This window comes from Chiloscyllium plagiosum, unplaced genomic scaffold, assembly GCF_037043375.1.
Source record: "Chiloscyllium plagiosum isolate Xiang-an unplaced genomic scaffold, Cpla_swu_hap1 HiC_scaffold_14, whole genome shotgun sequence".
NCBI lineage: Eukaryota > Metazoa > Chordata > Chondrichthyes > Orectolobiformes > Hemiscylliidae > Chiloscyllium > Chiloscyllium plagiosum.
In genome coordinates, this window is record NW_028270152.1 from 121,537,385 (window position 1) to 121,609,473 (window position 72,089).

The following is a 72,089-nucleotide window of genomic DNA, read 5'->3' on the forward strand; positions in this document are numbered from 1 at the left end:
CATTTTATATTGTGAGAGGAAACCAGAGAACCCGGAAGAAACCCGCAAATAGTCAAGGAGCATGTTCAAACTCCACAGAGACAGTCGCCCAGTGCTGGAATCGAACCCGATCAATGGCGCTTTGAGAGTGCAGAGATAACCATTGAACTCCTCCACGAGTAGAACGTTTGCAGGATTTTTCTTTATAACTGAGACATTTACCTTTGGAAGCATATCTCCTCAGTCCACAAATATGTGTCCTGCTAAAAACTATTTCACTTCAGATTAAGATAGCTGAGCATCCTTTCCCTCAGCCAGATGTCCTAATGCTTCCTGATTCATGTCAACAGAAATTGCTTCAGGTGTGTTTGAATTTCCAAACATGATGTCCAAATGTTCCCTGCTCCATGCCAATAAGAGCGGCACTTGGTGAGGTTGGAGCTTACAGCCTGACGTCCCAGTGCTTCCTTCTCAATATCAATAAAAAATGCAGCAAGTGAGGTTGGAGCTCCCGGCCTGATATTCAAATAATTCCTGCTGCTCCATGTCAAAACGTTGGTCCAGGTGCGGTTCAATCCCCCAGCCTAACGTCACAATTCTCCCTGCTCGACAGCAATTCAAGGTTCTCCGCGTGAGGTTGGAGATTCCAGTCTCAGCATTTCACGCACCTCTGTACCGTCAAAGAAAGACCTGGCCCTCATCGATCACATCACTGGTGGTCTTTTCCATCCCCATTTCAAGCTGGATCTTCAGGGTGCACCGCCCAAGATAGCCTCACACACCCACTCGCCTATTTATCTGGATGTGGGTTTGCTCACTGAGCTGGAATGTTCATTTCCTGACGTTTCTTCAACCTACGTGGTAACATCTTCTTTGGGCCTTCCAGCGAAAGGCTGTTGCCGATTCTTGCTTTGTATTTATATTTTTCTTTGTTCGGGTGAAAAAAACGTGATTTTTTTTTCGTTCTTTTCTCTCTCTCTCTCTCTCTCTCTCTCTCTCTCTCTCTCTCTCTCTCTCTCTCTCTCTCTCGCTCTCTCTCTCTCTCCTGAGCCGTTTAACTCCTCTTGTTGATGACTGAATCAAAGAAGTGTTTCACCGGAGCTGCATGTGCCTCCGTTTCCTATTCCTCCATGTTTAGACGTTGCTGACACGAAGGAAATAAAATTGATGCGAAGTCATTTGTAAAGAAGTCTAGTATTTCCTCATTTTCTGTTCCAACATGGCTTAGATTTCAGAGCGAAGATATAAGAGTGTGAGTCAAGCAGTTCATCTGAGGAAGTAGATCTTTTCATTCCTGTTGATGACCGAATAAAACGGCAAATGTGCCCTGTGATGAAAAACTCGAAAAAGTGAAATTGTGCAAATCATGATTAAGGTTTTCTGGTTTTGGTTCACAAAGGTTGAGAAACGGCAGACAACGTCCAAGTCAGGCATTTCTTACTCTAGATTTGAATTTAGTTGACAGAGACCATACATCGGTGTCCAGTGTTTGCTGTGACATCAGCAATTGAGAGTTCCCCTTCACACTGAACTAGGCCACCTTTGCATGTAAAGGAAATGCAGTATGACTGGTACAGAAAGGATCAATTTCCGTTAATTGGCCTTACACAGCACAGCCATCGGAGGTGTATAATTCGACTTATATTTAGGAACAAGGAGGGCAGAAACGTAGAAGAGAAAGTGGTGCTGAAAAAGCACAGCAAGTCGGAGCAGCAGGGGAATTGACGAATCTTGCTTCAGCCCTTCATCATCGCCAATACTCTTTCCACGGGGAGAAGGTCAAATAACAAAGTTTCACACAGTCATTAATCCGGAATAATTACATTCCTTTTCACCAAGCCAACAGATATGGACGAGCAAATTCAAACACAGTTTTGCTAATGTGAACATCAAACACTGATGCTCTGTTCACGTCAATCCAAAAGGCTACCGCCTGTAACAATGGAACAAGAATGATGCTGCCTCGTTTTGAACCGGGGATGTCCCGTGTCTTATGTGAATTTCGGATGGGAAAATTTCCTCTGGAGCACCGAGTCGACAGAAAGCATGTAACTTCCCACATAAACAGGATAGCCACAAGTACTGCAGACACCAGCGCAGAGTCAGGACCGCTGCAGAGACAAATTTGAAAAAAGAGGTTCATGCAGCAATTAGTTGGAATTGTATTCCTTTTCGCCATTAAAGTAGTGTTGGGCGACTAAATTCAAAACGAGGTTTGCTGAATAGACTGCAATCAATCCCCATCCATCACAATCTGGAAGCCTGTCGCCCATAAGGAAGGAACAACAATGTTTCTGCTCGTCTTTGAACAAGGCCACTTTCGCAGAAGCTGATACTTCTTCTCGACAGAAAGCATCAGGGCTCGCCGACTGCTCCCTTATATATACTTACCGTCCGTGGTGGAAAATTCCGTGCGAATTCAGAACAAGGAAGAATAGGTATCGAATAAAACCATAGACAACAATTAATTGGACTTGTATTCGCTTTCACCACAGCGGAGGAATGGGCTGGGCCATTCAATGAAAAGTTTACTTGCAAGATCAGCAAGCAATAAGATTCACCCATGTTCAGAAACAAGCCTACCATTTTTTTGTACTCGACAACTGGAAACAGGGATACTTCAGTTTGGAGGAGAACGTGATAACCGTTCCCCCACAGAAACACAGCGGGGACAGTGACCCGATTTAACTGCCCCCGCCCCCACCACCACAACCCAAGCGGTAATTGCTTTTCTCACGAGTGATCGTGTTTGCTGCGCTGGCATCATACCAAACTCGGTCACACACAGAGACATTGCAACAAGCTGCCAATACATATGGAGGGGGCCGGGTTCAGACCCACGTTGCAAACCACACTGGATCCTAAAAGCAGGTAGAGTAAGCATTGGAGAGAGAATGCTGTAGATTGGCGTTGAGACTCACATCTGCCATCATCACATGGTGGAACAGACGACTTGGACTGAAAGGCCTATGTGGCCTCCTCTACCTTCTGGTCTCTGGCTATCAGTTACGGAAGGAGACAGAAACAGAGTTATTTATTCAGTTCGAGTACCTCACGTCAGAGCTACTAAACATGTTGAGATGGGATATGTCTGGAACAAATCTTGAGACTGTCAAAATGGCCAGAGAGTAAATAATAAAAGAGAAGCTAAGGATAAAGTTGGCAGTCAGGAGATATTCAATAGAAAGGGAGGGGGCAGAAAGGCAGACGGAGATGGACATGAAAAAAATGCAGACAGACCTGTTGATATTTTAGGGCAAATTCTATGTTTGTCACAGAAACAGAAAATGGGAGAGTTATCCTCGACCAATCAGCTCTCCCTGCTCTTGGAATGTTTGACTGACTCACTCCCACAGATCACTTTCGTCCAGTAAAGAATACTCACAACACTGCTCAACCCCAATCCCATACTATTTACCAAGAATAAGCTGTTTGTTGCATCAACCCGCATAGGCAGACAAGAAGATCATTTTCCATGTGAGTTGTGAAACATTCAGTGAAAGTTCCCTATGTTGTCCATCAGAATCTTCTGAATCAGTTAATTTCATTTCAGCACCATTTGAAATGGAGCCATCACTGACATTCCCCACAGCAAGTGGCCATTTTAATGCACGGTGGAGTGGAACCTACACCTTTGAAAGGGATATCATGCATCGTACATTTACCTACACTGATCGACTTGTCTTGGCAAATCGCAGTGAATTGAAGAGACTTTTCCCTCAGAAACGGACGTGTCAACGAAAGAATGAGAGTGCGCACAGTGAAAGTTGATTGTAGAGCTCGGATCCAGTACGAACATGAAAGCACCCATTTTGCAACGACCCAGAGATCAGCAGTCGCAAACGCTCAAGTTAAAACCGCCAGAACACGCGTAGCCCTTTCATATACAAGTGCGGACAGTAGTGGAGTTGTGATATCGACAGCAGTGAGGTTTATACCCACAGCTCGATAGAGACTGATGCTTAGATCCGGCGCCACAGACCGCTGGGCCCCCCAACCCACGAAAGAAGCCCACCAAATCTGTCATGACTAGTATTTCAGCATCCTGATCCCTCACACCCCCTCCCCCCCAGTAATGCATGTTCTTTGAAAGTGGGTTAGATCAATTGTGTGGACGGATGATTTATGAATCACAGTAACACGAATACCACGCATTCAGCCCCCGCACCAGCTAAGGTCGCCCTGAAAGTCTCAGCTTTTTATGCTTGCCCCTTGCTTGAAGCTCGGTGACTCTTAGGGTAAAGCACCATCAGTCGTCTCTGTTTCACAAGTGAGACAGTTGTCCCATTGTCTCTGGCGCTCCGGCAACTTTAATTAGATAACTTTGTTTGTACATTGAAAAGGGAATAATTGGCAATTTAGCTGTCAAAGAGCTCTGGTGGGAGATTGAAGAATGCAATGATAGAACTCTTCATTAAGATAGAGATTGACAGAGTTGATTCTGAGTCGAGGGGATAAAATCTGAATAGAGTAAATCACGATGGCAGAAGGAGGAAAAGGTTACAATAAATTGGGGAACATAACTTAACTGCAGGACAAAGATCTATCGAGCCTTCTCATGTCTTTTTAAATCTCCCTCCTCTCACATTAAAAGTTTACTCACTAATTTTGAAATCCGTTATCCAAGGTAAAATGAATCTGCCATTTACGGTGTCCATACGTTTTAACACTTTATAAACTACGCTCAGTCTCGTACATCCCACTGAAAACGAGTCCCAGTCTTTCCAGCTGCTCCATCAAATACAAAATCTCCATTCCCAACAAAATCCTGACATATCTTTACTGCACCTTCTCCAGCTTAATAATATTCTTCCTCAAGATTACGACTCCTGGCAATGCCTCACCAACGCCCTGTGCAACCACATGATGACGTACCAACTCCTATTCTCAACGGACTGAGCATCATAAACATTTCCTTTACCACCCGATCTACATGACATGCAAACTTCAAATAATTATGCGCCTGAACCCCTTGGTATTCTATTGGACAACATCACCCAAATGCACACTATTAAGTGTCTAAGTATTGATCATCGCATTTATCCTAATTAAACACAGCCTGCTGATCCTTCGTCGAGTCACATATTGATCTTTGTCATCTCAGACAACTTTTTTCACAGTCGACTCTGCCACCAATTTTGCTTGCATCTACAAAATTATTTCCCATGCTTGGCATATTTTCATTTAAATAACTTATATAAAACGGACAAGCAGAAGTGGACCCAGCACTGATCCCTGTCTTTGACTGTTGCGAACAATCCTCCATTCTGAAAAAGAATCAACCGTCACATTCCGTGTCTGTCTCATGCTATCAGATCAATTTTATATCCAACTCGAAAGCTCACCCTGATTCACATGTGACATAACTGGAAGCATAAATCTACCATATCGAACCTTGTTAAAGGAATTACCAATGTCCAAGTAAAAAATGTCTTATGGCTCTGCCCTCATAAATCTTCTCAGTTATTTTCTCATAAATACAATCATGTTTGTGAGACTCAATTTCCCTCACCCAAAACCATGCTGAATATATACTTTTTTTAAACTCAGAATGCGAAAAAGTCGTGTCTTTTAGAATCACTTCCGATAACTTACCCACCACCAAAGCTAGACTCACAGTCCTGCAGTTCACGGGTTTCTCTGTGCAACCTTTCTTAAAATAAATGCACAACATTGGGTAATCCTCGGGTATTTGGCACTTCACCTGTGGTTATAGATGATAAATTATTTTTGAAAGGGGTCCCATATTTTGCTCACAGCCTCCCACGACGTCTTGGGATACACTAAGTCTGATTCCAGACAAATATCCAAACGTTTATTTTCAAATAAATCCAACTTTTCCTCTTTAAAATTGTGAACTAAAATATCAATTTGAGTTCTCAAACATCGAAAGTAAAAACTGCCAGACTGTCATTTTGTATCGCTTTCATCTACTGCGATTCGAGACAAATATAAGTAGTTACACCACCAAAAGGCGCTAATTATTCTTTTGCTTGTAATGCCCTTGTAGAATCTCTTTTGATTATTGTGATTGGGCAAAATTATCTCACATCAACTCTCAAATAACCTATATGTCAACATTAAGAGAATACTGAACTAAATCTCACAAATGTTTCAGCATTTCCGATTTTGGAAGCCTTTTCCCTTTCAGAAAGTATGCTATGTCTCTACTCTTTTGCCCAATACGTCTGACCACGCACTGTTTCATAGAGTATTCCACATGCCAAATCTTTATACACTCTCCGCGGTTGTCCAGGTCATTCTGCAGCCTTCCCCCTTCTAAAAACGAATTATCTGTCCCCGTATCATTGTCTCATCTGAAAACGTAATAATAACGCCCTCTATTCCTTTAACCAGATCATTCATGCATAAATTGAACAGTTATGGTTTCAACACAAACACCTGATGAACTCCACGAGTCACCGCCTGCCATCCTGAAAGAGCCCGGTTTCCCAACTCCATGTTTTCTGCCAGTCAGCCACTCCTCAGTCCATGCCAGTACCTTGCCACGAACACAATGTATTCTTATTTAACACCTTCCCAAAATGCACATTGTGAAATGCCTTTTGGAAATGCAAACAACTTACATCCAGTGGCTCTGCTTTGTTTCACTTGCTCTTCGACTCCTCAAAGAATTCTACAAGATTTTATGAAGCACTGCCCTCTCTTCATTTACTCTGTGAACACATCCTTAGAACGACATGCCACGTTGAGTTTAGCATGTGAATATGTTAATGGGATATTAGTTCCAGAGAACTTGAATAGCACTTCGCACAGACGAGACACTTGCAAAGTTTATCATCAATGTGAACACGTTGATGACAAAACAGTCCCCAGGAAATTGTACCGTGATTCCCATAGTAAGAGCCTTGAGAAAATCTCTCCTCAATGTGAACACGTTGATGGGACTTCTGTTGCACAGACTTTCTAAAGGACTTCCCACTGTCTTAGCATTTGAAAGGTCTCTTCTCAGCGTGCACCATGCGTATTCGAATGGTCTGTGTCAGTGTGAACGAGCTGCTGATGCAGCATGTGAGATGACTGAGTGGATCACTTCCCACACACTGGACAGTTGTGACTCCATCAATGAAGTTCCAGCTCATTTGCGAAAATGAATCTTTCCCCACAATCCCTTCAGTTGCACAGTCTCCTCCCGAGAGTAACTGCATTTGCGGTTTGTGGCTTTGATGATTGGCTAAAGCTTTGCCCAAACACACAACACGCATACGGTTTCTCTCCCACTGTAAATTGGACGTTTCCTTCCATGTTCAATATCTGATCACGTATCATTTTTGATGAAATTGACAACCCCATCATATTATGTTTTGTAAGTCTTTCCCTTCTAATATCCCGTGAAATTAATGTCAAAGAAAAGAACAAGAGACTGAGAGATAATGTCTCTCAAGACTCTGTCTTCTTTGTGAGTGTAGCGACTGAAAGAGATGGAATACAAACACCCAAAATTTGACCAGAGCGTCGTCAGAAGCTTCCAAACACTCCATCCCCACCAACGTGAAACAGCAGCGCAGCAGATTGATGTGAACACCATCACTTTTCGTTTGATTCGATCAGGTGAGATTCCCTGAAGTGTGGAAGCACGCACTTCAGCACAACAATTTCAGACCCACCCTCCAAAGAATAACCCACGAAGGCACATTTGCATCCTACTTATCAGATTAAATCAGATTGCACATTTTTGCACTGTGGGAGCAAACCGGAGCACCTGGAGAAAAGCCACACAGACAGGGAGAAAATCTGCAAACTGCCCACAGACAGACACTGGAGGCTGAAATCGCATCTGGGCTTCGACTGCTGTGAGGCATCAGCATTAACCACTGAGCAACCGTGCCGCTTAGTGATCTGCAGATTTCTCTCCAGTTTGCACACCATCCTGACTTGTCAGACGTCCACACCTGGTCGATTAAAAAACTCCTCAACAAAGCTACCTTGGAGTGCAGGTTCTGAGCGCCTTAAAAGTGGAGTCGCAGGTAGATAAGATAGTGAAGAAGGCCTTTGGTACGCTTTCCTTTATTGTACATAGTATTGAGTACAGGAGTTGGGACGTTATGTTGCGGCTGCACATGACATTGCTTAGGCCACTGTTGAAATATTGCGTGCAATTAGTGTCTTCTTGCTATCGGAAAGATGTTGTGAAATTTGACAGGGTTCAGAAAAGACATATAAGGATGTTGCCAGGGTTGGAGGATTGAGGTATGGGGAGAGGCTGAACAGGCTGGGGCAGTTTTTCCTGGAGCATCGGAGGCTGAGGGGTGACCATACAAAGGTTTACAAAATTATGAGGGGCATGGATAGAATAAATCGTGGGTGGTACTTGAATGGAGTGACGTGCCAGAGGATGTGGTTGAGGCTGGTACAATTGCAACATTGACGAGACATTTGCACGGTTAATTGAAAAGGAAAGGTTTGGAGGGCTATGGGCCGGGTGATGGCAGGTAGGACTGGATTGGGGCGGGATACCTGGTCGGCGTGGACAGATGGACCGAAGTGTCTGTTTCCATGCTGTACATTTCTATGAAACTATGACTCTCTGGCAAAATTATGGCCTTTCTTCAGACTCCAACACAAACGCTAATGCCTCGACATTGTATCCATCCCTCTCCCTGGCAAATATCTGAGTGTAAAAAACACGCGTCATAACCATGGTGAAATGCTTCACCCCGAAATGAATTTTCAACCACATATCACCATTGCCAGCAAGACTGCCCACCTAAGTTACACAACCCGAATTCACCTATGTTCTGTTCATCTGCTGCTGAAACTCTGATGAATTATTTTGTTCTCCGTGGACCTAACCTCTAATACACTGACAGCCGTCCTCGCACATTCCCTCTCGGCACTTGTGTGATTTTCGCTGCCTCTATTAATGAGTTTACATGAGTTCTGTTTAATGTTTCATTGTTCCTTCCATTTTCTGCATCTGAATGAGGTTTCAACCAATGTCGATTCTCATTTTTACCAGCTTTATCTGTTCACTAGAAGTCCAACAATGGTGTAAGGGAAGGTTATTCACTCACCGGTTATTCACTCATCCAAAACTTACACATCATCCAAAACTCTGCTCCTCTGTCAGGATTCGCATCACTTCCGTTTACCCCCCAACCTGTATTCGGACAGATGCATTTTAACTTCACTTCCTTCTATTCAAATCGCTTCGTCATTTGCTCTTGACCCAGACCTGTAATATCCTCGGGCTTCCAAGCCTCTCAAGTGCAATGAGGCCAGGTCAATAATTGCTAACGCAACCAGCGATTCGCACATTCCGATATTGATTTCTTTTTACAAACGCCCTTTCATTTATCTGCGTTACATGTAATTCTAACTTCCTGAGAATTGACGATTTTAATTGTTACACATTTGGTGCCTTAACCCTTCGGCTATGAAGGCCATGAATTGTGACACATGTTCATTAACTACTTACATTATGGCTACTACGTTCAGCTGTAAAAAAAAAAATCTAGAGAGTCAATGGATTGAATAATAAAATATCTAAGACAGTTGAACGCATGCTCGGAGATAATGGAAGAAAGATCTTCACAGAGAGTTGATCAAGGACAGCAGAGATGAAACGGAGCAATAGATGGATATTGATTCAGATTCACATTAGATGCATCACATCAGACAAAGCGCCATGTAATGCTTTCACATACAGCAGAGCACAGCACTAGAAGATGAATTCCGTCGATTGCTCAGCAGGTCTGGTTGAATCTGTGAAGAAAACTCTGAGTTAACATTTTGCTTCCATATGTCAGCGAAACGGAAACATTGACGCTGATCTATCTTTATAAATACTTATAGACCTGCTGTGTCTTTACCACATCTTGTGGTTTTATTTCCAATTTGCCGCATTGGCTCTTTATTTGATTTTTATTTGGTGCTAATCATTGAATCGCTGTGCAGGGTTATGAGCCACCATTGTAGAAACTCAATTTATTGTTATTATAAATACAACGAATTATTCTATTTATCGACGACGAGCATAATTGACCTATATAATGCATTTAATAGGGAATAAAATGTCCTTTGTGTTCTCCAGGGCTATAATTTCACAAATTCTGACAGTGAGCCTCACATTTAACGATAAAGTCACCATTTTATTTCTGGACTTTGATGAGAGACTGACAACTGCTGGTTGTTTACTTTGAGGGACAGCATACGACAGATGAGCAGAGGGAATGCAACGGCAAGTCATTCGTAGTAGCCTGGCGAATTTAATCCAAAACGGATGGCATCATTAGGAAAAGTGGAAAAATGCTCCGAGAAAGAGTTTGATTTTCAGAAACATCTTCAAGGAGGAAAATTTAGCGTTCATGTTCCAACAAACAGCAACATTTCCTGTCAGTGATTAAGTGAATTCTGTTCGTCCCATGGAATCTCTCAAGTCATGGAATACCTATTTAGAAGAGCAATACAACGTTAGAACACACAAGGCCAAGTGCTGAAATCTTTGTTCAGAAGTGTGATTTTAGATGACTGGCACTGATATAATGCGCCAAAGACATTGTCCGATTGCTCATAAAACTCAGTGATTCGTCATCAATTTGCATTTGAACAAGAAGATAATAACAGTGTCAAGAAGTTGCAAGCATTGCACGAACCTTCACTGGTCCTCCAGTTGTTAGGAATCAGCACTCTCACTGCTATTTTCTGGTTTAATTCCGAGTTAACGAATGAGAATCAATTGTTCCTGTACAAAATCTGAAAAATAAACATGAATTCCTGTAATTAAAGACAGTAAAGGGAAAGCTCTGCCGGAGTCAGTGAGAGTTTCACAACAGAGATGAACGCCAATGGTGGAAAGGCTGGTATCCGTTGCCTTGCCCTGCACATACACAGTACTACAACAAACAAAACAAACTTTTTATTGAAACTTCCAAGTTTGTTGAAGATTTAACTTCTTGAATGCAGAAAAGTTGGTTCACTTGCAAGGCAGCCTACTACTAGAGTGATTAAATCAGAATGGTGGTTGCACATTTCAGACAGAGATGAGAAACAATTCAGGAGAAAATTCCTGCAGATGCTGCAGTCCGTATTGAAAACAATAAATGCTGAAAATCACAACGGGTTAGCCAGCACACACGGAGAGAAAGCAAGTTCATTTGTTTAGTCTAGATGACGCTTCATCACATGTGTAGTATGATGTGAAGTGTGATGTGAAGTGTGGAGGATGCAGCGTTTATGCAATCGTGAGGTCTGTTACGAGCGAAATGATGTAAATTATACAGATTAAGTGACTGGAATGTGAGAAGCGCCGAATAATAGTGTGACTCTGAACGCACTTCCACGCCTTCCCTTGCTTATCTTAACCTGTTGCATTGTCTGTCTCATGTCCTCTCGTTCCTCCACCTACTGGAGTGGGACTCCCTGTTGTTTCTAATCTGGCAGATTACTGCACCATCCTCACTTTCCGTGGAATTCTGCACAGCATGGGCTGTAGGGTCTGGCTCATAACGTATATTCAAGGCTGAGAGCGACACATTTTTACTCAGTAAAGTTATGAAGGGTTATGAAGAAATGCATGAATGTGCATCTCAGTATTATCAGTTCCGATATGAGTTCGCTAAATCGCGGAACAGACTTGGGCTGAATGTTCTCTTTCTTCCTCTAAAATTAATTGTGTAAAAATATGAATCTGCAAAACTGACTTCGTTAAAATTTGCCAAGTTAAACCGAGGTGAGATGTACAAAGGACGTGAAACAAAGTACAGCCATTTTGGGTGATTGATCCGTGTGATCAGTGTAACAGGGTAAGATGGATAACCAGTCTTCAGCATCCACACTGAGCTTGGCTCCACGAGGTCCACGTTCACCTGTCACAAACAACCACTGACCATCCCTTATTCTGCCATCCCATCTGTTCATGTTTTAAGCCGAGTGCAAGTGCAATAGCAGCCAACATTACTGTTGTCGGACTGTCACATGCAGGAAGGTGATCCTGATGGGTCCACAGCATAATTCGTCTTCGAAAGATCAGCAGGTATTTGCTATTGATTATTATAAATGCTAACTATTAATAGAACGTAGCAGTGAAAGCACTGAATACTAAAGAACGGACTATTCTTGTAATATCATCTTGTATACTATCTAAATTAGCATTGCATTCTCCCATTTTTCATTCGATTCCTTCGACACTGTCTTGGTTTCGTTACATTTGCTTGGTCTATGACACATAGGCTATCAATCCATGTATTACCTTGCAGTTTATCAAGCATGAGATCATCTCTCTCACATGGTAATGCACTGGTTCTGTAGCTCAGTGGTTAGAACACTGGCCTTGTAAACTCAAAATTCTCTTGAAGTACCCCGTTCCTGCTTGTTTTCACAAGACATTGTGGAAGATCGTTCAGAAGGACAGGAAGCAGCTGACGTAACAAATGTACCTATTTCACATGTTGAGAGAGTCCTGTCAGTATAAACGACAGAGTGACAGGAATCTCCAGTGAATAACAAAAGCCAAAAACTGTGTCAGTAAGAAACGATGCAAGGATCCCAGCAGTCATCCCGGGTGGCACAGCAGCCTGAGTTCCTTTTCCGATCCGAAAACACAGGGCTTCTTTGTTCCTGACATGCAATAGACAGACAAAAACATTACTAAACAGAGGGCGGTTGAATTGGAAAATCACTGGAATGGATTGCAGAGGCAGAAACACACATAACCTTCAGAAGTATTCAGATGTGAATTTGTGATGCTCAGGCATACAGGCCAGGTGATGGAAAATGCGATAAGGATTGTTGTAAGGAGCTTGAAGGCTGACGACCAACCCGGGCATCGCAATCCGACATTCATCACTGGTGGTCTAAGACTTAAGATTCCATGTCTTCAGCTCGGCGCCCCAGTTTCGATTTCCCCATCGGGCAATGACGGCTTTTCGTTCCTGACACAGACAAAAACGAATGTAGAGCATCTGTGATAGGAGTCCATTCAATGTCCCGAATCAACTAATGTCGCCAAGAACATCATAGTCAATTTCCTAGGTTCTTCAAGGAGGTGAAGGTACCTCGATAGTCCTCCCTCAACCGGACATTTCACCCTTCATTATCCTCTGTTTCCGCTTCAAATGAGTTTCTGAAGATTTTGAAAGCTAAGACGTGTATTTTGTTTTTTGTTTCTTTCATATTTCCGTAAGCCGCAGCAATTGGGTATTTGGGTTTGGTAAAGGTAAGGTGCCCACGAGTTGCTTGTCGGACCATTTCATCTTCCTCTTCTCTTTAGGCACGGGTAAACACTCCTGCTTAATTTAAAGCCAGCTACAATGAATAGATTTATCCCTTGCAATCATCCGTAAAATATCCGAGTAGTCAAGAACTACTTAATATTAAAATTAACAACTTTATTTCTCAAAGTGTAGCAGAATAATTGCTTAAACAGATTTACAAATTCTTCCTGAAGCCTATCTTTTATCTCAACTTCTATATTGCTCGTCTGATGAAAGTCCCAATTAACATTTACAAAACCAACCTTCTTATCACGAAAGCAGGCAGCTTTCCTGCTTCTATTTGGATAATCCTGCGTCTTCTTATCTTCTTCTTAGGAATTTCTGCGTCCTAGGTTACTGGTCGAAAAGGTACCTTTTAAAAGAGGCATTTTTCAAGCGATGTATTTCTATGCTGTTCTTGGTAGTTCTCCTCCTAACTGCTCAATTTTGCCCCAGGCTTTTATGCCAAAAGCGACAGATTGTGTCATTGGCTTTTAAGATTTTCTATATAACTCAATACAATTAGGATTTGAGGTTGATATGTTTCGAGGTATACTTTCAGTGAATTGCAGAATTCGATTTTGTGTTTTTATCTCATACCAACTCAGTGAGTTTTGTTTATTCTAAAACAAATGTTACTTTGTAAATTCTCCAGCAATCAGTGTACTTGCAAATCCATCAATGTCTAAATATGCACCCACATCAACATGGCATTTCGATGATGGGGGGACGAAAATGACTGCGTTGTTTTCGGGGTCATCTACTGAAGACATTCCCACTCATGCATATCAGGAATTCAAACGTCCTCCTAGCTTCAGAACAACTTTTCGTAAGTGTGTGTGTGAAGCTTGCCAGTCTTGCTGTTGCCCCATTTAAGAATCATACCTACAATTCCCTAATCCGGAATCAGACACAATATCCATTGCATCATTGTCCTCGTGGGTGCTTTGTCGTTGCATGCCGCAGAGTTGTGATGTTCACATGGACATGTGCAATAGCAGCCATGTCCACAAGTTGTACGACCTGTCAAAATAATCAATTTTGCTGCTTCACTACAATAGCACCCAGGATGTGAATTGGCAAGATTTGCAAAGATAACTTGTCGCTACACACGAAGCTTCCATTCATCCATTGTCTGCTCAGCCATTGAGTGGGAACATTGCTAATCTGAAAATCACTCATTTCCATTTCCTGCATTTTCCCCAACATCGCGAAGAAAACCCGAGCTGAATCACAACATTGGATAATTCCGTTATTTTTTTGTTGTGTTCATTACTTTACCCAACTGAACGAAATCGTAGGAAACTGAAAAATATGAAAGAAGCTAAAAATCCCTCCAGAAATTTAACAACAAGAGAAAACATTGTCTCCGTTCCACTTTACACCGAATAGATTCTTCACAGTTTGGAAACAGGACATTTGGCTCAACACGTGCACATCGAACTTCCAAAGGGTAAACCACCAGACACATTTCCCTCTGACTAATGCGCCTAAACCTCTGGGCAATTCAGCAATGCCAAACCATCTGATAATTTATGGATTGGAGAAGGAAACCAGAAAACCAGGAGGAAACCCATGCAAGCAGAATGACAACGTGCAATCTCCACACGGACGGTCAGCCGAGGCTAGAATCGATCCCAGATCCTCGCACTCTGAGACTGCAGTGAGAACCACTGAGCTCCTGAAAGATTTGAACCTTTGCAGGATTATTCTTTATAACCGAGACATTTCCCTCAGGCAGATATTCCCTCAATCCACAAAAATGTGTCCTGCCAGAAATTATTTCACCTCACATTAAAATCTTTCCCTCCGTATCAATAGGAGCTGCTTTGGGTGAGGTTGGAGCTCCCAGCCTGATGTTCAATCCACCCTTCTGCATGTCAATGTAACTAGTACAGTTGAGTTTGGAGCTTCCACCCTAATATCCAATACTCCCCGTTGCTTCATGTCAACAGAAGCTACTCCAGGTGAGGTAGGAGCCAGCCGCGACATTTTGCGCCCACCTGTACCGTCTTGGATGGATTTTGCGCACATCTATTGTATAACTGGAGCCACATGCCCTACGATTCCCCAACCTCATGTCCAATTGAGCCTTCTGGGCTGAACTACCCAGCTTCTCGGATTCTGGGCTTGTGAACTGGAATTATATGATATATAGCAGCAGTGGTTCGTTGCTTTTGTGAGCAAATTGGTGAAATAACCAATGTGAAGCTACATTTTTATTTGGAATACGTTTCAACAATACTCTGCAGTACCCGTAACCCTTTGATGCTTTGTTGAAATCTATCGATATCAGCCTGCAGCAAACTTTAATTTAATGATTCAGCCCTCTCTGAGCAACCACACCTCAGTAACTGTTTGGCAACTGTGTAGTGCCTGTGGGTTTGTACCCGAAACATTCGACCATCATTGCTTTTCGCGTCTTCCTTTCTGTTGTGGCTGCCGCAAGTACTGTTCCAATCTGAGCATCCGAGGACAGGCAAAATCGACGTTTCGGGCAAAAGCCCTTCATCAGGAATAAAGGCAGAGAGCCTGAAGCGTGGAGAGATAAGCTAGAGGAGGGTGGGGGTAGGGAGAGAGTAGCATAGAGTACAATAGGCCAGTGGGGGAGGAGATGAAGGTGATAGGTCAGGGAGGAGAGGGTGGAGTGGATAGGTGGAAAAGGAGCTGGGCAGGTCGGACAAGTCCGGAGAAACTAGGATGAGGTGGGGGAAGGGGAAATGAGGAAACTGTTGAAATCCACATTGATGCCCTGGGGTTGAAGTGTTCCGAGGCGGAAGATGAGGCGTTCTTCTTCCATGCGTCTGGTGGTGAGGGAGCGGCGGTGGAGGAGGCCTAGCACCACCATATCCTCGGCAGAGTGGGAGGGGGAGTTGAAATGTTGAGCCACGGGGCGGTGTGGTTGATTGGTGCAGGTGTCCCGGAGATGTTCCCTAAAGCGATCTGCTAGGAGGCGCCCAGTCTCCCCAATGTAGAGGAGACCAGATCGGGAGCGACGGATACAATAAATGATATTAGTGGATGTGCAGGTAAAACTTTGATGGATGTGGAAGGCTCCTTTAGGGCCTTGGATGGAGGTGAGGGAGGAGGTGTGGGCACAGGTTTTACAGTTCCTGCGGTGGCAGGGGAAAGTGCCAGGATGGGAGGGTGGGTCGTGGGGGGCTTGGATCTGACCAGGTAGTCACGGAGGGAACGGTCTTTGCGGAAGGCGGAGAGGGGTGGGGAGGGAAATATATCCCTGGTGGTGGGGTCTGTTTGGAGGTGGCGGAAATGTCGGCGGATGATTTGGTTTATGCGAAGGTTGGTAGGGTGGAAGGTGAGCACCGGGGCGTTCTGTCCTTGTTGCGGTTGGAGCGGTTGGGTCTGAGGGCGGAGGTGCGGGATGTGGACGAGATGCGTTGGAGGGCATCTTTAACCACGTGGGCTGCGAATCCTCTTGCAAGGATGCCTGCCTTGAAGAAGTTTTCCTCCTCTCTCTACAAGAATCTCAGAGAGTCTCTCTCCCACTGCAACTCCCAGGTCATTTCCTCAGCCCTGAAGCTCTTCAACCATGTCCTGAAACAAACTCGCTATCACAGCCACATCTGCTTCCTCAGTGCCTGTCTCCGTAACCAACTCATCCCACACGGACTCCGGACCACCTTTAAACCAGCAGAGTTCGGACCCGAACAGGACAAACAGTACAGACTACAGATTCAAAAACACCAACAACAGTTCTCCTTAAAGATCCTCCGCTCCACGCTTGCAGCAATGCGCCGGCACCTAACCTCTCTACAGTCTGCTCTGCCTCAGCTGAGGGCCACACTCTCTCAGAATTGCAAAGGACCCACTCTGTACTAAATCCTCAGGAGAATCCATGCTCTCAACAAACAGTATTTCAATTCCATCTCAAACATCAAAAACTGTAAGTGCAACAAACTTTTATCTACCCACCTCCATAACCAGCGCTCCTCGAACATTCCAGAAGATTCCCCTGGCCTCGGAAACACCATTAGCCGTGCGGCTGATGCAGCTACCACCCCCACGCTGATTGATGATGTCACTTCTGCCCCCATCATGGCCACTCCCACAGCCACTTCCGGCCCTCACATCATCGCCGATGCCACTCGCTCAGTGACTTCCGCCACCCCTACTGTTGTGTCTGCCACCACTTCCGCCCCTACCAGCGCCACTCACCTGCATTCTGCTGACACCCCTGCACAGACCCCACTGTCACTATCCCCACCCCCCAGAACCCCGAGGGGAACACTACCCCTGCTCATGACTCTACCCCCATTCCCCCCACCATCACACCCACTCCAGGTACTGGCTCCGACCCCATTCCCAGCTCCACACCCACACCAGATCCCAGCTCCCAGCCCTGCCGAGTTTTCACCATTCCTCCAGACCTCCCCCTCACTGACGACGAACGATCAGTCCTCAGCAAAGGACTCACCTTCGTTCCACTCCGCCCACGCATCAATGAATTTAATACACGCCGTGACATCGAACACTTCTTCCGTCGCCTCCGCCTCCGAGCTTACTTTCACAATCAGGATTCCCGCCCACCTTCCGAGGACCCCTTCGCCCACCTCCAACACACTGCATCCACCTGGACACCCCGCGCTGGCCTATTACCCACCCTCGACCTCTTCATTTCCAACTGCCGCCGGGACATTAACCGCCTCAACCTGTCGACCCCCCTCCCCCACTCCAACCTCTCACACTCACAACGCGCAGCCCTCCAATCCCTCTGCTCCAATCCTGATCTCACCATCAAGCCAGCAGACAAAGGGGGTGCAGTGGTAGTCTGGCGCACTGACCTCTACATCGCTGAAGATAAACGCCAACTCGAGGACACATCTTCCTACCGCCCCCTTGACCATGACCCCACCCCCCATCACCAAACCATCATCTCCCAGACCATACAGAACCTCATCACCTCAGGAGATCTCCCAACCACAGCCTCCAACCTCATAGTCCGGGAACCCCGCACTGCCCAGTTCTACCTCCTTCCCAAGATCCACAAACCTGACCACCCTGGCCGACCCATTGTCTCAGCATGCTCCTGCCCCACTGAACCCATCTCTACCTACCTCGACACTGTCCTATCCCGCCAAGTCCAGGAACTCCCCACATACGTTCGAGACTCCACCCACGCCCTCCACCTCCTCCAAGACTTCCGTTTCCCCGGCCCCCAACGCCTCATCTTCACCATGGATATCGAATCCCTCTACACCCCCATCCGCCATGACCAGGGACTCCAATCCCTCCGTTTCTTCCTCTCCAGACGTTCCCAACAGTACCCCTCCACCGACACTTTCATTCGTTTGGCCGAACTGGTCCTCACCCTTAACAATTTCTCCTTTGAATCCTCCCACTTCCTCCAGACCAAAGGGGTAGCCATGGGCACACGTATGGGCCCCAGCTATGCCTGTCTCTTTGTTGGTTACGTAGAGCAGTTGATCTTCCGTAATTACACCGGCACCACTCCCCACCTCTTCCTCCGCTACATTGATGACTGCATTGGCGCCACCTCGTGCTCCCGCGAGGAGGTTGAGCAATTCATCAACTTCACCAACACATTCCACCCTGACCTTAAATTTACCTGGACCATCTCTGATACATCTCTCCCCTTCCTGGACCTCTCCATCTCCATCAGTGACGACCGACTTGACACTGACATTTTCTACAAACCCACCGACTCCCACAGCTACCTGGATTACACCACTTCCCACCCTACCTCTTGCAAAAATGCCATCCCGTATTCCCAATTCCTCCGCCTCCGCCGTATCTGTTCCCAGGAGGAGCAGTTCCACCATAGAACACACCAGATGGCCTCCTTCTTTAGAGACAGCAATTTCCCTTCCCACGTGGTTAAAGATGCCCTCCAACGCATCTCGTCCACATCCCGCACCTCCGCCCTCAGACCCAACCCCTCCAACCGCAACAAGGACAGAACGCCCCTGGTGCTCACCTTCCACCCTACCAACCTTCGCATAAACCAAATCATCCGCCGACATTTCCGCCACCTCCAAACAGACTCCACCACCAGGGATATATTTCCCTCCCCACCCCTCTCCGCCTTCCGCAAAGACCGTTCCCTCCGTGACTACCTGGTCAGGTCCACGCCCCCCTACGACCCACCCTCCCATCCTGGCACTTTCCCCTGCCACCGCAGGAACTGTAAAACCTGTGCCCACACCTCCTCCCTCACCTCCATCCAAGGCCCTAAAGGAGCCTTCCACATCCATCCAAGTTTTACCTGCACATCCACTAATATCATTTATTGTATCCGTTGCTCCCGATGCGGTCTCCTCTACATTGGGGAGATTGGGCGCCTCCTAGCAGAGCGCTTTAGGGAACATCTCCGGGACACCCGCACCAATCAACCACACCGCCCCGTGGCTCAACATTTCAACTCCCCCTCCCACTCTGCCGAGGATATGGAGGTGATGGGCCTCCTCCACCGCCGCTCCCTCACCACCAGACGCATGGAAGAAGAACGCCTCATCTTCCGCCTCGGAACACTTCAACCCCAGGGCATCAATGTGGATTTCAACAGTTTCTTCATTTCCCCTTCCCCCACCTCATCCTAGTTTCTCCGGACTTGTCCGACCTGCCCAGTTCCTTTTCCACCTATCCACTCCACCCTCTCCTCCCTGACCTATCACCTTCATCTCCTCCCCCACTGACCTATTGTACTCTATGCTACTCTATCCCTACCCCCACCCTCCTCTAGCTTATCTCTCCACGCTTCAGGCTCTCTGCCTTTATTCCTGATGAAGGGAGTTTGCCCGAAACGTCGATTTTGCCTGTCCACGGATGCTGCCTGAATTGCTGTGCTCTTCCAGCACCACTGATCCAGAATCTGGTTTCCAGCATCTGCAGTCATTGTTTTTACCTCTGTTACAATCTGAGTCATAGCAATGGGCAAATTTCCATTTTATGCGAAGTAGTATGTGCGTAGCAAACGCGGGTATGAATCAGTCATATTTAACATGTAAATACTCTTCGAGGTGATGATTTTTTGCCTTTCAGTACGCGTTTTCACACATCACAGCGTTTCATGGAATAGGATTCAAATGAAACATTTCTCGAAGATTTCTCTCCCTTCCACGATCAGTAAACAACCTTTGCATCATTCCTCCAATTTCACTGAGACATTGTACTATCTAAAACTCACATTAACCGCATTCAGTCTGCGCTGTTGCATTCACTGTTGCTGGGTGAATGCGCCCAAATCCCACCGTCGGGAAATTCCAAACAGCCCATCGATTAGGATGCTTGGCTGTGAGATTAATCCTCATGTAGCAGGTTTACTGACATAGACCAGACATTATTGGAGTATCATGCTCAGGAAAAGAACAGAGCGCAGTATTTAGCAAATGGGAATTTATTGGAAAAGGACAGTTTGTGTGGCTTTCTGCGTCATTTATTTCATTTGTTCATTCTGGTCGAGCCAGAGTATTGTGTGCAGTTCTGCAAATCAATTTACAGCAGGGATATCATAGCACTGGAAACTGTGCCAAAGAGATTTAACAGGATATTGGCTTGTTGAAAAGTTTCATTTGTGGAGAAATATTGGACAGACTGGTTTTATGTTTCTTACAGTAGAGGAGATTTTGAAAAGACGTGATTAAAATACAAAATAATGAAGGCTATGGATCGGGTAGACTAAAAGATCTTGATCGATCACCGCGGAGCACAGATTTAAGTTTAAAGGCAGATAGAGTTGAAGATTTACGCAATAAAACTTAATCAGCGACCTGGTATTTGAAGCTGGAGCTCACTGCCTGTCAGAGTTGGTGTAGCAGAAGCCCACATAACCTTCAGAGGCATTCAGGAGTGATTTTGTGATGACAAGGCCAAAGAATGAAAAATGGTATAAGGAAAAATACCATTTGTGGGCGGCATAGTGGCACAGTGGTTAGCTCTGCTGCCTCACAGTGCCAGAGACCTGGGTTCAATTCCCGCATCAGGCGACTGACTATGTGGAATTTGCACATTCTCCCCGTGTCTGCGTCGGTTTCCTCAGGGTGCTCCGGTTTTCTCCCACAGTCCAAAGATGTGCGGGTCAGGTGAATTGGCCATGCTAAAATTGCCCTTAGTGTTAGGTAAGGGGTAAATGTAGGGGGATGGGTGGGTTGCGTTTCGGCAGGTCGGTGTGGACTTGTTGGGCCGAAGGGCCTGTTTCCACACTGTAAGTCATCTAATCTAATCTAAACTCAACTCTTAGAAGGTGTTTTAAGAGCTATCAGGCAACCTGCACAACAGCTTGCTGTCGGCTTCCCTAGTGGTTAGGCTACAGCGCTTTCACCGCTGTGGCCCGGGTTCAATTCCCAGTCAGGAAATAAGCGATGTTATTTTTCTTAAAAAAGTAGTAACCCACGGTTGAAAATAGAGCATTTGTGACTGGTGTACTTTCAATGCCTCGAATCGATTTCTGCCCAAGAAGAAAAAAAAGACAATATTGTATTCTGTCAAAGAAGCGGATGGTGCCTCGATCATCCCTGCTCAGTCGAACAGTCCAACCTTCCTTCTTCTTTGATTCCACTTCAGAAAGAGTTTCGAAAGATTCTCGAAGCTGCGACGTGTCTGTCCATGTTGTTTCCTTGCATTCCCACGAATCGCAGTGACTGGGTGAGTGAGTAATGGAGATGAAAAGGTGCCCATAAAGCGCGTGTGGGTCAATTTGAGATCCCCTCCTGTGATCATGTCAGGACATTATTTCTGATGTTATCATGGACATTGTTTGAAGGTTCCTGCAGGTCAGGAAATTCAACGTCAGTTCGACTTCAGAAGAAATAGGACGATTGGTTTGTAAGTGCAAAGAAGCCGACATTGATTCCGAGCAAGTTAGGAGTCGAAGCTTCACTATCCCGACGCGTAATCAGGAGCATTATTCATGACTGGCTCCGACATGAATGGCACGATCATTGGCACGATGTTGGAAGACAGCATTGCCACGCAGATACATTTTCTCAGTGTTTGGTCATGTAGCACCGTTTGGGAACCAACTCAGAGAGCTATAAGTGACAGAGAGTCGTCGTTGACTGGATGGCCTTATGGCTTCAGTCTGCGTGGGAATGACACCACGTGATTATGCCATCCCTCTCCCTGTCTCGGGGCAGAGGGAGAAGCAATAACTCATCTTTAACATTCACTGAAGCGTTGGACTCTGCAGATGACTGTCACTCAGGGAGCGTTTCTCTTCAGTTCGCTACATCTGGGAAAATTTGGGCTCAGATGTTAACTGCTTGCCCGATCGCAGGAAAGCAACAGACGCCCGTGTTGCATGAGACTTTCTGCAGGATTTATATATAAAGCCGAACTCTGAACACCAAACAAGCTGGAAGCAAGATAATTCATTCATTTACCTCGAGGAAGAACCTGAAGTGTCCATTTTTTCCTTTCCCGAAAGTTCTACATCTTTCTATTTCTCAGATAAAAAGAGATTCGGAAAAATCCACCCACCGTGATTGACACTGACCAGAAAAGCGAACGGGCTGTGCCCTCTCCCAGCACAGCTTGCAAGTAGAAACAAAATGGTTTTATTGTCCGCCAGTGGAGACAGTCTGGTTCCTTAATGAGGGACAAACAGCAACGTCAGTGAACAGTTAGACAGAATGGGAAGCAGATACTATGGAAACACTTTGCTGCTCTAAATTTCAGGAGCGATGAGGAATGAATTTCAACAAGGGACGTAGTCAGCCGCTGGCACAGTGTGTAACACGGCCAGTCTGTATCGCACTGCTCCTTGAATATCATTTTGTTGTCCTTTTGGGCTTTCAGTGATTTAGATATGTGGTTCAAATTCAGAACGCACCCATCTGTCCTTTCTCCACTTACGCAAAAATGATCAATGGATTTTCTCAAAAACTAGTTCCTGTAAATTATGTTGGACGGCCTGAAGTCAGGATGAGAAGAGCTAATGTTGCAGCAAACACGACAAAGCGAAGCACGTTTTAAAAGTGAAAGCGTATTTCGGCCGGATCACTTCGTCAATCCGACTCCGAATGAAATCACCAGCGGCATTATTGCTTAATTCTGCTCGTGAAACTTCAGGGAGTGGGGACAATAAGTGATTTTAAACAGCGCTGAACAGGGTAATGTAAATGGAGCAGAGTATTTACACTGTCAGCTGTGAAGGTAGATTGGGAAGTTGGGCCAGTTCTCCTTGGAGAATAGAAGGCTGAAAGCTGGTCTTCCCTTCCCAGCGCAAGAGGTGAAAATCTTTCACCGTAACAAAAACCGCCTGACCTCTCTCTACCGTCCCAAAGGATCATAGAACATTACAGCGGAGTACAGGTCCTTCGGCCCTCGATGTTGCGCCGCCCTGCCAAACTAATCTGAAACCCATCCTACCTACACTATTCCATGTACGTCCATATGTCTGTCCAATGACGACTTAAATGCAATTGACATTGGCGTATCTACTACCGTTGCAGGCAAAGCATTCCTTGTCCATACTACTCGCTGAGTAAAGAAACTATCTCTGATATCTGTCTTATACCTATCTCCCCTCACTTTAATGTTTTGTCCCCTCGTGTTGGCCATTCCCATCCTTGGAAAAAGGTTCTCCCTATCCATCCTATCTAACCCTCTGATTATCGTGTATGTCTCTATTAAGTCACCTCTCAACCTTCTTCTCTGTAACGAGAACAGACTCAAGGCCCTCAGCCTTTTCTCGTAGGACATTCCTTCCATCCCAGGCAACATCCTAGTAAATCTTCTCTGCACCCTTTCTAAAGCTACCAAATCTTTTTTATAATGCGGTGACCAGAACTGTACACAATACTCCAAGAGCATTGTACAGCTGCAGCATAGCCTCCTGGTTCCGGAACTCAATCACTCTATTTATAAAGGTCAAAACACTCTCTGCCTTCTTAACAACCCTGTCAATCTGGTGGCAACTTTCAGGGATCTGTGGACATGGACACCGAAATCTCTCTATTGATCTGCACTCCCAAGAATCTAACCATGCGCCCAGTACTTTGCATTCCGATTACTCCGGCCAAAGTGTATCACTTCACACTTGTACACATTAAACTTCATTTGCTACATCTCAGCCCAGCTCTGCATCTTATCTATGCCTCTGCAACCTACTACATCCTTCGTCACTATCCAGAACTCCACCGACCTTAGTGTCGTCCGCAAATTTACAAACCCACCCTTCTAGGCCGTCATCCAGGTCATTTATAAAAATGACGAACAGCAGTGGACATAACATCGATCCTTGTGGAACGCCGCTAGTAACTAGAGACCAAGATGAACATGCCCCATCAACTACAACACTCTGTTTTCTTTCAGCAAGGCAATTACAGATCCACAATCCCATTCCTCCGCATTTTGTATAATAGCCGACTGTGGGAAAACTTATCGAACGCCTTGCTGAAATCCATATACAACACATCAACCGGTTTACTCTCATCTATCAGTTTGGTCACTGGTCTGTAATTACCAGGGTTGTCTCTACTAGCTTTTTTGAACAAGGGAACCACATTTGCTATCCTCCAGTTCTCAGGCACTAATCCTGTCAACAATGATGATTTGAAGATCTCTTCCCTTGCTTCCCAGAGGACCCTAGGATAGAACCCATTCGGCCCAGGCGACTTGTCTATTTTCACACTCTGCAGTATTTCTAATACCTCTTCCTTGTAAACCCCAATGTCTTCTAGTCTAGATGCAAGTATCTCTGTATCTTCCTCGCCAACGTTTTCATTTTCTATCGTGAACACTGTCGAAAAATATTTACTTAGTGATTCCGCTATCTCCTTTGACTCCGCACACAACTTCCCACTATTATCTTTGATTGGCCCTAATTTAACTCTCGTCATTCTTTTATTCCTGACATGCCTATGGAAAGCGTTAGGGTTAACCCTGATCCTATCCGCCCACAACTTCTCATGTCGCCTTCTGGCTCTTCTGGCTCTCACTTTAGGTCTTTCCTCACTTCCTTGTAACCTTCAAGCGCCCTAACTGAGTATTCACATTTTGTCCTAATACAAGCCTTCTTTTTCTTCTTCTTCTTGACCAGGGATTCCACTTCCTTAGTAAACCACGGCTCACGTGTTCTATATCTTCTTCCCTGCCTAACAGCTATATACTTATCTAGGACACAAAGGAGCTTTTCCTTGAATAAGTTCTACATTTTTAATGTGCGCATCCCCTGCAGTTTCCTTCACCATTCTACGCTTCCTATATCTTTCCTAATTTTATCGTAATTTCCCTTCCCCCAGCTGTAACTCTTGCTCGGTGGAGTAGACCTACCCCTTTCCATCAATAATGTAACCCTGACAGAATTGTGATCGCTGTCTCCAAAGTGCTCACCTACTTCCAAATCTAACACCTGGCCAGGCTCGTTACCCAGTACTAAATCTAAAGTGCCTTCGCCCTTTGTAGGCCTGTCTACATACTGTGTCAGGAATCCCTCCTGGACGCACTGGACAAAAACTGACCCATCTATATTACTCGTACTTTAATGATCCCAGTCAATATTTGGATAGGTGAGGTTCCCCCATGACAACTACCCTGCCTGTCTAACTGCTATCGAGAGTCATGTTTGCTATCCTTTCCTCTGGGATTATTCGGAGGCCTATAGAATATTCCCAGCATGCTGACCCCTCCTTTCCTGTTTCTAACCTCAGCCCATACTACCTCAGTATGGAGTCCCCAAGCATCCTTCCTACAACTGTAATATTGTCCCTGATCAACAAAGCCACAGCTCCCCCTCTTTGACCATCTTTTCTCTTCTTAATTAAACAGCTGAATTCCGGAACCTGTAGCAGCCATTCCTGCCCCTGCTCTATCCATGTCTCCGTGGCCACAACATCGAAGTCCCAAGTACCAACCCACGCTGCCAGTTCACCCACGTTATTTCGGATGCTCCTCTCGTTGAAGTACACACACTTCACATCCAGAAGAGATTTTCCAGCACATGCAACCACCTCATCAACGAAACCTGCTTTATATCTATTTACATGTTCAATGCTGGTTCTCGCTTTTGTGTCTCAATTGGTCAGCGCGTTTGTCTGAAATATTGGTAGTCCTAGCCCAGACACAGCCTGTAATATTTCAGATCATGCAATGAGACCGACCATGTAACGACACTCCACCCACGAGGACCTATCCATGTTTCACCCCGAATCCGCACACAGGGAGACAGGGACACGCTGCAGGATGCAGTCCCACTCTACAATACTTGTAGAATACGTCAGTTGCAGCTTCAAACAGTGGCTTCTAGCCCAGCCTTGTGGCACAAGTTACAGAAACGCCTTGCTCAGGAGCAGCTCTGACGGTGCGAAAGAGTCAAAATTTTTCTGTTTAATTTGGTAACGGCTGCGGAGGTTTAATCCTGTTCTTGGAGCGTTTTTTAAACAAAACTCCTGTCTCGAAAAAGAGAACTGTTAAAAGTTGTGAGCAGGCCGAACAAACAAAATGTTGATAGTGCAGGTTGTATCTCGTCTGACAGATGGGATTCCCTATAGTCTATAACAGAAAAGACTGGGTTAAGTGAAGCTATTGCCCAATTGAGTGACTGCGAATCACATCGGCCGCGTAATAGATAAGATAAAAATATTAAAATAGTGATATAAAATTTGAAATCCTGGAAAATGCGCGAAAATAGATTGCAATGTCCTGAAGGAATAACAGCTGTGAATTGGAAGGTTTAAATGATGTTATTTGTGATTGGAAGAAATGAACTGTCTCCTTGCAAATTGAGGTTGCAGGTGAATCATTCTCAGTACAAAATGAGCAGCTAATTGGCCAACCTGCTAGCTCAGTCGGTCGAGCGTGAGATTCTTATCTTCAGAGTCAGGGGTTCGGTCCCCACACTGATCACTTTCCCTTCACAACTATATCACCGAACTCCATTTCAAAGTTGCTCTTGCATCTTGCTTTCGTTCACATGTCAACCTCTGAGGGTAATTTGTCTTCATTTCACTGGAAGTGGTACAGACATGTTTATCAGTGTGGGCGACTATGCAATACGTGATGTCACTTTCAAAGATGTGCGTTCTGCACCAATCAAAATGTCTAGAGTCGTCTCACAAAAATGACCAGTTGCTGGGGAGGCAGTCCGTGACGGCTGAATGTCAAATCGTGCAGAACCAAAATTAACTGAATCGAAAGGTTTTGATGGAAAGGTTGGGGAAAACTCCGTGACCGTTTCGCAGTTCACACAGAAAATGATCTTGTGAGCCTTTATGGTATACAAATTTACCTTATTGCTTACTGATCTTGTCAGTAAACCTTATGCCTATTCCTGCTGTTGTGCTGAAAGTGAATATAAGTCTAATTAATTTCTGTGCACGATTTATTTTGATGTTTTCTTCGTTGTTCTGAATAGGCCTGGATGTTTACACCACAGATGTTAACCAGTTTTAAGAGTGCAGTCAGCCGACCCTGATACTTTCTGTTGAGAAGAAAGTAGTGCAGTTAGTGCAAAAGTGGCCCGCTTCAGAGCTGAGCAGAAACATTGTTATCCCTCTTTACGGGCAACAATGTTTCTGAAATGTGGTGGATGGGGCTTTATTTCAGTGTCTTCAGCAAACCTCGTTTTGAAATTACTCGCCAATCACTACTCTAGTGGTGAAAAATAGTACATTTCCAAATAACTGCTGCGTGATATTCGTTTCAAATTTCTCGGCCGCATTGGTACTGAATATATGTCGAAGTCTGCCATACTGTGACCAACCTGTTTAAGACTAAAGTTACGAATTTCACTGAGTCCCGGTGCCCCAGCGAAAATTGTCCCAGCCGACGTCCACATCACACAAACATCCCTGCTTCAAAACCTGGCAGAAACAACTGTGTTCCATTTTTAAAGGCGGTAGCCTTCTGGATTGATGTGAACGGAGCAGTCATAGAACATATAACATAGAGCAAGACAGTGCAGAACAGGCCCTTCGGCCCTAAATGTTGCACCGACCAGTAATCTAGTCTCAAATCGTTCCCCTACAATATCCCATCATCATCCATGTGCGTAACCAAGGATGGTTTAAATTTCCCTCATTTGGCTGAGTTGACTACATTGGCAGGTAGGGCATTCCGCGCCATTACCATTCTCTGCGTTAATAGCCTGCTTCTGATATCTGTCTTAAATCTATCCCCCATCAATTTGTAGTTATGCCCCTTTGTATAAGATGACGTCATCTACCCAGGGGGAAAACATCTTTCACTGTCTACCCTATATAATCCTCTGGTCATCTTGTACGTCTCTATCAAATCCCCCATTAGCCTTCTTCTTTCCAATGAGAACAGACGCTAATTTTTCAACCTTCCTCATAAGACCTTCCCTCCAGACCAGGCAACATCCAGGTAAATCTTGTCTGCACCTTTTCCTACGCGTCCACATTCTTTCCGAAATATGGCGACTAGAACTGTACACAATATTCCAAAAACGCACTAGCGTTTTGTATATTTGAAGCATGATATTACGGCTCCAGAACTCAATCCCTCTACGAATGATACCTAACACATCATATGCCTTATTACCAGCACTATCAACCTGAGTGGAAAGTTTCATGGATCTATGTACATGAACTCCAAGATCCTTCTGTACAACCACACTACCAAGAATCGTTCTATTTACGCAGTATCTGCCTTCCTGTTATTCTTCCCAAAGCGCATCATCACACATTTAACTGGATTGAACTCCATCAACCACCACTCGCTGCCTTCTTTCAGAAAGCCAGTTTCTAATCTAAACTGCTATTTCGCCCTCAATTCCATGCCTCTGCATTTTAGCCAACATCTTACCATGTGGAATCTTACTAAAGGCTTTACTGAAGTCCATGTAATCTACATCAACAGCCCTACCATCATCTACATGCTTGCTTACCTTCTCAAAAAACTCAATGAGGTTTGTGAGACACGGCCTACCATCGACGAAACCATGTTTACTATCAAAATTAGATTATTGCTTGCCAGATGAGTATAAATCTTATGTCTTATAATCATTTTCAAAAACTTTCCTCGAATAGATGTAGGGCTAACTGGTCTATAATTACCTGGATCACCCCTACTGCCTTTCCTGAATAATGGCACAGCATTTGCAATCCTCCAGTCCTCTGGTACTAATCCTGTAGACAATGACGACTCAAATATCAATGCGGAAAGCTCTGCTATCTCTGCCCGACCTTCACAGAGAATCCTCGAAAAAATCCCATCTGGGCTAGGGGACTTGTGTACTTTCACACCTTCAAGTCTGATAACACCAGTTCATAACTCACCTTTATCCATTCTAGTCTAATATCTCAAACCTCATTCTTCTCCTCTACAATAGTCTCTTTTTCCTGAGTGAAAACCGATGAGAGCTGTTTGTTCAGCACTTCTCCAATCTCCATAGTGACCACATACAATTTGCCACTTTTGTCTTTACTAACCTCGTCATCGTATTGTCACTCTCATATCTGTAGAAAGCTTTAGGGTTCTCCTTTATTCTATTTGCTAAAGAATGCTCGTGCCCTCTCTTTACTCTACTTAACTATATATGTAACTCCTTCCTCGCTGATCTGTAACTCGTCATCGCCTCATCTAAACCATGTTGCCTTAACAACACATAAGTCTCTTTCTTCTGTTTTACAACAGATGCAATTTGTTGTGGTTCTGTTCGCCGAGCTGATTCCAGCTCGGCGAACAGAACCACAACAACGAGCACCCGAGATGCAATTTCTCTAGTAAACCATAGTTCCCTTATATTATCACTTCCTTTCTGCCTGACAGCGACATTCTTGTCAAGGATACGCAATATCTGTTCCTTGAACCATCTCCGCATTTCCATTGTCTGCATCCCCTGCATTTTGCAACCCTGTTCTATGCATCATAATTCTTGATTTATCACATTATAATTGCCCTTATCCCGTCGATTAATCTTGACCTGTGGCATGTACCCTTTCCATCGCTCATCTAAACGTTACTGCATTATGGTCACTCTCTCCAAAGTGCTGACCAGCAACTAAATTAAACACATGGCCTGGTTCATTTCCAAGCACCAGGTCCAGTGTGGCCATGCTACTTGTCGGAATTTCGGCATACTGTGTCAGGAATACCACCGGTATACATTGAATAAAAACTGTTCCGTCCGACGTACTAAAGCGACAACATTTCCACTCAATTTTGGGCAAGTTAAAATCTCCCATAATGACCACCTTTTTCCTTTGAGTCCTACCCAGAATTATTTTGCCAATCCTTTCTTCTACCTCTCCGGAACACTGTGGAGGCATATAAAAAATCCAAGCAGTGTGACCTCTCCTCTCCTGTTTCTAAACTCAGTCCACGCGACATCATTCGTGCTTTTTGTTCTCATCAGCAAATCTGCAACTGAATTTTTTCCACCATATCTGTTGCCGTGGTGAAAAGGAGCACAATTCAGATTATTTGCTGTGTGAAAGTTTGTTGTTATTCATTCTCCACGGAGAAATTGAGGATGGGAGATGATGGAGGGTTTATGCCAGAATCAATGATTCTCCCGCTGCTCGGATGCTGCTCGAACTGCTGTGCTTTTCAGGCAGCGCACTCTCAACTAAATTTCTCTCCTCCTAGTTCCGGTTTATGCATCGAATTGTACACCTTCGGTGGCTGTGCTGTGTAAGGGCGCCATTACCGGGCACTGATCATTTCTGCAACAGTAGGGCGGCACGGTGGCACAGTGGTTAGCACTGCTGCCTCCCAGCACCAGAGACCCGGGTTCAATTCCCGCCTCAGGCGACTGATTGTGTGGAGTTTGCACGTTCCCCCCGTGTCTGCGTGGGTTTCCTACGGGTGCTCCGGTTTCCTCCCACCATCACAAAGATGTGCAGGGTCAGTTGAATTGGCCATACTAAATTGTCTGCAGTGTTAGGCAAGGGGTAAATGTAGGGGTACGGGTGAGTTTCGCTTCGGCGGGTCGGAAAGACTTGTTGGGCCGAAGGGCCTGTTTCCACACTGTAATCTAATCTAATCTAATAATACCATAATTGCTTACCACTTGAAGGCGGCCTGGTTCAGTGTCAAGGAGAGCTCTCATTTGCTGGTGCCACAACGAACTTGTGTTGCAGACGTTTCGTCCCCTGACTCGGTGACATCCTCAGTGCTTGGGAACCTCCTGTGAAGCGGTTCTGTGATGTTTCCTCCGACATTTATAGTGATTTGTATCTGCCGCATCCGGTTGTCAGTTCCAGTTGTCCGCTGCAGTGGCTGGTATATTGGGTCCAGGTCAAGGTGCTTATTGATTGAATCTGTGGATGAGTGCCATGCCTCTAGGAATAACCTGACTGTTCTCTGTTTGGCTTGTCCTATAATAGTAGTGTTGTCCCAGTCGAACTCAAGTTGCTTGTCATCTGAGTGTGTGGCTACTAAGGATAGCTGGTCATGTCGTTTCGTGGCTAGTTGGTGTTCATGGATGTGGAACGTTAGCTGTCTTCCTGTTTGTCCTATGTAGTGTTTTGTGCAGTCCACCCGAGCTACAAAACTTCTCCCAAACTTTGAACTGGAATTAAGTTTCAGTCTTTATCCAGGTTTTGTGGATTTGAATCCCATTGCTACCGCAACCTTTCTCTTCCGTACTGCATTTGTACACACGTCCATTTCTTAGTGTAAAATGATTCCACTTTACTGGGAGTGCCAGAGACAAGAATTGTCGCTGCAGCCAAATATACATGAATGAGGTCCCTTTCAATGCGTAAGGTTCCAATCCAACCATGCAACAATCAAACTGCTCAGAGGAACGAAATGAAAATGAAATTTTTCTAGGGTCAGTGAAGGATCCATGTCAAATGAATTTGAACAAGAACTAAATGATTCAGAAGGTTCTGATGGAAACCGAAGGGAATTCAGCCTGAACGTTTCCCAATTCACTCGGAAAATTATTTTCTTGTGTGCCGATGTGTGTTTACACAACGAACAGTTTGAAATCGGTAGTGGGTTTGGCGGTTCGGCAGAATTGTGAGGTTTCAGTTCTGCACAGAAGTGATCTGGACTAACGGGAAGACAAACATTTCCAGATGCGAGACTGATCCAGGATCACATCCTCTGCTTCTGTAGCGTAAAGACAAATTCCTGGAAACTTTCAGAAGGTCTGCAGCATCTGGGAATGAGAGCAGAGTTAATTTTGCAGTGCCAGTGACGCTATTGTTTTACCAGGTCCATCTCCACCTGCCTTTTTGAACCCCACTTTTTTTATTTGAATCTGTCCTCTCCTCCACATTCATCCTCAGCTTTTCTTCTATTATTTCCTCTCCTGCCACTATCCCAGTGTCTAGATTCGTTTCAGACTTGTGCCATCTGTCAAACTGCCAGGTTCTGACTGGAGGTCATTGAGTCAAACAATTAACTCTGTTTCTATCTCTCGAAATAGCAGAGGCCACATACAGTAGGATAACGTCGCATGGTTAGGTCTTTCAGCCCCTGTACCTTGCTCTGCCAATCGACCATGTGGTTCTCAAACCCATTCTCTAGTATCCTCACTGTAACACGTGATCGATCTCTTTCACAGCGACGATCTGAATCCGGCTCCATCCACAATATGTACAACTGTTACACCATTTCTGTGTTTGACCGAGCTCCATTTCAGTCCCGCATTGACATTCCGATCCCTCCTTAGCAAAGCCATCCCTGCTGGGGGACAACTCGATCGAGGCTGTGGCCCCACTGTGTTTGTATGGACTCGTGATTATCATGTTCAGCTCTCACGGAATACAGTTCCAATTAATTGCTCTGTGAATATATATATATATATTATATATATATATATATATATATATATATATATGTATAAAATAATTTCCGTCCTATCTGGTCCTGAAGAAGTTCTGATGTCTGCCTCATCGATGGCCATCCTATTCCAGAGTGCAGTTACGAACTTTCCTCTGCCCCGAAGTTCCAGGGAAACTTCTTGAAGCGTATTCAGCCTCAACATACAGTCCAACTCCTGCAAACATATCAATATCCTTGTAAATATTTCCTCAGCAATTTCAAGTGATTTTCTTTGTTTTTCATTAATGTCAATAACCCTGGACAACACTGATCTACTTTGAACTTGCTCGCCCGTATTTGCTGTAGTGGTGAAAGGAATAGAATTTCGATTAAGTGCTCGAAGTTTCTCTCCTCCCTGATCCTCAACATCCGCCAATGTGTACAGCACTGATGACCATCCTGTTTGAGAGTGCAGTTACCGTGCAACTATCTTTACTGTAAAAGTAGAACCGCATTTGCATTCTGTGTGAATGCGGACCTATTCAATGTCAAGGAGATCCCTCATTTACTGGTATCACAGTGAACATCGAATTGCTTCTCTCGCTCTCTGCTAAATATATCGCAAAGTAGCCTCTGACAGGAGTCATTGGGGTGCTGTATGCCGTTTCTATACCGGAATAAGAATCAAAAATCCTCAAACATGTTTTGGAGCAGTTCACATATTCAAGTGTCTAAGCACTGTGAGAATGTCCGGCTCATTCAGTCAACAACCTGAATGAATGGATTTGTACACTCAGATGAACCTCTGGACTCGTGGCCTCATATATTCACTGATACTAATGTGTGCTCAGAAATCTCAGCCATGTTGGAAATGAAACTGAGGAAATGACAGACAGGCTGCCGAATGACATTGCATCCATCATCATTCCTTTATATCACAGAAGAGCTGTAAAATATAAACGGTGGGGAGGGGCGATAGGCAAGCTAGATACATCCAGCTCTCATGAACATTTTCTCTGACAGCTTATTCCATGCACGCATCTCCATCTGTGTGAAAACGTTCCTTATGTCCCTTTTAAATCTATTCCTAGAGGCCTGGCACTCGAACCACAACGCCATAAACAAACACATAGATCGAGATGCAATCGAACAACCCCTCATAAAGCGAACAGGAAATGACATCACAACAAACCCCAGGAACCTCATCCAGGAGAAAGATATAAATAGAAAGCCGGAGACAACAGGTTCGCTTCACTTGGAGGTCGCCACTGATGATATTACCTAGCCAGGTAATGAAACGACTGGATATCAAACCGACAGCTCAACGAGCAAATCTACACCCAAAAACTCCCTCAGTACTGACCCCCTGACAGTGCAGCACTGCCCACATATTGACCGTCTGACATTGCGGCAATCCCTCATTACTGACCCTCTAACAGTGCAGCACTCCCTCAGTACTGACCCTCTGACAGTGTTGCGCTCCCTCAGTACTGACTCACTGACAGTGCAGCACTCCCACAGTATTGAACCCCTGACAGTGCAGCACTCTCTCAGTACTGACCCTCTGACAGTGCTGCGCTCCATCAGTACTGACTCTCTGACAGTGCAGCATTTCACCAGTAATGATCCTCTGACAATGCAGCACTCCCTCAGTGATGAGTCTCTGACAGTGCAGCACTCCCTCAGTACTGACCCCCATACAGTGCAGCACTCCCTCAGTACTGACCCTCTGACATTGCGGCAATCCCTCATTACTGACCCCCTAACAGTGCAGCATTTCCAGTGTAATGATCCTCTGACAGTGCAGCACTCCCTCAGTACTGACTCTCTGACAGTGCAGAATTTCCATAGTAATGATCCTCTGACAGTGCAGCACTCCCTCAGTACTGACACTCTGACAGTGCAGCACTCCCTCAGTACTGACACTCTGACATTGAGGCAATCCCTCATTACTGACCCCCTAACAGTGCAGCATTTCCAGTGTAATGATCCTCTGACAGTGCAGCATTCCCTCAGTACTGACTCTCTGACAGTGCAGCACTCCCTCAGTACTGACCCTCTAACAGTGCAGCACTCCCTCAGTACTCACACTCCGTCAGTGCAGCACTCCCTCAGTACTGATCCTCCGACAGCGCAGCACTCCTTCAGTACTGACCCTCTGACAGTGCAGCACTCCCTCAGTACTGATCCTCCGACAGTGCAGCACTCTCTCAGTACTGACCACCTGACAGTGCAGCACTCCCTCAGTACTGATCCTCCGACAGTGCAGCACTCTCTCAGTACTGACCACCTGACAGTGCGCGGCATTTCCTCAGTACTGATCCTCCGAGAGGGCAGCAGTCCCTCAGTACTGACCTTCTGACAATGCATCACACCCTCAGTACTGACTCTCTGACAGTGTTGCATTACCTGAGTGCTGACCACCTGTCAGTGAACCACTCCCTCAGTACTGACCACCTAACAGTTCAGCACTCCCTCAGTACTGACCACGTGACAGTGCAGCATTCCCTCCGTACTGACTCTCAGAGAGTGTGGCATTACCTCAGTACTGATCCTCTCACAGTGCAGCACACCCTCAGTACTGACCACCTGACAGTGCAGCACTACCTCAGGACTGATCCTTTGACAGTGCAGCACTCCCTCAGTACTGATCCTCCGACAGCGCAGCACTCCTTCAGTACTGACCCTCTGACAGTGCAGAACTCCCTCAGTACTGATCCTCCGACAGTGCAGCACTCCCTCAGTACTGACCCTTTGACAGAGCACCATTCCCTCAGCATTCACACTCTGACAGTGCAGCACTCCCCCAGTACTGATCCTCCGACAGTGCAGCACTCCCTCAGTACTGACCCTCTGACAGTGCAGCACTCCCTCAGTACTGATCCTCCGACAGTGCAGCACTCCCTCAGTACTGACCCTCTGACAGTGCAGCACTTCCTCAGTACTGACCACCTGTCAGTGCGCGGCATTCCCTCAGTACTGATCCTCCGAAAGTGCAGCAGTCCCTCAGTACTGACATTCTGACAATGCATCACACCCTCAGTACTGACTCTCTGACAGTGTTGCATTACCTGAGTACTGACCACCTGTCAGTGAACCACTCCCTCAGTACTGACCACCTGACAGTGCAGCACTCCATCTGTACTGACCACTTGACAGTGCAGCACTCCCTCAGTACTGACCACCTGATAGTGCAGCATTCCCTCCGTACTGACTCTCAGAGAGTGTGGCATTACCTCAGTACTGATCCTCTCACAGTGCAGCACACCCTCAGTACTGACCACCTGACAGTGCAGCATTCCCTCAGTACTGACCCTCTGACAGTGTGGCACTGCCTCAGTACTGACCCTCTGACAGTGCAGCACTCCCTCAGTACTGAACCTCTGACAGTGCAGAACTCCCTCAGTACTGACCCTCTGACAGTGCTGCGCTCCCTCAGTACTGACTCCCTTACAGTGCAGCACTCCCTCAGTACCGAACACCTGACAGTGCAGCACTCCCTCAGTACTGACCCTCTGACAGTGCTGTGCTCCCTCAGTTCTGACTCTCTGACAGTACAGCACTCCCTCAGTACTGATCCCCTGACAGTGCAGCACTCCCTCAGTACTGACCCTCTGACAGTGCAGCACTCCCTCAGTACTGACTCTCTGACAGTGCAGCATTTCCACAACAATGATCCTCTGACAGTGCAGCACTCCCTCAGCACTTACCCTTTGATAGTGTAGCACTACCTCACTACTGACCCTCTGACATTGCGGCAATCACTCATTACTGACACACTGACAGTGCAGCTTTTCCACAGTAAGGATCCTCTGACAGTGCAGCATTTCCACTGTCATGATCCTCTGACAGTGCAGCACTCCCTCAGTACTGACAATCTGACATTGCGGCAATCCCTCATTACTGACCCCCTAACAGTGCAGCATTTCCACTGTAATGATCCTCTGACAGTGCAGCACTCCCTCAGTACTGACTCTCTGACAGTGCAGCACTCGCTCAGTACTGAGCCTCCGACAGTGCAGAATTTCCATAGTAATGATCCTCTGACAATGCAGAACTCCCTCAGTACTGACCCACTAACAGTGCAGCACTCCCTCAGTACTCACACTCCGTCAGTGCAGCACTCACTCAGTACTAATCCTCCGACAGCGCAGCACTCCTTCAGTACTGACCCTCTGACAGTGCAGCACTCCCTCAGTACTGATCCTCCGACAGTGCAGCATTCTATCAGTACTGACCACCTGACAGTGCAGCACTCCCTCAGTACTGAACCTCCGACAGTGCAGCACTCCCTCAGTACTGACCCTTTGACAGAGCAGCATTCCCTCAGCTCTCACATTCTGACAGTGCAGCACTCCCTCAGTACTGATCCTCCGACAGTGCAGCACTCCCTCAGTACTGACCCTCTGACAGTGCAGCACTCCTTCAGTACTGACCCTCTGACAGTGCAGCACTCCCTCAGTACTGACCAATTGACAGTGCAGCAGTCCCTCAGTACTGACCACCTAACAGTGCAGCATTCCCTCCGTACTGACTCTCTGACAGTGTGGCACTACCTCAGTACTGACCCTCTGACAGTGTACCACTCCCTCAGAACTGAAACTCTGATAGTGCAGCAATCCCTCAGTACAGACAATCTGGCAGTGCCGCATTCCCTCTGTACTGACCTTCTGGCAGTGCAGCATTCCCTCAGTTTCTGACCCTCTGAATGTGCAGCACTCCCTGAGTGCTGACCCTCTGACAGTGCAGCACTCACTAAGTACTGATCCTCCGACAGTGCAGCACTCCCAGAGTACTGACCCTCTGACAGTGCAGTGCTCCCTCAGTACTGAACCTCTGACAGTGCAGTTCTCCCTCAGTTCTACCTCTGACAGTACTGATGCTCCAACAGTGCAGCCTTCCCTCAGCACTGCCCAAGCCAACAGAGCAACATTCCCTCAGTACTGACCCTCCGACAGTGTGGCATTTCCCTGACACTCTGACTGGTCTGCATTCCCTCGGACCTGCCACTCCAACAACGCAGCACTCCCTTAGTACTGACCCTCTGATACTGCAGCATTCCCTCAGTAATGACCCTCCGACAAAGCAGATCTCCCTCGGTGCTGATCCTCTGACAGTGTTTCAATGTCTCGATTCTGTACCATTGATAGAGCAGCAATGCCTCAGTATTGATCCTCTGACAGGCTACTGTTCTCACTTTAGTGAACTTCTGATGGTGCAGTGCTCTCTCAGTACAGATCCTTTGACAGCGTAGCATTCCCTCGGAACTGAAAATCTGACGGTGCACTACTCCCTCAGTGCTAACCCTTTGACAGTGCAGCACTCCTCAGTACTGACCCTCTGGCAATGCAGGATGCCCTCAATACTCACCCTCTGACACACAGCGCGGTGCTCGCTCAGTAATAACCCTCTCACAGCGCGATGTTCCCGCAGTACTGACTGCCAGACACACAGCACGGCACTCCCATAGTACTAACACTATCACAGTGTGGCACTCTGACAGCATGCTTATCCCTTAGTACTGACCCTCAGAGACTGAGCACATCCTCACTATTGACCCTCTCACTGCACAGCACTCCCATAGTACTGACCCTCCGACAGTGCAGCTCTCCCTCAGTACTGACCTCTGACAGTGCAATACTCCCTCAGTACTGACCCTCTGATAGTGCAGCACTCCCGCAGTACTGATCCTCCGACAGCGCAGCACTCCTTCAGTACTGACCCTCTGACAGTGCAGCACTCCCTCAGTACTGATCCTCCGACAGTGCAGCACTCTCTCAGTACTGACCACCTGACAGTGCAGCACTCCCTCAGTACTGATCCTCCGACAGTGCAGCACTCTCTCAGTACTGACCACCTGACAGTGCGCAGCATTTCCTCAGTACTGATCCTCCGAAAGTGCAGCAGTCCCTCAGGACTGACCTTCTGACAATGCATCACACCCTCAGTACTGACTCTCTGACAGTGTTGCATTACCTGAGTTTTGACCACCTGTCAGTGAACCACTCCCTCAGTACTGACCACTTGACAGTGCAGCACTCCCTCAGTACTGACCACGTGACAGTGCAGCATTCCCTCCGTACTGACTCTCAGAGAGTGTGGCATTACCTCAGTAATGATCCTCTCACAGTGCAGCACACCCTCAGTACTGACCACCTGACAGTGCAGTATTCCCTCAGTACTGACCCTCTGACAGTGTGGCACTACCTCAGTACTGACCCTCTGACAGTGCAGCACTCCCTCAGTACTGATCCTCCGACAGCGCAGCACTCCTTCAGTACTGACCCTCTGACAGTGCAGAACTCCCTCAGTACTGATCCTCCGACAGTGCAGCACTCCCTCAGTACTGACCCTTTGACAGAGCAGCATTCCCTCAGCACTCACACTCTGACAGTGCAGCACTCCCTCAGTACTGATCCTCCGACAGTGCAGGACTCCCTCAGTACTGAACCTCTGACAGTGCAGCACTCCCTCAGTACTGATCCTCCGACAGTGCAGCACTCCCTCAGTACTGGCCCTCTGACAGTGCAGCACTCCTTCAGTACTGACCCTCTGACAGTGCAGCACTTCCTCAGTACTGACCACCTGTCAGTGCGCGGCATTCCCTCAGTACTGATCCTCCGAAAATGCAGCAGTCCCTCAGTACTGACATTCTGACAATGCATCACACCCTCAGTACTGACTCTCTGACAGTGTTGCATTACCTGAGTACTGACCACATGTCAGTGAACCACTCCCTCAGTACTGACCACCTGACAGTGCAGCACTCCATCAGTACTGACCACCTGTTAGTGCAGCATTCCCTCCGTACTGACTCTCTGACAGTGTGGCATTACCTCAGTACTGATCCTCTCACAGTGCAGCACACCCTCAGTACTGACCACCTGATAATGCAGCATTCCCTCCGTACTGACTCTCTGACAGTGTGGCATTACCTCAGTACTGATCCTCTCACAGTGCAGCACACCCTCAGTACTGACCACCTGACAGTGCAGCATTCCCTCAGTACTGACCCTCTGACAGTGTGGCACTGCCTCAGAACTGACCCTCTGACAGTGCAGCACTCCCTCAGTACTGAACCCCTGACAGTGCAGCACTCCCTCAGTACTGACCCTCTGACAGTGCTGCGCTCCCTCAGTACTGACTCCCTTACAGTGCAGCACTCCCTCAGTATCGAACACCTGACAGTGCAGCACACCCTCAGTACTGACCCTCTGACAGTGCTGTGCTCCCTCAGTTCTGACTCTCTGACAGTACAGCACTCCCTCAGTACTGATCCCCTGACAGTGCAGCACTCCCTCAGTACTGACCCTCTGACAGTGCAGCACTCCCTCAGTACTGACTCTCTGACAGTGCAGCATTTCCACAACAAAGATCCTCTGACAGTGCAGCACTCCCTCAGCACTTACCCTTTGATAGTGTAGCACTACCTCACTACTGACCCTCTGACATTGCGGCAATCACTCATTACTGACACATTGACAGTGCAGCTTTTCCACAGTAAGGATCCTCTGACAGTGCAGCATTTCCACTGTAATGATCCTCTGACAGTGCAGCACTCCCTCAGTACTGACAATCTGACATTGCGGCAATCCCTCATTACTGACCCCCTAACAGTGCAGCAATTCCAGTGTAATGATCCTCTGACAGTGCGGCACTCCCTCAGTACTGACTCTCTGACAGTGCAGCACTCGCTCAGTACTGAGCCTCGGACAGTGCAGAATTTCCATAGTAATGATCCTCTGACAATGCAGAACTCCCTCAGTACTGACCCACTAACAGTGCAGCACTTCCTCAGTACTCAAACTCCGTCAGTGCAGCACTCTCTCAGTACTAATCCTCCGACAGCGCAGCACTCCTTCAGTACTGACCCTCTGACAGTGCAGCACTCCCTCAGTACTGATGCTCCGACAGTGCAGCACTCTATCAGTACTGACCACCTGACAGTGCAGCACTCCCTCAGTACTGAACCTCCGACAGTGCAGCACTCCCTCAGTACTGACCCTTTGACAGAGCAGCATTCCCTCAGCACTCACATTCTGACAGTGCAGCACTTCCTCAGTACTGATCCTCCGACAGTGCAGCACTCCCTCAGTACTGACCCTCTGACAGTGCATCACTTCTTCAGTACTGACCCTCTGACTTTGCAGCACTCCCTCAGTACTGACACTCTGATAGTGCAGCACTCCTTCAGTACTGACCCTCTGACAGTGCAGCACTCCCTCAGCACTGACCCTCTTACAGTGCAGCACTCCTTCAGTACTGACCCTCTGACAGTGCAGCACTTCCTCAGTACTGACCGCCTGTCAGTGCGCGGCATTCCCTCAGTACTGATTCTCCGAAAGGGCAGCAGTCCCTCAGTACTGACCTTCTGACAATGCATCACACCCTCAGTACTGTCTCTCTGACAGTGTTGCATTACCTGAGTACTGACCACCTGTCAGTGAACCACTCCCTGAGTACTGACCACCTGACAGTGCAGCACTCCCTCAGTACTGACCACTTGACAATGCAGCACTCCCTCAGTACTGACCAATTGACAGTGCAGCACTCCCTCAGTACTGACCACCTGACAGTGCAGCATTCCCTCCGTACTGACTCTCTGACAGTGTGGCACTACCTCAGTACTGATCCTCTCACAGTGCAGCACTCCGTCAGTACTGACGCTCTGACAGTGTAGCACTCCCTCAGCACTGAAACTCTGACAGTGCAGCAATCCCTCAGTCCAGACAATCTGGCAGTGCCGCATTCCCTCTGTACTGACCTTCTGGCAGTGCAGCATTCCCTCAGTTTCTGACCCTCTGAATGTGCAGCACTCTCTGAGTGCTGACCCTCTGACAGTGCAGCACTCCCTAAGTACTGATCCTCCGACAGTGCAGCACTCCCAGAGTACTGACCCTCTGACAGTGCAGTGCTCCCTCAGTACTGAACCTCTGACAGTGCAGTTCTCCCTCAGTTCTACCTCTGACAGTACTGATGCTCCAACAGTGCAGCCTTCCCTCAGCACTGCCCAAGCCAACAGAGCAACATTCCCTCAGTACTGACCCTCCGACAGTGTGGCATTTCCCTGACACTCTGACTGGTCTGCATTCCCTCGGACCTGCCACTCCAACAACGCAGCACTCCCTTAGTACTGACCCTCTGATACTGCAGCATTCCCTCAGTAATGACCCTCCGACAAAGCAGAACTCCCACGGTGCTGATCCTCTGACAGTGTTGCACTGTCTCGATTCTGTACCATTGATCGAGCAGCAATGCCTCAGTATTGATCCTCTAACAGGCTACTGTTCTCACTTTAGTGAACTTCTGATGGTGCAGTGCTCTCTCAGTACAGATCCTTTGACAGCGTAGCATTCCCTCGGAACTGAAAATCTGACGGTGCACTGCTCCCTCAGTGCTAACCCTTTGACAGTGCAGCACTCCTCAGTACTGACCCTCTGGCAATGCAGGAGGCCCTCAATACTCACCCTCTCACACACAGCGCGGTGCTCGCTCAGTAATAACCCTCTCACAGCGCGATGTTCCCTCAGTACTGACTGCCAGACACACAGCACGGCACTCCCACAGTACTAACACTATCACAGTGTGGCACTCTGACAGCATGCTGATCCCTTAGTACTGACCCTCAGAGACTGAGCACATCCTCACTATTGACCCTCTCACTGCACAGCACTCCCATAGTACTGACCCTCCGACAGTGCAGCTCTCCCTCAGTACTGACCTCTGACAGTGCAATACTCCCTCAGTACTGACCCTCTGATAGTGCAGCACTCCCGCAGTACTGACACTCCGACAGTGCAGCATTCCCTCAGTACTGGCCCTCTGACCGTGCAGAGCTCCCTCAGTACTGACACTCTGACAGTGCAGCTCTCACTCAGTACTGACCCTCTGACAGTGCAACACTCACTCAGTGCTGAGCCTCTGACAGTGCAGAGCTCCCTCAGTACTGATCCTCTTATATTGCAGAAGTCCCACAGTACTGACCCTCTGACAGTGCGACACTCCCTCGGTTCTGGCCCTCTGACAGTGCGACACTCCCTCGGTACTTACCCACTGATAGTGCAGCACTCCCTCACTACTGACCCACTGACAGTCCAGCACTCCCTCGGTTCTGGCCCTCTGACAATGCAGTACTCCCTCGGTAATGACCTTCTGACAGTGCAACACTCCCGCAGCACTGACCCTCTGACAGGACGACTCTCCCTCAGTTCTGACCCTCTGACAGTGCGACACTCCCTCGGTAGTAATCCTCTGATAGTGCAGCACTCCCGCAGTAGTGACCATCCGACAGAGCAGCACTCCCTCGGTACTGGCCCTCTGACAGTGCAGAGCTCCCTCAGTACTGACCATCTGACAGTGCAGAGCTCCCTCAGTACTGCCACTCTGAAAGTGCAGCACTCCCTCAGTAATGACCCTCTGACAGTGCAGCACTCCCTCAGCACTCACCCTCTAACAGTGCTGCTATCCATTTGTACTGGCCCTCTGACAGTGTAACTCTCCCTCAGTACTGTACCTATGACACTGCAGCACTCCCTCAGTACTGCCACTCTGACAGTGCAGTATCCCCTCAGAACTGACCCTCTGACAGTGCAGCACTCCTTCAGTACTGATCCTCCGACAGTGCAGCACTCCTTCAGTGCTGACCCTCTGACAGTGCAGCACTCCCTCAGTACTGACCCTCCCAGTGTGACGCTCCTTCATGCTGACTTTCAGACAGTGCGGCGCATTCTCTGATCGTTCAGTGCTCCCTCAGAACTGACCCTCTGACAGTGCAACAGCCCTAGGCCCTGCGCCTCTGACGTTGCTGCGATCCCTCAGTACTGATCCTCCGACAGTGCTGCACTCCATCAGTACTGATCCTCCGACAGTGCAGCACTCTCTCAGTACTGACCACCTGACAGTGCAGCACTCTCTCAGTACTGACCGTCTGACAGTGCAGCACTCCCTCAGTACTGACCCTCTGACAGTACAACTCTCCTGCAGTACTGTTCCTATGGCACTGCAGCACTCCCTCAGTACTGCCACTCTGACAGTGCAGCACTCCCTCGGTAATGATCCTCTGACAGTGCAGCACTCCCTCAGTACTGAACCTCTGACAGTGCAGTGCTCCCTCAGTTCTACCTCTGACAGTACTGATGCTCCAACAGTGCAGCCTTCCCTCAGCACTGCCCAAGCCAACAGAGCAACATTCCCTCAGTACTGACCCTCCGACAGTGTGGCATTTCCCTGACACTCTGACTGGTCTGCATTCCCTCGGACCTGCCACTCCAACAACGCAGCACTCCCTTAGTACTGACCCTCTGATACTGCAGCATTCCCTCAGTAATGACCCTCCGACAAAGCAGAACTCCCTCGGTGCTGATCCTCTGACAGTGTTGCACTGTCTCGATTCTGTACCATTGATAGAGCAGCAATGCCTCAGTATTGATCCTCTGACAGGCTACTGTTCTCACTTTAGTGAACTTCTGATGGTGCAGTGCTCTCTCAGTACAGATCCTCTGACAGCGTAGCATTCCCTCGGAACTGAAAATCTGACGGTGCACTGCTCCCTCAGTGCTAACCCTTTGACAGTGCAGCACTCCGCAGTACTGACCCTCTGGCAATGCAGGAGGCCCTCAATACCCACCCTCTGACCCACAGCGCGGTGCTCGCTCAGTAATAACCCTCTCACAGCGCGATGTTCCCTCAGTACTGACTTCCAGACACACAGCACGGCACTCCCAAAGTACTAACACTCTCACAGTACGGCACTCTGACACCATGCTGATCCCTTAGTAGTGACCATCAGAGAATGAGCACATCCTCACTGTTGACCCTCTCACTGTGCAGCACTCCCATAGTGCAGCTCTCCCTCAGTGCTGACCTCTGACAGTGCAGTACTCCCTCAGTACTGACCCTCTGATAGTGCAGCACTCCCGCAGTACTGACCCTCCGACAGTGCAGCACTCCCTCGGTACTGGCCCTCTATCAATGCGAAACTCCCTCGGTACTGACCCTCTGACAGTGCTGCACTCCCTCAGTACTGACCCTCTGACAGTGCAGCACTCTCTCAGTACTAACCCTCTGACAATGCAGCACTCCCTTCAGTACTGACCCGATGACAGTGCGACTCTCCCTCGGTACTGACCCTCTGACAGTGTGACACTCCATCAGTACTGACTCTCTGACAGTGCAGCATTCCCTCAGTACTGACCGTCGGACAGTGCAACACTCCCTCAGTACTGACCCACTGACCGTGCTGCTCTCCCTTGGTACTGGCCCCATGATAGTGCAGCACTCCCTCAGTACTTATCCTCCGACAGTGCAGCACTCCCTAAGTACTGATCCTCTGACAGTGCATCACTCCCTCAGCGCTGACACTGATAGTGCAGCACTCCCTCAGGACTGAACCTCTGACAGTGTTGCTCTCCATTTGTACGAGTCCTCTGACAGTGCGACTCTACTTCAGTACTGTTCCTATTACACTGCAGCACTCCCTCAGTACTGCCACTCTGACAGTGCAGTACCCCCTCAGAACTGACCCTCTGACAGTGCAGCACTCCTTCAGTACTGACCACCTGAAACTGCAGCACACCCTCAGTACTGACCACCTGTTAGTGCAGCACTCCCTCAGTACAGACCACTTGACAGTGCAGCACTCCCTCAGTACTGACCACCTGACAGTGCAGCATTCCCTCTGTACTGACCCTCTGACAGTGTGGCATTGCCACAGTACTGATCCTCTGACAGTGCAGCACTCACTCAGTACTGATCCTCTGACAGTGCATCACTCCCTCAGCGCTGACACTGATAGAGCAGCACTCCCTCAGTACCGATCTTCCGACAGTGCAGCACTCCTTCAGTACTGACACTCTGACAGTGCAGCACTCCCTCAGTCCTGACCCTCTGACAGTGCATCACTCTCTCAGCACTGACCCTCCCAGTGTGACGATCCTTCATGCTGACTTTCAGACAGTGCAGCGCATCCTCTGATCGTTCAGTGCACCCTCAGAACTGACCCTCTGACAGTACAACAGCCCTTGGCCCTGCGCCTCTGACGTTGCTGCGATCCCTCAGTACTGATCCTCCGATAGTGCAGCACTCCCTCAGTACTGATCCTCCGACAGTGCAGCACTCTCTCAGTACTGACCACCTGACAGTGCAGTACTCCCTCAGTACTGACCCTTTGACAGCGCAGCACTCCCTCAGCACTGACACTCTGACAGTGCAGCACTCCCTAAGTACTGATCCTCCGACAGTGCAGCACACCCTCAGTACTGACCACCTGTCAGTGCAGCACTCGCTCAGTACTGACTACCTGACAGTGCAGCACTCCCTAAGTACTGAACCTCTGACAGTGCATCACTCCCTCAGCGCTGTCACTGATAGTGCAGCACTCCCTCAGTACTGATCCTCCGACAGTGCAGCACTCCTTCAGTACTGACCGCCTGACAGTGCAGCACTCCCTCAGCACTGACCCTCTGACAGTGCAGCACTCCATCAGCGCTGACACTGATAGTGCAGCATTGCCTCAGTACTGATCCTCCGAAAGTGCAGCACTCCCTCAGCACTGACCCTCTGACAGTGCATCACTCCCTCAGCGCTGATACTGATAGTGCAGCAGTCCCTCAGTACTGATCCTCCGACAGTGCAACACTCCCTCAGTACTGACCACCTGACAGTGCAGCACTCCCTCAGTACTGAGCACTTGAAAGTGCAGTATTCCCTCAGTACTGACCACCTGACAGTGCAGCACACCCTCAGTACTGACCACCTGACAGTGCAGCATTCCCTGAGTACTGACCCTCTGACAGTGTGGCACTACCTCAGTACTGATCCTCTCACAGTGCAGCACTCCCTCAGTACTGACCCTCTGACAGTGTAGCACTCCCTCAGCACTGACACTCTGACAGTGCAGCATTCCCTCAGTACCGACAATCTGGCAGTGCCGCCTTCCCTCAGTACTGACCTTCTGGCAGTGCAGCATTCCCTCAGTTGCTGACCCACTGAATGTGCAGCACTCCCTGAGTGCTGACCCTCTGACAGTGCAGCACTCCCTAAGCACTGATCCTCCGACAGTGCAGCACTCCCTCAGTACTGAACCTCTGTCAGTGCAGCACTCCCTCACTACTGAACCTCTGACAGTGCAGTTCTCCCTCAGTTCGACCTCTGACAGTACTGATGCTCCAACAGTGCAGCCTTCCCTCAGCACTGCCAAGCCAACAGAGCACCATTCCCTCAGTACTGACCCTCCGACAGTGTGGCATTTCCCTGACACTCTGACAGGGCTGCATTCCCTCGGGCCTGCCACTCCAACAACGCAGCACTCCCTTAGTACTGACCCTCTGATACTGCAGCATTCCCTCAGTAATGACCCTCCGACAAAGCAGAACTCCCTTGGTGTTGATCCTCTGACAGTGTTGCACTGTCTCGATTCTGTACCATTTATAGAGCAGCAATGCCTCAGTATTGATCCTCTGACAGGCTACTGTTCTCACTTTAGTGAACTTCTGATGGTGCAGTGCTCTCTCAGTACAGATCCTTTGACAGCGTAGCATTCCCTCGGAACTGAAAATCTGACGGTGCACTGCTCCCTCAGTGCTAACCCTTTGACAGTGCAGCACTCCTCAGTACTGACCCTCTGGCAATGCAGGAGGCCCTCAATATTCACGCTCTGACACACAGCGCGGTGATCGCTCAGTAATAACCCTCTCACAGCGCGATGTTCCCTCAGTACTGACTGCCAGACACACAGCACGGCACTCCCACAGTACTAACAATCTCACAGTGCGGCACTCTGACAGCATGCTGATCCCTTAGTACTGACCCTCAGAGAATGAGCACATCCTCACTATTAACCCTCTCACTGCACAGCACTCCCATAGTACTGACCCTCCAACAGTGCAGCTCTCCCTCAGAACTGACCCTCTGACAGTGCAGTACTCCCTCAGTGCTGACCCTCTGATAGTGCAGCACTCCCGCAGTACTGACCCTCCGACAGTGCAGCACTCCCTCGGTACTGGCCCTCTGACCGTGCAGAGCTCCCTCAGTACTGACACTCTGACAGTGCAGCACTCACTCAGTACTGACCCTCTGACAGTGCAGAGCTCCCTCTGTACTGACCCTCGGATAGTGCAGCACTCCCACAGTACTGACCCTCTGACAGTGCGACACTCCCTCGGTTCTGGCCCCCTGACAGTGCGACACTCCCTCGGTACTTACCCTCTGATAGTGCAGCAATCCCTCAGTACTGACCCTCTGACAGTTCAGCACTCCCTCAGTACTGGCCCTCTGACAATGAAGTACTCCCTCGGTAATGACCATCTGACAGTGTAACACTCCCGCAGCACTGACCCTCTGACAGTGCGACTCTCCCTCAGTACTGACCCTCTGACAGTGCGACAGTCCCTCGGTACTGACCCTCTGACAGTGCGACACTCCCTCAGTAGTAATCCTCTGATAGTGCAGCAATCCCTCAGTACTGATCCTCCAACAGTGCAGCACTCCCTCAGTACTGACCATCTGGCAGTGTAGCACTCTCTCAGTACTGATCCTCTGACAGTGCAGCACTCCCTCAGTACTGACCCTTTGACAGTGCGACTCTCCCTCAGTACTGACCCTCTGACAGTGTGACACTCCATCAGCACTGACTCTCTGACAGTGCAGCACTCCCTCAGTACTGACCCTCTTCCTGTGCAAAACTCCCTCAGTACTGACCCTCTGACAGTGCTGCTCTCCCTTGGTACTGGCCCTCTGACAGTGCAACTCTCCTGCAGTACTGTTCCTATGACACTTCAGCACTCCCTCAGTACTGCCACTCTGACAGTGCAGCACTCCCTCAGTAATGATTCACTGACAGTGCAGCAATCCCTCAGTACGGACCCTCTGACAGTGCAGCACTCCCTCAGTACTGACCCTCTGACAGTGCATCACTCCCTCAGTACTGACCCTCCCACAGTGTGACGCTCCTTCATGCTGACTTTCAGACAGTGCGGCGCATCCTCTGATCGTTCAGTGCTCCCTCAGAACAGACCCACTGACTTTGCACTAGTCCTTGGCCCTGCGCCTCTGACGTTGCAGCGATCCCTCAGTACTGACCGTCTGACAGTGCAGCACTCCTTCAGCACTGACCACCTGATAGTGCAGCATTCCCTCAGGACTGATCCTCCGACAGTGCAGCAGGCCCTCAGTACTGACCCTCTGACAATGCAGCACACCCTCAGTACTGACAACCTGACAGTGCAGCACTCCCTCAGTACTGACCCTCTGACAGTGCAGCTTTCCCTCAATACTGACCCTCTGACAGCGCAGCACTCCCTCAGCACTGACACTCTGACAGTGCAGCACTCCCTCAGTACTAATCCTCCGACAGTGCGGCACTCCCTCAGTACTGACCCTTTGACAGTGCAGCACTCCTTCAGTCCTGACCACCTGATGTGCAGCACTCCCTCAGTACTGATCCTCCAGCAGTGCAGCATTCCCTCAGTACTAACCTCTGACCATGCAGCACACCCTCAGTACTGACCACCTGACAGTGCAGCACTCCCTCAGTACTGACCCTCTGACAGTGCAGCACTCCCTCAGGACTGACCACCTTATAGGGCAGCACTCCCTCAGTACTGACCACCTGACAGTGCAGCATTCCCTCAGTACTGATCCTCTGACAGTGTGGCACTACCTCATTACTGATCCTCTCACAGTGCAGCACTCTCTCATTACTGAACTTCTGACAGTGTCGCACTCCCTTAGCACTGACCCTCTGACAGTGCAGCAATCCCTCAGTACTGACAATCAGGCAGTGCAGCACTCCCGCACTACTGGTCCTCTGACAGTGCAGCACTCCCTCACTACTGACCCTCTGCGACAGTCCCTCATTACTGACCCTCTGAAACAACAGCATTCCTTCAGTACAGTCCCTCTGACTCTGCAGCAATCTCTTTCAGTACTGACATTTCTACAGTGCTGCATTCCCTCAGCACTGACACTCATACAACATGGCACTCTCTCAAGTACTGACCCTCCGTCAATGTGGCAGTCCCACAATACAGATGATCTAACAGGCAGCACTCCCTTGGTAATGTCCCTCCGATAGCGCAGCATTCCCTCAGTACTGACACACTGACAGTGCAGCACTTCCTCAGTATTGACCCATTGCCAGTACATCACTCTCTCAGTACAGAACCTCTGGCACTGCAGCATTCCCTCAGTACTAACCTCTGACCATGCAGCACACCCTCAGTACTGACCACCTGACAGTGCAGCACTCCCTCAGTACTGACCCTCTGACAGTGCAGCACTCCCTCAGTACTGACCACCTGACAGGGCAGCACTCCCTCAGTACTGACCACCTGACAGTGCAGCATTCCCTCAGTACTGATCCTCTGACAGTGTGGCACTACCTCATTACTGATCCTCTCACAGTGCAGCACTCTCTCATTACTGACCTTCTGACAGTGTCGCACTCCCTTAGCACTGACCCTCTGACAGTGCAGCAATCCCTCAGTACTGACAATCAGGCAGTGCAGCACTCCCGCACTACTGGTCCTCTGACAGTGCAGCACTCCCTCACTACTGACCCTCTGACATTGCGACAGTCCCTCATTACTGACCCTCTGAAACAACAGCATTCCTTCAGTACAGTCCCTCTGACTCTGCAGCACTCTCTTTCAGTACTGACATTTCTACAGTGCTGCATTCCCTCAGCACTGACACTCATACAACATGGCAGTCTCTCAAGTACTGACCCTCCGTCAATGTGGCAGTCCCACAATACAGATGATCTAACAGGCAGCACTCCCTTGGTAATGTCCCTCCGATAGCGCAGCATTCCCTCAGTACTGACACACTGACAGTGCGCCAGTGCCTCATTCCTGCACTTCTGATAGTCCAGCAATGCCTCAGTACTGACCCTTTGGCAGTGTAGCACTTCCTCAGTATTGACCCATTGCCAGTACATCACTCTCTCAGTACAGACCGTCTGGCAATGCAGCAGTCCCTCAGGACTAACTGTCCGACACATAGCGTGGCCCTAACTCAGTACTGAGCCCCTCACAGCGCGGTGCTCCCTCAGTAGTGACCCCCTCACAGCGCGGTGCTCCCTCTGTACTGATCCCCTCACAGCGTGGCGCTCCCTCAGTACTGACCCCCTCACAGCGCAGTGCTCCCTCAGTTCTAACCCTTTCATAATTGAGCGCTCCCTCAGCAGTAACTGTCTCACAGTGCGGCACTCTGACAGCATGGCGATCCATTAGTAGTGACCCTCAGAGAATGAGCACATCCTAACTATTGACCGTCTCACTGCACAGCACTCCCGTAGTACTGACCATCCGACTGTGCAGCTCTCCCTCAGTACTGGCCTCTTACAGTGCAGTACTCCTCTGATAGTGCAGCACTCCCGCAGTACTGACTCTCCGACAGTGCGGCATTCCCTCGGTACTGGCCCTCTGACAGTGCACCACTCCCTCGGTACTGTCCCTCTGACAGTGCAGAGCTCCCTCAGTACTGACCCTCTGACAGTGCTGCTCTCTCTTGGTACTAGCCCTCTGACATTGCAACTCTCCCTCAGTACTGTTCCTATGACACTGCAGCACTCCCTTGGTACTGACCCTCTGATAGTGCAGCACTCCCTCAGTACTGACCCTCTGATAGTGCAGCCCTCCCTCGGTACTGGCCCTCAGACAGTGCAGTACTGCCTCGGTACTGACCCTCTGACAGTGTAACACTCCCTCAGCACTGACCCTCTGACAGTGCGACTCTCCCTCAGGACTGACCCTCCCACAGTGTGACGCTCCTTCATGCTGACTTTCAGACAGTGCGGCGCATCCTCTGATCGTTCAGTGCTCCCTCAGAACAGACCCTCTGACAGTGCACCAGTCCTTGGCCCTGCGCCTCTGACGTTGCAGCGATCCCTCACTACTGACCGTCTGACAGTGCAGCACTCCCTCAGTACTGACCCTCTGACTGTGCAGCACTCCTTCAGCACTGACCACCTGATAGTGCAGCATTCCCTCAGTACTGATCCTCCGACAGTGCAGCAGGCCCTCAGTACTGACCCTCTGACAATGCAGCACACCCTCAGTACTGACAACCTGACAGTGCAGCACTCCCTCAGTACTGACCCTCTGACAGTGCAGCTTTCCCTCAATACTGACCCTCTGACAGCGCAGCACTCCCTCAGCACTGACACTCTGACAGTGCAGCACTCCCTCAGTACTAATCCTCCGACAGTGCGGCACTCCCTCAGTACTGACCCTTTGACAGTGCAGCACTCCTTCAGTCCTGACCACCTGATGTGCAGCACTCCCTCAGTACTGATCCTCCAGCAGTGCAGCATTCCCTCAGTACTAACCTCTGACCATGCAGCACACCCTCAGTACTGACCACCTGACAGTGCAGCACTCCCTCAGTACTGACCCTCTGACAGTGCAGCACTCCCTCAGTACTGACCACCTGACAGGGCAGCACTCCCTCAGTACTGACCACCTGACAGTGCAGCATTCCCTCAGTACTGATCCTCTGACAGTGTGGCACTACCTCATTACTGATCCTCTCACAGTGCAGCACTCTCTCATTACTGACCTTCTGACAGTGTCGCACTCCCTTAGCACTGACCCTCTGACAGTGCAGCAATCCCTCAGTACTGACAATCAGGCAGTGCAGCACTCCCGCACTACTGGTCCTCTGACAGTGCAGCACTCCCTCACTACTGACCCTCTGACATTGCGACAGTCCCTCATTACTGACCCTCTGAAACAACAGCATTCCTTCAGTACAGTCCCTCTGACTCTGCAGCACTCTCTTTCAGTACTGACATTTCTACAGTGCTGCATTCCCTCAGCACTGACACTCATACAACATGGCAGTCTCTCAAGTACTGACCCTCCGTCAATGTGGCAGTCCCACAATACAGATGATCTAACAGGCAGCACTCCCTTGGTAATGTCCCTCCGATAGCGCAGCATTCCCTCAGTACTGACACACTGACAGTGCGCCAGTGCCTCATTCCTGCACTTCTGATAGTCCAGCAATGCCTCAGTACTGACCCTTTGGCAGTGTAGCACTTCCTCAGTATTGACCCATTGCCAGTACATCACTCTCTCAGTACAGACCGTCTGGCAATGCAGCAGTCCCTCAGGACTAACTGTCCGACACATAGCGTGGCCCTAACTCAGTACTGAGCCCCTCACAGCGCGGTGCTCCCTCAGTAGTGACCCCCTCACAGCGCGGTGCTCCCTCTGTACTGATCCCCTCACAGCGTGGCGCTCCCTCAGTACTGACCCCCTCACAGCGCAGTGCTCCCTCAGTTCTAACCCTTTCATAATTGAGCGCTCCCTCAGCAGTAACTGTCTCACAGTGCGGCACTCTGACAGCATGGCGATCCATTAGTAGTGACCCTCAGAGAATGAGCACATCCTAACTATTGACCGTCTCACTGCACAGCACTCCCGTAGTACTGACCATCCGACTGTGCAGCTCTCCCTCAGTACTGGCCTCTTACAGTGCAGTACTCCTCTGATAGTGCAGCACTCCCGCAGTACTGACTCTCCGACAGTGCGGCATTCCCTCGGTACTGGCCCTCTGGCAGTGCACCACTCCCTCGGTACTGTCCCTCTGACAGTGCAGAGCTCCCTCAGTACTGACCCTCTGACAGTGCTGCTCTCTCTTGGTACTAGCCCTCTGACATTGCAACTCTCCCTCAGTACTGTTCCTATGACACTGCAGCACTCCCTTGGTACTGACCCTCTGATAGTGCAGCACTCCCTCAGTACTGACCCTCTGATAGTGCAGCCCTCCCTCGGTACTGGCCCTCAGACAGTGCAGTACTGCCTCGGTACTGACCCTCTGACAGTGTAACACTCCCTCAGCACTGACCCTCTGACAGTGCGACTCTCCCTCGGTACTGACCCCCTGACAGTGCGACACTCCCTCAGCAGTAACCCTCTGATAGTGCAGCAATCCCTCAGTACTGATCCTCCGACAGTGCAGCAGTCCCTCATTACTGACCCTCTGACAGTGCAGCACTCCCTCATTACTGACCCTCTGACAGTGAGACACTCCCTCAGTACTGACCCTCTCTCAGTGCAGCACTCCCACGGTACTGACCCTCAGACAGTGTGACACTCCATCAGTACTGACCCTCTGATAGTGCAGCACTCCCGCAGTACTGACCCTCCGACAGTGCAGCACACCCTCGGTACAGTCCCTCTGACAGTGCAGAGCTCACTCAGTACTGACATTCTGATAGTGCAACACTCCATCAGTACTGACCCTCTGACAGTGCTGCTCTCCCTTGGTACTGGCCCTCTGACAGTGCAACCCTCCTGCAGTACTGTTCCTATGACACTGCAGCACTCCCTCAGTACTGCCACTCTGACAGTGCAGCACTCCCTCAGTACTGACCCTCTGACAGTGCAGCACTCCCTCAGTACTGACCCTCTGACAGTGTGACACTCCCTCAGTACTGACCCTCCCACAGTGTGACGCTCCTTCATACTGACTTTCAGACAGTGCGGCGCATCCTCTGATCGTTCAGTGCTCCCTCAGAACTGACCCTCTGACAGTGCAACAACTCTTGGCCCTGCGTCCCTGACGGCGCTGCGATTCCTCAGTACTGACCCTCTGACACTGCAGCACTCCCTGAGAAATGACGCTCTGACACAACAGCATTCCTTCAGTGCAGTCCCTCTGACTCTGCAGCACTCTCTTTGTACTGTCATTTCTACAGTGCTGCATTCCCTCAGCACTGACACTCATACCATGTGGCACTCCCTCAAGTACTGATCCTCCTACACTGTGGCAGTCCCACAATACAGATGATCTGACTGGCAGCGCTCCCTTGGTAATGTCCCTCCGATAGCGCAGCATTCCCTCAGTACTGACACACTGACAGTGCGCCAGTGCCTCATTCCTGCAATTCCAGCAATGCCTCAGTACTGACCCTTTGGCAGTGTAGCACTTCCTCAGTATTGACCCTTTGCCAGTGCAGCACTCCCTCAGTATTGACCCTCTGAAACAACACTCCCTCAGAACTGACACACTGACCGTGTAGCGCACCCTCAGTACTGACCCTTTGACAGTACATCACTCTCTCAGTACTGACCCTCTGACAATGCAGCAGTCCCTCAGGACTAACTGTCCGACACATAGCGTTGCCCTAACTCAGTACTGAGCCCCTCACAGCGCGGTGCTCCCTCAGTACTGACCCCTTCACAGCGTGGCGCTCCCTCAGTACTGACCCCTCACTGCGCGATGCTCCCTCAGTTCTAACCCTTTCACAGTGCAGCGTTCCCTCAGCAGTAACCCTCTCATAGTGCGGCATTCTGACTGCATGGCGATCCATTAGTATTGACCCTCAGAGAATGAGCACTTCATCATTACTGACCCTCTCACTGCACAGAACTCCCTGAGTACTGAACCTCTGACAATGCTAAATTCCCTCCATACTGACCCTCTGACAATGCAGGACTCCCTCCATACTCATCCTCTGATACTGATGCACTCCCTCCATACTGATCCTCTGACAATGCTGCACTCCCTCCACACTGATCCACTGTCAATGCTGCACTACCTCCATACTGATCCTCTGATAGTGTTGCACACCCTTAGTATTGACCCTCTGACAGCGTGGAAGTGGCCCTGTACTAACCCTCCAACAGTGTGGCAATTCCTCAGTACTGACCTTCCAACAGTGCAGCGCACCCGCAGTACTGACCCTCAGTACTGACTGTGTGTCCGAATCTCAGAAAAAAACCTCTGACAGTACGGCACTCTGTCAGAACTGACCCTCTGACAGTGCTGCACTCCCTCAGTACTGACTCATTGACAGTGTAGCACTCCCTCAGTACTGACCCATTGACAGTGTAGCACTCCCTTAGTACTGACCCTCTGCCTCGGTCCTGCACCACTGACAGTCCAGAAGTGCCTCAGTACTGACCCTCTGACAGTACGGCCTCTCTCTGTACTGACCATCTAACAGTGTAGCACTCTCTCTGTACTGACCTTCTGACAGTGCAGCACTCCCTCAGTACTGACCCTCTGACAGTGCAGCACCCCCTCAGTACTGATCCTCTGGCAATGAGGCACTCACTCAGTACTGACCCTCTGATGGTGAAGTGCTTTCTCTGTGCAGGTCCACTGATAGTGTGGCTTACCCTCTGGACTGAACCTCTGACAGTGTGGTGCTCCCTCAGTACTGACTCTCTGACAGTGCAGCACTCCCTCAGTACTAACCCTCTGACAGTGTAACACTCCCTCAGTCCTGACCCGCTGACAGTGCAGCACTCCCTCAGTACTGACCCGCTGACAGTGCAGCACTCCCTCAGTACTGACCCTCTGACAGTGCAGCACTCCCTCAGTACTGACCCGCTGACAGTGCAGCACTCCCTCAGTATTGACCCTCTGACAGTGCAGCACTCTCTCCGTACTGACCCTCTGAAAGTGCACACTCCCTCAGTACTGAACCGCTGACAGTGTAGCACTCCCTCAGTACTGACCCTCTGACAGTGTAGCACGCTCTCCGTACTGACTCTCTGACAGTGCAGCACTCCCTTAGTACTGACCACCTGACAGTACGCGGCACTCCCTCAGTACTGACCGTCTGACAGTGCAGCACTCCCTCAGTACTGACCCTCTGACTGTGCAGCACTCTCTCGCTACTGACTCTCTGACAGTGCAGCATTCTCTCGGGACTGACTATCTGACAGTGCAGTATTCCATCAGGACTGACCCTCTGACAGTACAGCACTCTCTCTGTACTGACCATCTGAAATAGCACTCATTCAGAATTGACAATCTCACTGTGCAGCGCTCCCTCAGTACTGACCTTTTGATAGTGCGCACTCCTTCAGTGCTGACCCTCTGATGATGTATTACTCGTTCAGTACTGACCCACTGATGGTGCAGTGCTCTCTGAGTACAGAGCCTCTGCCAGTGTGGCAATCCCTCTGGACTGAACCTTTGACAATGTGTTGCTCCCTCAGTACTGACCCTTTGACAGTGTAGTGCTTCTCAAAGATGGCCCTCTGGTATTGCAGCAGTCCCTCACTACTGACTGTCCGACAGTACGGTGACCCCTCAGTACTGACCCTCTGGAAATGCAGCAGTCCCTCAGTACTGACCGTCTGACAGTACAACGCTCCCTCAGTACTGACCCTCTGACAGTGCAGCACTCCCTCAGTACTGACCCCCTGACAGTGCAGCAATCCTTCAGTGTTGACCCTCCGACAGTGCAGCACTCCCTCGGTGCTGACCCTCTATTTTCTATTTCTTAGAGTCTTGTGTGAATTTGGAGACATGGGGTTTGCAGATTCTGAGGAAGCATGAGAGAGACTCACACACCAAGCCCTGTCTGAACCTCTCTGCAATAGACTATTCAGAGCCACAGAGTCACAGAGATGCACAGCATGGAAACAGACCCTCCTGTACAACTCATCCTTACCAATCAGATATTCTCATCTCATTTCATTCCATTTGCTAGCACTTGGCAGATATCCCTCTAAATCCTTCCTATTCGCACACTGATCCTGATGCCCTTTAAATGTTGCAATTGTACCAGCCCCCATCACTTCCTCTGGCAGCTACCTGCATGCCATTGAATAAGTGCTCAAACATTCATACTGTCGATACAAACTCTAATAAACACCAACCTACGAAAGGCTATCATTGTCATTTTCAACCCACCCTTTGCTTCTTTATTATGCTGATCTCAACACAGGTAAAGAAACAGTCTTAGTGATCATCCAATGTGACCATGTAATAAAACTTATTTTCAAATTGATCACCACACCCTCTTCTGGTTGCCTGGAAGATGGGGGTGAGCTGTACTCTCCTGCTGCAGTCCTTGGGTGTCCCACAGTGATGTTAGGGAGGGAGCTCCAGGAATTTGACCTGAACCATGTAAAGAGCTCTCTTACTGGAGTGCCTTTTTAAAGTTGGAAAGTTAATATTGACCAGGAGGACCCCAGAGCTGCTGTCTTGTCAGAGAGAGAACTGGTGGGTCACACACCTCAGGTGAGGGGCGAGGTTGAGAAGCTGGGGCCTTCATGGTAATTTCAGACATGATAGAGATTGAGCCAACAATGTTGGCATCACGAACCTGTTAGCTGAGGTAACTGACTCTCCTTTATGGCGGAGGAATTCAATCCTTTTAATGGAGCAAGCCAGAGGAAATGAAGGGATCCAGAGATGGGGTGGGGGTGGGGGGTGGGTTGCTCTGCCGAGGGTCAATGTGAACCTGATAGGCCGGATGGCCTGCTTCCACATTCTTTGATCAATCCAGAGACCCAAATAATGTTCTGGGCCCTGGGTTCCAATCTTGGGGGGGGGGGGGGTGGGGGGGGGGGGAGGTGGATGGGGCTGCTGTGGGTCATCGCAGTGAGAACAGGCTTGGGGATGGACACGGCCCAAGGGGGTAACAGGTTTACTTTCTGAGGTGTTGAGGGCATGAATGTTTTGTCGAGGTGCTTTGGGGATAAACATACTGAGGAGGTGCTTTCTGAGGTACTGAGGGAGCACTATCTGGCGGTACAGGGTGCAGTAGGTGGAATGGTACAGATACACTTCCCTAATCATTTCCTCAGGGCCCTCTTGCCACGCTAGTATGGTAATCTGAGATGGAAGCCACTCCCCATTTTAGAAGATTAGATCAACACTCAGTGAAAAATAACATAAACATATGCCTTAAACATGGATTGGAGGAAAACTGTTATGAATCTATCATCACTCCTTGCTTGGACACGGTTTAGATCAATGTTGTCGATGCAAGGGATGCTGCACAGGAAGATCCAAGAAGTCATTTGCATTTGATGTCTGTCTCCCTGCAGAGGTCATCATCCGAGATCAGGGTTCAGTCCTGGGAGACACCATCTCTCCAGCAAAACCTCAACCATGTGTGTGTAAGGTTATATTGTGTATCCAAGAAAATAAACTCCTGCTATTGTTTCAGGTTGATTGGTCCTTGATTTAAAACAAAAGTGGCAAAGACACAAATGTGAAAGCTTTTAAAAGCTGCAAAACTCACTTAACTAGGGTAAAGTGAAAACTGTAAAGTTCCCAAAAGAGGTTGGGATGGAAGGAACAAGCAACATTAGATTGAGAAGAGATAGTGCCATTCAAGTGCAGAGGTATTGTTGGAATATCTATTCAGGATTAACTAAGTCATTTCAGCAGAGGAGGAAACAATTCCAGGTAGATCAAAAACACCTTGGAGATAGTTTCTCAACGAACCTGCTCAGTGATGGTATGATATTCCACTGGACCAGGTGGAACTTGAACCTGGATCTCCTAGCTCAGAGGTAAAGATGCTACCACTGTCCCTTTCTACCTTCCCCAAGCTGTACAAGAAACCTAACACTTGGCTGCAGACATCAATTAAAAACAGCCAGTGTGACAAGGTCTTCAAGAAGGAAGGAGGGAGAAACCAGGAATCTACATTTGGGGCAGGCAGAGGTTAATCAAGAACAGTAGGTGTGGTTTTATTAAAGGAAGGTCATATCTGACCAACCTGATTGAATTTGTCAATCAATTGGCCAGATGTGTAGATGACAGCAATGCATTTGGTGTAGGCTACTTGGAATTCAGTGGGGCTTTTGATAAGGTCCTGCATGGGACACTGATGGCAAAGACAAGAGCCCATGGCATCCAAGGAAATTTGGTAAATTGGATCCACAATGGGCTGAGGGGCAGGAAGCAGAGGGTGATGGTTGAGATGTGCTTCTGTAACTGGAAGCTTGTGCCCAGTGGGATCTTGCAGAGGCCAGTATTGGGCCATCGCAGTTTCTAGGTTTATAGAAATAACTTTCACTTGAAAGTTGGAGGATTGATCAATGAGTTCACGGATGAAATGAAAACTAATGTGGTGGCAAACAGTGAGGAAGATAGAATTAGACCATGGGAGGACAAACATGGTAAGGGAATACATGATGAACTATCGGGCCCTGGGAAGCACTGAAGATCAGACGGACCTTGATGTGCCTGTCCACCAGTCACTTAAACACCGGGACAGGTCATAAACTCGCCTTTCCATGTTAAGCACAGAGTTTGAGCTGGGAAGGTCTTTCGGAACTGTCGAAAACATTGGCTCGGGGACAGCTAGCTTGTTGTCTGCATTTCTGGAATCCACATTTAAGGAGGGATATGCTAGCACTCGAGACTTGGAAGTATGTTGTCTGAGCTGGAGAGTTTCAGTTATGAAGAGAGACTGGAAAGATTAGGTCATTTTTCTTAGACCAGAGAGATTGAGAGGGGAGTCGCAGGTAGATAGGATAGTGAAGAAGGCATTTTGTTTGCTTTCCCTTATTGGTCAGAGCATTGAGTAAAGGAGTTTGGAAGTCATGTTGTGGCTGTGCAGGACATTGGTTAGGCCACCTTTGGAGTATTGTGTGCAATTCTGCTCTGATTCCTGTAGAAAGGATGTTGTGAAATTTGAAAGGGTTCAAAAAAGATTTACAAGCATGTTGCCAAGGTTAGAGGGTTTGAACTACAGGGAAGGCTGAATAGGCTGGAGCTATTTTCCCTGGAGTGTTGGAGGGTGAGGAGTGACCTTCCAGACGTTTATAAAATCATGGAGGCATGGATAGCGTAAATAGACACGGTATTTTCCCTGGTGTGTGGTAGTCCAGAACTAGAGGGCATAGGTTTAGGGTGAGAGGGGAAAGATTTACAGGGTCCTAAGGGCCAACGTTTTCATGCACCAGGCGGTGCGTGTATGCAAGAGGCTTGTAACATATAAAAGGTATCGGGAGGGGTATTAGAAAACTCCACCACCACCTGATGAAGGAGCTGCGTTCCGAAAGTTAGTGGTTCCCAATAAACCTGTTGGACTATAACCTGGTGTTGTGTGATTTTTAACTTGAATTGGAAGGGATTAGAAGGCCAAGTGTTGGTAAATGGGACTAGGTTAATTTCGGATATCTGTTCGGCATGGACGAGTTGGGCTGAAGGATTGGTGTCTGTGTTGTACATCGGTTTGACTCTATGACATCATTGAGATGTATAAAATAATGAGAGGTGTTGATTGGGTAGACAGTAAGGAAATATTCCCCTTGATGGAGGAACCAGTTAAGACAAATGCTGTAAAGACTGGAAGGCAGTGCAGATATTTAAGGTAAGGGGCAGGAGACGTAAGAGGAATATCAGTGATAAAGTCATACAGCATGGAAACAGTCCTTTTGGTTCCCCCCAAGTCAATGCTAATCATTATCCCAAACAAAACTAGTCCCACTGCCTGCTCCTGGCCCATATCCCTCCAATTCTTTCCTGTTTGTCCAAATACCTTTTAACCATTGGAACTGTACCCGCATCCATTAATTCCTCTGGAAGTTCATTCACACATGAATCACTCTCTGTGTAGAAAAAGGTGACACTCATTTCCCTTATGTTCCGTAGTCCTGAAGTCTAGCGGGGAATAAGCTCTCTCGTCCAAGGGGAAATTTTCCTCTCTATCTACCTTATGAACACCTCTCATTATTTTATACATCTCAAACATGTCATCGAGTAATAGAGACGTACAGCACAGAAACAGATCCTTCGGCCCAACTCGTCCATGCTGACCGGATATCCTAACTTACCCTAGTCCCATTCACCGGTACTTGGTCCATATCCCTCTGATCCCTATACAAGCCCTGAAGTCTATCACCCGAGGGAAAATACATCTGACATTAACCTTATATATGCCCCTTACTATATTGTAAACCTCTGTCAGGTCGCCCCTCAACCTTCAAGCTCCTTTCCATATAAATCAAACTCTCCAGTGCTGGCAACATCTTTTAAATATTTTCCGAACAGTTTAACAATAACCCTCCTATAACAGGGAGACCAGAATTGGACACAATATTCTAGAAGAGGCCTGTACAACCTCAACATGATGTCCTAATTCCTATAAACATGGTCTGTTGAATGAAGGAAAAAGGCTTTTACCCAGAGCGTGGTGAAAAACTGAATTCACTGCCGGAAGGGTATTGCAGACAGAAGCTCTCAAATCATTGAATAAGTATTCGGAAGTGCACTTGCAATGCCAAGACCTACAAGGTGATGGGTCTTGAAGGAGAACCGTTGCTCCTTCAACGGTTTTTGAATCTGTAGTCTGTACTGTTTGCCCGAAACGTCAATTTTCCTGCTCCTCGGATGCTGCCTGACTTGCTGGGCTTTTCCAGCACCACTGTAATCTAGACACTGGTTTCCAGCATCTGCAATCCTTGTTTTTACCTTATATAATTTGATGGGCCGAGGGCTGAGAAATGAAGTTACCATAGTTTGATGGTGGTTTTGACTGGCACAGAATCAATGGGCTGAAGGGACTTGTCCTGCACTGTAGACCGCTGCGATTTCAAAAGAAAGTACAATGAAGAGACTTTCATTGAGGTGTTGGCACTAACAATTGTCAATGTGACAGTGCCACAAGATTGAGCTTTATTCTGACACACTGTCAGACCTGGATTTGAACTCTGTTCTCAATCTCTGCAGATGTTTCTGGACCTATTACATTCCTTCAGCACTCAGCGTTTATTTGTGGTTACAGTGAGGATCTGAGGCTGCAGAGGTGAAATCTGATGGTTTGTTAGATATGGGAAGGCAAAGCAGACACTTCCTGATTGAAAATGAAAACTCAGATATAGAATTGTGAGGCTGTTAATGTATATTTTGTTCCACAAATCCAGACGACACAAGTTTCAGTACAACAGCAGATGCTTTATTATCGGAGTGCAGTGCGAGATTCTCGATGTCCCTGAAAGTAGTCGTGTGTCTACTTGTGGTGACACTTCTCCACGAATCTCTGCTCTACATCTAAAGGCAGTACTTTTTATAGGAATAATACAAAAGGTCTCTCAGCAACATTGTTGATTGTCGTTACATTGTTTAAGATGGGCAATTATATTTTTACAAGGCCCAGTGAATGTCGATGTCCTCCGATAATGAGTGAATGGATTACAGTGACTGATTATCGTATTCTTCATGATCATGTGTCAATGGGAAGAGATTAAAACTGAAGGGTTTTGCCTGTTTTCAACGGGGAATTCACATCCCTATGCTAATACGGAGAGGAAGCAAGATAATGGGAGCAGGAGGCAGTTTAACAAGGTTGTGGCCAAGGCTATCTGTCTTGGCCAGGGAGGACAAATACCTTTGCCTGAGGCTGCAGAGGAATCCACATGGGTGGCTGCAATTGATTCCTTCTCTAAGATTCAGTTATCCTACTGAGATGTTCTGTCTATTCTGTAATTGATACTGGATTGAATCAGTTTCACAGTGGAATGTTTAACCCTTGAGTGCCCAGTACGCCTTGAAAGAGAATTAAAACACGGCTTTATGGCTTTAAAAAGTCCTCACTGCAGTCAATGACACCAATCTCCCCCTGTCTGATATAAACCAACCCAGAGTAACTGGCACCAATCTCCCCCTGTCTGATATAAACCAACCCACATTCACTGACACCAAACTACCCCTGTCTGATATAAACCAGCCCCACGGTCACTGACACCAATCTCCCCCTGTCTGATATAAACCAACTCACAGTCACTGACTCCAATCTCCCCCGTCTGATATAAACCAGCCCCACAGACACTGACACCAATCTCTGCCTGTCTGATATAAAACAAATAGGTAAAAACAAGGACTGCTGATCCTGGAAAACAGAGCCCAGATGAGAGTTTTGCTGGAAAAGCATGGCAGGTCTGGCAGCATCCGAGGAGCAGGAAAATCGATGTGTCAGGAATAGAGGCAGGGAGCCTGCAGAGTGGAGAGATCTTGTAGAGAGAGGAGGAAAACTTCTTCAAGGGAGGCAACCTTGCAAGAGGATTCGCAGGAGGCTTAAAACCAACGAGGTAAAAACAAGGACTGCAAATGCTGGAAACCAGAGTCTAGATTAGAGTGGTTTTGGAAAAGCACAGGTAGCGTTGATATAAACCAACTCCACAGTCACAGACTCCAACCTCCCCCTGTCTGATATAAACCAGCCCCACAGTCACTGACACCAATCTCCCCTTGTCTGAAAAAACCAGCCCCACAGTTACTGACGCCAATCTCCCCTTGTCTGATATAAACCAGCCCCACAGTCACTGACACCTATCTCCCCCTGTCTGATATTAACCAGCCTGGATTAGTGTTGCTGGAAGAGCACAGCAGTTCAGGCAGCATCCAAGGAGCTTCGAAATCGATGTTTCGAGCAAAGGCCCTTCATCAGGAATAAAGGCAGTGAGCCTGAAGCGTGGAGAGATAAGCTAGATGAGGGTGCTGGTGGGGAGAAAGTATCAAAGAGTACAATGGGTGAGTGAGAGAGGGGATGAAGGTGATAGGTCAGGGAGGAGAGGGTGGAGTGGATAGGTGGAAAAGGAGATAGGCAGGTAGGACAAGTCCGGACAAGTCATGGGGACAGTGCTGAGCTGGAAGTTTGGAACTAGGGTGAGGTGGGGGAAGGGGAAATGAAGAAACTGGTGAAGTCCACATTGATGCCCTGGGGTTGAAGTGTTCCGAGGCGGAAGATGAGGCGTTCTTCCTCCAGGCGTCTGGTGGTGAGGGAGCGGCGGTGAAGGAGGCCCAGGACCTCCATATCCTCGGCAGAGTGGGAGGGGGAGTTGAAATGTTGAACGACGGGGTGGTGTGGTTGATTGGTGCGGGTGTCCCGGAGATGTTCCCTAAAGCGCTCTGCTAGGAGATGCCCAGACTCCCCAATGTAGAGGAGACCGCATAGGGTGTAACGGATACAATAAATGATATTGGTGAATGTGCAGGTAAAACTTTGATGGATGTGGAAGGCTCCTTTAAGGCCTTGGATAGAGGTGAGGGAGGAGGTGTGGGCGCAGGTTTTACAGTTCCTCCGGTGGCAGGGGAAAGTGCCAGGATGGGAGGGTTGGTTATAGGGGGGCGTTGACCTGACCAAGTAGTCACGGAGGGAACGGTCTTTGCAGAAGGTGGAAAGGGGTGGGGAGGGAAATATATTCCTGGTGGTGAGGTCTGTTTGGAGGTGGCGGAAATGTCGGCGGATGATTTGGTTTATGCGAAGGTTGGTAGGGTGGAAGGTGAGCACCAGGGGCGTTCTGTCCTCGTTACTGTTGGAGGGGTGGGGTCTGAGGGCCGAGGTGCGGAATGTGGACGAGATGCGTTGGATGGCACCTTTAACCACGTGGGAAGGGAAATTGCGGTCTCTAAAGAAGGAGGCCACCTGGTGTGTTCTGTGGTGGAACTGGTCCTCCTGGAAGCAGATACGGCGGAGGCGGAGGAATTGGGAATACGGGATGACATTTTTTCAAGAGGTAGGATGGGAAGAGGTGTAATTCAGGTAGCTGTGGGAGTCGGAGGGTTTGTAAAAAAATGTCAGTGTCAAGTCGGTCGTAATTAATGGAGATGGAGAAGTCCAGGAAGGGGAGAGAGGTGTCAGAGATGGTCCAGGTAAATTTAAGGTCAGGGTGGAATGTGTTGGTGAAGTTGATGAATTGCTCAACCTCCTCGCGGGAGCACGAGGTGGCGCCAAAGAAGTCATCAATGTAGCGGAGGAAGAGGTGGGGAGTGGTGCCAGTGTAATTACGGAAGATCAACTGCTCTACGTAACCAACAATGAGACAGGCATAGCTGGGGACGATACGTGTGCCCATGGCTACCCCTTTGGTCTGGAGGAAGTGGGAGGATTCAAAGGAGAAATTGTTAAGGGTGAGGACCAGTTAGGCCAAACGAATGAGAGTGTCCGTGGAAGGGTACTGCTGGGGACGTCTGGAGAGGAAAAAACGGAGGACTTGGAGGCCCTGATCATGGGGGATGGAGGTGTAGAGGGATTGGATATCCATGGTGAAGATGAGGCGTTGGGCGGCGGGGAAACGGAAGTATTGGAGGAGGTGGATGGCGTGGGTGGTGTTTCGAAGGTATGTGGGGAGATCCTGGACTAGGGGGGATAGGACAGTGTCGAGGTAGGTAGAGCTGAGTTCAGTGTGGAAGGAGCATGCTGACACAATTGGTCGGCCAGGGTGGTCAGGCTTGTGGATCTTGGGAAGGAGATAGAACCGGGCATTGCGGGGTTCCCGCACTATGAGATTGGAAGCTATTGATGGGAGATCTCCTGACGTGATGAGGTTCTGTATGGTCTGGGAGATGACGGATTGGTGATGTGGTGGGGTCATGGTCGAGGGGGCAGTAGGGAGAGGTGTCCTCGTGTTGGCGTTTGGCTTCAGCGGTGCAGAGGTCAGTGCGCCAGACTACCACTGCGCCCCCATTATCTGCTGGCTTGATGGTGAGGTTGGGAGACACAGTCACTGACACCAATCTCCCCTTGTCTGATATAAACCAGCCCCAGAGTCAGACACCAATCACCCGCTGTCTGATATAAAATAGCCCCACAGTCACTGACACCAATCTCCCCCTGTCTGATATAAACCAGAACCACAGTCACTGAAACCAATCTCCCATTGTCTGATATAAATCAGCCGCACAGTCACTGACACCAATCTCCCCTTGTCGGATATAAACCAGCCCCAGAGTCACAGACACCAATCTCCCCTTGTCTGATATAAACGAGCCCCACAGTCACTGACACCAAACTCCCCCTGTCTGATATAAACCAGTCTTACAGTCCCTGACACCAATCTCCCCCTGTCTGATATAAACCAGCCCCAGAGTCACTGACGCCAATCTCCCCTTGTCTGATATAAACCAGCCCCACAGTCACTGACACCAATCTCCCCCTGTCTGATATTAACGAGCCCCTCATTCACTGACACCAATCTCTCCTGATATAAACCAGTCCCCCAGAGAGTGATACCAAACTCCCCAATTCTACTTTATACCATTCCCACAGTCACTGACACCAATCTCCCCCTGTCTAATATAATCCAGCCCCACAGTCACTGACACCAATCTCCACTTGTCTGATACAATCCAGCCCCACTGTCACTGACACCAATCTCCCCATGTCTGATATAAACTAGACCCACAGTCACTGACACCAATCTCTCCCTGTCATATATAAACCAGCACCATAGTCACTGACGCCAATCTCCCCTTGACTGATATAAACTAGAACCACAGTCACTGACGCCAATCTCCCCCTGTCTGACATAAACCAGCCCCACAGTCACTGACACCACTCTCCCCATGTCTGATATAAACCAACCCACAGTCACTAACGCCAATCTCCACTTGTCTGATATAAACCAGCCCCACAGTCACTGACGCCAATGCCCCCTGTCTGATATAAACCATCCCCACAGTCGCTGACGCCAATCTCTCCTTGTCTGATATAAACAGCATCACAGTCTCTGATGCCAGTCTCCCCTTTTCTGATATAAACCACCCCCACAGTCACTGACGCCAATCCCCCCTTGTCTGATATAAACCAGTCCCACAGTCACTGACACCAGTCTCCCCCTGTCTGACATAAACCAGCGCTGAAAATGTGTTGCCGTAAAAGCGCAGCAGGTCAGGCTTCATCCAAGGAGCAGGAGAATCGACGTTTCGGGCATAGGCCTTTCTTCAGTAATGAGCAAAGCGTGTCCAGCAGGCTCAGATAAAAGTTAGGGAGTCGGGACTTGGGGAAGGGGCGTTGGAAATGCGATAGGTGGAAGGTGGTCAAGGTGAGGGTGATAGGCCGGAGTGGGGGGTGGAGGCGGAGACGTCCAGAAGAAGATTGCAGGTTAGTAAGGCGGTGCTGAGTTTGAGGGATTTGACTGAGACAAGGTGGGGGGAGGGGAAATGAGGAAACTGGAGAAATCTGAGTTCATCCCCTGTGGTTGGAGGGTTCCTCGGCGGAAGATAAGCCGCTCTTCCTCCAACCGTCGTGTTGCTATGGCCTGGCGATGGAGGAGTCCAAGGACTTGCATGTCCTTGGTGGAGTGGGAGGGGGAAGTTGAAGTGTTGAGCCACGGGGTGGTTGGGTTGGTTGGTCCAGGTGTCCCAGACGTAAACCAGCCGCACAGCCCCTGACAGCAATTTCCCCCTGTCTGATATAAACCAACTAGGTAAAAAACAAGGACTGCTGATGCTGGAAAACAGAGTCCAGATGAGAGTGGTGCTGGAAAAGCATGGCAGGTCAATCAGCATCCGATTAGCAGGAAAATCGATGTGTCGGGCTAAAGCCCTTCATCAGGAATAGAGGCAGGGAGCCTGCAGAGTGGAGAGATATTGTAGAGAGAGGAGGAAAACGTCTTCAAGGCAGGCATTCTTGCAAGAGTATACACAGCTGGCTTAAAACCAACTAGGTAAAAACAAGGACTGCAGATGCTGGAAACCAGAGTCTAGATTAGAGTGGTGCTGGAAAATAACAGGTAGCGTTGATAAAAACTAACTCTACAGTCACTGACACCAATCTTCCCCTGGCTGATATACAGCAGGCCGACAGTCACTGACACCAATCTCCCCTTTTCTGATATACACCAGCCCCACAGTCACTGACACCAATCTCCCCTTTTCTGATATACACCAGCCCCACAGTCACTGACACCAATCTCCCCTTGTCTGATATAAACTAGCTCCACAGTCACTGACTCCAATCTCCCCTAGTCTGATATAAACCAACTCCACAGTCACTGACACCAATGTTCCCTTGTCTGATATAAACCAGCCCCACAATCACTGACGCCAATCTCCCCCTGTCTGATATAAACCAGACCCACAGTCACTGACGCCAATCTCCCCTTGTCTGATATAAACCGGCCCCACAGTCACTGACGCCAATCGCCCCCTGTCTGATATAACCCAGCCCCAGGCACTGACGCCAAACTCCCCCTGTCTGATATAATCCAGCCCTGCAGTCACTGACGCCAATCGCCCCCTGTCTGATATAAACCAGCCCCACAGTCACTGACACCAATGTTCCCTTGTCTGATATAAACCAGACCCACAGTCACTGACGCCAATCTCCCCTTGTCTGATATAAACCGGCCCCACAGTCACTGACGCCAATCGCCCCCTGTCTGATATAATCCAGCCCTGCAGTCACTGACGCCAATCGCCCCCTGTCTGATATAAACCAGCCCCACAGTCACTGACACCAATGTTCCCTTGTCTGATATAAACCAGCCCCACAATCACTGACGCCAATGTCCCCCTGTCTGATATAAACCAGACCCACAGTCACTGACGCCAATCTCCCCTTGTCTGATATAAACCGGCCCCACAGTCACTGACGCCAAACTCCCCCTGTCTGATATAATCCAGCCCTGCAGTCACTGACGCCAATCGCCCCCTGTCTGATATAAACCAGCCCCACAGTCACTGACACCAATGTTCCCTTGTCTGATATAAACCAGCCCCACAATCACTGACGCCAATCTCCCCCTGTCTGATGTAAACCAGCCGCACAGTCACTGATGCCAATCTCCCCTTGTCTGATATAAACCGGCCCCACAGTCACTGACGCCAATCACCCCCTGTCTGATATAATCCAGCCCTGCAGTCACTGACGCCAATCGCCCCCTGTCTGATATAAACCAGCCCCACAGTCACTGACGCCAATCTCCCGTTGTCTGATATAACCCAACCCCTCAGTCACTGACACCAATCTCCTCTTATCTGATATAATCCAGCCTCACAGTCACTGACACCAATCTCCCCCTGTCTGATATAAATCAGCCCCACAGTCACTGACACCAATCTCCCTTTGTCTGATATAAACCACCCCCACAGGCACTGACACTAATGTTCCCTTGTCTGATATAAACCAGCCCCACAGTCACTGACTCCAGTCTCCCCTTGTCTGATATAAACGAGCCCCTCATTCACTGACACCAATCTCCCCCTGTCAGATATTATCCAGCCCCACAGTCACTGACGGCAATCGCACCTTGTCTGATCTAAACCAACCCACAATCACTGACACCAATCTCCCTCTGTCTGATATAAACCAGCCCCAGTCACTGACACCAATCTCCCCCTGTCTGATATAAACGAGCCGCTCATTCACTGACACCAATCTCTCTTGATATGAACCAGTCCCTCTAAGAGTGATACCAAACTCCCCAAGTCCAATTTAAACCATTCCCACAAAATCTGATAACAATCTCTCTTGTCTGATATAAACCAGCCCCTAGACCACTGACAACAATCTCTCCCTTTCTGATATAAACTAGCCAGACAGTCAGTGACAAAAATGTGTTGCTGGAAAAGCGTAGCAGGTCAGGCAGCATCCAAGGAGCAGTAGAATCGACGTTTCGGGCATGAGCCTTTCTTCAGGAATCATGCCAGAAACGTCGATTCTCCTGCTCCTTGGATGCTGCCTGACCCGCTGCGCTTTTCCAGCAACACATTTTCAGCTCTGATCTACAGCATCTGCAGTCCTCACTTTCTGCTAGACAGTCAGTGACACCAGTCTCCACCAGTCTGGTTGAAATCAGCCCCACAGAAACTGACAATAATCTCCTTGCGTCTGATATACACCAGCCCCACAGTCACAGACACCAATCTCCTCCTGTCTGATATAAACCAGCCCCACGGACACTGACAATATTTTTCCCTTTCTGATATAAACCAGCCCCTTATTCACTGACACCAATCTCCTCGGGTCTGACATAAACTTTGATTCCCATTCTTCCTGGTAGGAAAGTAGGGCAATGTGTGCAATGTTCAATTCAGTAAGAATTGTCAGCAAGGATTCATCAACACTTTCTTATCGGAGATTTTACTGCCGGGAAACTTTTCAGGTATCAAACTTCAGTTCTTTTCCCAGGGAGCAAGTACCATTTGAAGCAGAAATTCAATATTAGTTGCACACTAATTGTCTGTGAAATTTTTCTGAATTTGACAGAATGATCACAGAGAGCTGGTTTTAAAGGGTCGCTATACCCTGGAGAAAGCTGTCAGCTACGATGACAAGAATCTTCAACTCTCCTCTATTGATAAGGAAGTAACTTCAGCAGAAGCAAACCCTAACTGTCAGGACGAACTTGATTCAGTGCTGGATGCCACGAGCATCAGGAATAATGGAATATTCCAACCTCTGCAGTAACATGTAGACTTGTTGGTGTGTGAGCTGACTAAATCCACTCGCACTGGTTGAACAGGTCACTCCCAGGTGTGAACCTGCTGATGTGTCAGAAGTTGGATGAAGTTGTGAATCCTTTCTCTCACACAGGACAGGCGAATGGCCTTGACATAGTGTGAACTCACTGATGGGTCAGAAGGTTAGATGCATTAGGGAACCCTTTCTCCCACACGGCAGATGAATATTCTTTCCGCAGTTTGAACATGCTGATGGATCAGTAGCTGTGACAGTTGAGAAAATCCCTCTCTCAAATGGAGCAGGGGAATTAATAGCTTCTCCCCAGTATGAACCTGATCTACCAGTCACTCTGAGTGAATCCTTTCTCACAGAGATAACAGGTGAATGGTCTCTCACTTGTGTGAAATAGCTGGTGTGTCAGCAGAGTTGTTGACTGAATGAATCATTTCCCACACTGAGTGCAGGAGAATGGCTTCTCTCCAGTGTGACAGTGCGGATGAATTTCCAACAGGAATGAATATTTGAATGCCTTTCCACACTCCCCATGTTTACATGGTTTCCCTGTGGTACTGGTGTTGTTGCTTGTCTCCATTTTGGGTGATAAGTTCAAGCCTTGCCCACACACAAACACAGCCCCAGGGTGGTGGGAAATGGGAACTCACTGTCTGTAAGGGTTTCAGAAGGAGAAACTCTCCAAATATTGAAGATGCTGTTATTAAGTTGAAGGTGTATACTGTACCTTTAAGGGAGAGTGAAGGATGTTTTGGCAGTGAGAACAACTGTCGTGTGATTGGACTATGACTTGAAAATATGTAACATTTGGTTGTAAACCAGATACCTCAGTAGTTTGACCACCGTTTGAATTCAACCAATCAGTTTAAATTATTCCCCAGTATACTAAAACCCAATGGAATTTGAATTTTTCTATTTTGACAACTTTGAACCAGTGAGATGATCCGATATTTGGGGTATCAAAGGTCAGCATTTTGAGAGTTAGCTAGAGAGAGAGAGAGAGAGAGAGAGAGAGAGAGAGAGAGAGAGAGAGAGAGAGAGAGAGAGAGAGAGAGAGAGAGAGAGAGAGAGAGAGAGAGAGAGAGAGAGAGAGAGAGAGAGAGAGACTGCCATCCGAAACACTCTCGATCAAAGGTACTTTTTTTTTTACCCTAACAGCAGAAGTCTAAAGCCGACCCAGGGAGATCTACAAACAGGAAGATCGACACTGGAGACGGCAGCCGCTGTCTGGCTTTGAAAATAAATATGTTGCACATTTTAATCGGGGTTTATTGGATCAGTATATTGTTCACGAGTTGGACATCGAAAACAGATCTTTAAGAGAAAAGTGG